Source organism: Suricata suricatta, chromosome 3 (assembly GCF_006229205.1).
Source record: "Suricata suricatta isolate VVHF042 chromosome 3, meerkat_22Aug2017_6uvM2_HiC, whole genome shotgun sequence".
Lineage (NCBI taxonomy): Eukaryota > Metazoa > Chordata > Mammalia > Carnivora > Herpestidae > Suricata > Suricata suricatta.
Genome location: NC_043702.1, coordinates 136,649,595 through 136,721,453, shown reverse-complemented (window position 1 = coordinate 136,721,453; position 71,859 = coordinate 136,649,595). Strand labels below are relative to the sequence as shown.

The following is a 71,859-nucleotide window of genomic DNA, read 5'->3' as shown; positions in this document are numbered from 1 at the left end:
AGGGAATCCTCGTAAGATACTTGTCCAGGCTTTTCCTGGTTGAGAAGGGAGGACTGGAATACAAGGGAGCCGCAGAAGTTGCTATTTATTTTGTGATATAGCAAAGGGAGAGAGCACCTTATCCGACACCATGGCTCAGAGGCTCAGTATTTATGATGTCCCTTCTCCCCATGTCAACCAGGCCTCATTTAAATACTCTAGGAGCTGAACTCATGTAAGAGCTGCAGGGAGACCCCCCCAAGGTAGGCTTGTCTGAGAGTGTCACATGCTGGCAGTGAAAGTCCCACGTCTCTGCGACCCCTTCGTCTTGGGCATCTGGTCACATTGGTCATCCTGCTGCCTTGAAATTCAGCAAGCTAAACTTAAGCAACCTTCACATGTAGGGTAATATTTTGCTGAGAATCAAGACAGTTTTAAAATGTTATAATCTCAGGTATTTTTTTAATGTCTTATACCTTCAAGATAAAAATAAAAGAACTTCCATCCAAAGCCATACTCCAGAACTATTCTCACAAATTTAGGGCATGAAGGATTTAACTATTTCTCCAATATGGTCTTCAAATAGAGTGACTATACAGTTTAGCTGCCAAATTAAGATATTTTTGAAAATAAAAGGGTAGGGACTAAAATGACTTAAAAAGTGTAATTTTTAACATATTTATTTACTGGGGTGCCTAGGTGGCTAGATTGATTAAGCATCCAACTCCTGATACTGGTTTGGGTCATGATCTTACAGTTTGAGTTCGAACCCCACATCGGCCTCTGCACTGTCAGTTCAGAGCCTGCTTGGGACTGGCTCTCTCTCCCTCTCTCTCTGCTTCTCCTCTGCTCTTGCTCTCTTGCTTTCTCAAAATAGATAAACTTAAAAAAACATTTATTTACCAACAACTTGGTCTTTTTTTTATGTTGTTGGATCTATAAAAGAGTTCTAGTAAAACCATTTTCAAAAAGAGAATTGTTTCTTAAAAACCTATATATTCATGTATATTAAAATACATTTTTGAAACATTTATGTTGATTAACTGAATATTAAAAATAGTCTAAGCAGAATAATTGTTGTTGGTATATAGTCATATACTTTATCCAGTTTCTTGCTTTATCATTTGCTAATACTCTCTGTTATTGAGATATTTTTGAAGAATGTATTTTTTCACTATGGTCTTATTATATATGTATTTTTAAAATCACTTTGCCACATTCCCTATCAGTTGACTTCTCTCTGTAGTCCACAATGTATTTTTTTTAAACATTTTATTTATTGTTGAGAGAGAGACACACACACAGAGACAGAGAGACAGAATGTGAGCCAGGCAGGGGTAGAAAGAGAGGGAGACACAGACTCCGAAGCAGGTTGCAGGCTCTGAGCTGTCAGCACAGAGCCAGACACCGCGCTTGAACCCACGAACTGTGACATCATGACCTGAGCCGGTCGGACACTTACCCCACTGAGCCACCCAGGTGCCCCCACGGTGTTTTCAACTGAAAAATTACTCTCCAGGTGGCAAGGCTCATAGTAAGCTCAGAACAAATTCTGCTAAGTGAAGGAAATTCTCAATTCTATCCTTTTTATTCTGAAATGTGTAAGCATTTCAGCGAAGGTATTTTCACACATGACTTCTGTTTGGTTCTTTTCAGAGTAAATTTAACAAATACTTTTCTAAGATAAAACTTGTCAGTAAGTTGTCTCTATTTATACTTTAAAATATTTTGTATAATCTAGATGCTCCCAAATCGCTAGCTTTTATGATTTCATGACATTCTAGGACAGAAAATACATTTATCAAATAAAACAAAGAGTTCCATTAAAAAATTATTCCACAAGTCTGTATATTCCAAAGTATAGCTGTAGAATTTCAAAATTAAATCTTATAAATTGATTAAGCTCTCATTGTTTCATTTATTCAATTCTTTCCTTGATTTTATAGGATAAATCTTAATATCTCCTTGTTTCCAAATTTTTAAATAACTACCCTTCTCTAAATGCTTCATGGAACATTTCTGCTCTATAGACATCACGAAATTTATTGACAAAAAGTAGAATGTATGCAGAATTTGTATTCATATGGTACTCACAAAACAAACAATTTTATCTTCAAAGTTCAACTTTTTAATTGAATTTGTAATAGTATTTACAATATGGTCAGATGAACTTTACTTTGATTCCATGAATATCATTTAAAAAAATTGAAATTTGAAGCATCTCTTGAAACATAAAACAGGGGTCATTTAGCTGTCTGCGGCGTTCTTCTGTTAATGAAACCAAACACATCAACACTGTTGCATCATATTTCATGCAAGCCCAAGGAAATCTTAAAGTAAGGCCTAAGGTTTGAAGTAAATCCTGGAACCTCTACAGAATATTCATTTTTTCTGGGTTTTATTACTACAAGTCTCCTGGTGGATAGTAAACTGGCAAACATTTTAGGCACATTATATATTCTTCATCAATGTCACTGAGAAATAAAAATTCTGTACTTAATTTTTTCACTAAGCATGCGTTTGTTTTGTTTCTTGAGTTCACTGCTGCTGAGAGGGCTCATTGCAAAATCTTTAGAAAGTATTATCAAACAATAAAGTGAATAAAAGTAAATACATACTTGTAGATTTACACTGTCTAGTAAACGGCAAAATCATTACACCGCTTTGGATAAGCGCTTCAGCAGGAATGCTAAACCCCCGCTTCCCACATAAATTTCACATTCACCAAATCTCTCATTTCTCACATTTCACAGCGATCGCACTCCCTGGCCTACTGGCAGCCCGATGGCTTCATCATCTCCCAGGAGCCACCCAGGACCAAGGCATGACTGGTTCATACACCAGATGGCCACCAGGGGCAGCAGCAACAAGCCCCTCTCCCAATCACAGGACCAGAAATTGTCAGTGCCTCCTGGATGCAACCACTCTCTACCAGCCAGCGTCCTGATAAAGGGGCGGAGCTGGTTAACTGTGTCAAGGGAGTTTTCGAAAAAGTGCAAGAGTTATCACTGACAGTTCAGATTTAACCTCTTGTTACCTGTGAAGCCTGTTTATTGCTCACGTATCTCCCACACTACTAGAGGAGATCAAGGTAGATCTACCAGACCCATCCTGGCTTAGCCTAATACCACGATTAATAATAATATCTTGTTAAGAGCAACAACTATAACAACAGTAACTCTGGGACACATGTTAAACCAGGGAGAGGCCAGCACAATAGAAGTAAACCAAGAAGTATATTCACTTTGTCTACTGACCAAAGGGGTGCTTCATAAAGTGACTTTCTGTAATCCCTCTTAAACCTATGAAATCAGAACTAGATATAGTCTCAAACTTTGCATTTTTGAAAAGCTTTCCATGATATTCTTAGGGACACTAAAGATTTACTCCTGGCTTGGAAAATTCCTTCATCTTTTATTTCAAGGTGTCAAACCTGCTCATTATAGAGATCAGGAGAATCATGCACTTGACTCCATGGTTAACCTAACACCTGGATCAAAACTGTTATTGAAAGTGAGCTAGAGACAAATTGAACTTAATTCAGTCATGTGATGATAAATACTGTCATCTCCTTTGGTGAACTTGTCTTGCAGGCTGGGAGATTTATTTTTGTCTGTATCATTTTTTTCCCCCCAGAAACTTGGACCTGTAATAACAGCCACATTCTTCCTTTGAGGAGCAAGTTTCCAACCAAAGAATAGAAAATATAATGAACACTGATTTTTCTTTTAATGTTTACTTATTTTTGAGAGAGAGAGGGAGAGACAGTGTGGGAGCAGGGGAGGGGCAGAGAGAAAAGGAGATACGGTATCCGAAGCAGGCTCCAGGCTCTGACCTCCAGCACAGAGCCCTACACGGGGTTTGAACTCACAAACCATGAGACCATGACCTGAGCCAATATCGGACACTTAACCGACTGAGCCACCATGTGCCCCAATGAATGTTGATTTTAATAGTTTGGAATAAATAGTAAATTATTAAAAAATAATTTTTTAAAAATTAAATGCTACTGAAAATTTTTAAATATGTAAATTATTTCATTTCATTCATTATAATTTCTATTGCAAGAGCCCTAAGAATGTGCTTCTAATTTCTATAAGGGAATTGATTCCAAAATGATGAGGTTTCATCTGTTTAAACTATTTTCTGTATTTGCATATTTTTTTGCCAGTAACTTGTGTGAATTTTTAGACTTATCTTGATCTCACTGTCCTCAGCTACAAAATGAGGATTTTAGTCCAGTGGATGTCCAATCTTCATACTAGTTTCTTAAATTCATCTTTCACATCTATTTTGAATGTTTGGAATTTATCATGTGCATATATTCTATATTATTTTGTTAATAAGTTTGGGCCATTATTTTTTCAGGTCTTTACCTCTACTTTATAGAAGCAAATGTTAGCTTGAAAAGGGAGTAAACAAGAACATTAGCTAGAAGGTGGGAATGGACTGAGGGAGATAGAAAAGAAAATGTAGGGAGTCAGGGCTTGTGGGACAGTAGTTATTTTTAAAGGTTTTCTAAGGTGTAGGGAATCACCTAGTGGTGGAAACAGAAAACACTATTTAAAAGTTTAGGATTCGTTTTCCTGTGTTTTAATTCAGCTCAGACCACTGAATAGTGTTCATATGGTTTGTAACCAATTTATTTAAAATATAGCAAGATGTTGAATAATTATTTTTGTAATCTATTTTTAAAATCATACTAATATGTTGAACACGTAATATTTACCCTCAAGCCTTTCTTTCCTAGAGAGATCAAAAATCCCCTAATACCAAGCTTTGAAAATTAAGTCTTGTCCTGAAGAATGTGTTAAATTCATGATTCTGTAGTCAAAAGAAGTCCAGACAGGCACAAAACAAGCATGAAAGCATGACCCTAGAAATGCGCGGTCTAAATCTTTCAGAACCCAACGAATCTATTACGATTACACTTCTAATTTCACAGATGAGGTAGCTGACCTTCCATCTACACTCCATTTTGAAACATTTGAGAAACCAAGATGGATTTTTCACTTGTCAAAAATAATCATAGGTACATGACACCTTCCACTTACTTTGGGTTCTCCCCAGACAGAGACTAAGATCCAGACTTGAATGGAAGTAGTTTTGGGGGGTGATAATTCCAGGAATAAAGCCGGGGGACAGGGAGAGTGAGACAGGGAAAGAGGAAGAGTCAGGAGAAGTGTGTTGTTTCCCAATTGTTACCGCAGGTGCCAAGGGCTAGATTCTTCTGCGATCCCTCAGAATTGCACACGTGAAAGATGGAAGGTTGCACCATTTATCCACTGGCTCCTGACCACATTCATTAGGATTGTCCCTGGAAACCAGAATTAGCCCTGTATTTCTAGACTGTGCTTGTGTGGTGGGTTAGCAGGCTCCATTAGCTCCAGAGAAATCCCTGGATCCGAGGGGTGGAGTAACCCACAACTTGCACTTGAGGTGGAAAGAGTCTGAGCCCACACAGAACTGTCTACTACAGTGGTGGCTCAAATCACAGGTGGGCCGAGGAGATATCCTATTAAAGTGACCACACCTTACCCTGCTCAGATCTACTCGCCCCCAAATTAAGTTTATCCTGTCACTGTATCTTCAAAGTGCTGGTCACAATCCCTAAAGACTTTGTACAGAAGAAATAGTGGATCAGGCAATGGTGGTTCCTGCCATTGCAGCTGGTCCCAAGGCCATGACTGATATTCATCAACTCTCTGCTCTACCATCCATTCTAGATTTCTCCATCCTAGGCTAGCATCAGCTGATCTAATTTATTTGCCTGGTGGGGGACTCCAGAACTTCATCTCAGAGTGGTCAGGCCATGGGTTGCCTTGACTGTGGTGGCTGCAATTACTTGTTCACTGTTATTACCAGACATAAAGGCACACAGGAGTATCCCCAGTGAGTCCTTGGAGTTCCAGACATATTCTTCCTTTCCCTTTTATGTAACAGCAAGCCTAGCTTCTCATGGTAATCTGGATTGATTAACCTCACCAGTATTGTAACTCCCTTCTTTGCCTGCTGGTCCAATTGCATTAAAAACAAAAACAAAAACAATAAAAACAAAACAGAGACCAGCAGTAGCTTCAGGATTTATGGGACCCTTTTGTGTCACTAGGAGTAGTGAGCGATCCCCACTTCCCACTTTACCCAGTAAAGTCCAAAGTAGAATGAGAGGCACACATGGGTTATTGGGAGTGGTAGTGAAAAGGGCTAATTTGTGTTCCTTTTCTGGGAACCTGGACCTGCGTATTCCAGCTGTTGAGGACACAACTTGCTATGTCAGCTCAATACACACAATGCAGTATGGAGGATGTTTCCCCCACTCTACAGGATGCGACGCCTAAACTAACACCTTAATAGGACACTCCAAAGTGGCATCTCGGTTAGTCTCCGAGGGTTGCTGTAACAAGTACCAAAAACCAAGTGGCTTCAAACCATAGACAATTACTGTCGCATTGCTCTGGAGGCTAAAATCTGAGATCCCAGTGTCGGCGTGAGTGGTTCCTTCTCAGGGCTGGAGGGAGAATCTGTTCTATGCCCCTTCCAGTACTTGGCCAGCACTCCTCGGTGTGCCTGGCTTGTAGCAACTCCATCCTTTTCTGGGCATTCTCCCCATGTCTCTGTTTCTGTGTCCAAATATCTCCTGTTTATAAGGACATTGTCCTACTGGATTAGGACTCACCCTAACAACCTCATGTTAACTGACTACATACAAAACAACCCTCTTTCCAATCAAGGTCACATGCTGAGGTGCTAGGGATTAGGACTTCCACAGTGAGATTATGGGGAACACTATTCAACCATAACAGCATCACCCCAGCTACTTCCAGGAAATAGGCAGGATATGGTAGTACCAGCAATCCTATGGTCACATACACATTTCTCAGCGGGTCCCCTGGTTGAAGGCAATTTTATTCGAGATTCCATGGCTGGTAGAGGCTCTATACAAAGAATACCGACTCCACATCTGGAGTAGGTATTGACTCCTGCAGGGTGGAACTGGAAGGGATCCAATGCAAAACTGACTTGCCACCCAGAAGCTGGTTGTTTCTGTATCTATCATGGAACGGTATCTAGAAAATCTGCAAATATTTAATTAGTAATATGCTTCTAGGGGCACCTCGGTGGCTCAGTTGGTTAAGTGTGCGACTTCGGCTTAGGTCATGATCCCATGGTTTGTGAGTTAGAGCCCCGCATGGGCTCTGTGCTGACAGCTCAGAGTCTAAAACCTGCTTCGGATCCTGTGTCTCCCTTTCTTTCCATGCCCCTCCCTGCCTTGCACTCTGTCTCTAAAGAATAGATATTTAAAAAAAAATACTTGAGCTGAATGAAAACGAAAAGTCAACAAATAAAAGTTATGTCATCAGGTAAAGTTAATATAAACTTGAAATGCTTATGTTAGGAGTAGGATAAAGGTCTAAAATCAGTTATCCAAACTTCCACCCGAAGAAGCTAATATAAAAAATTAAACTTTACGTAAAAAGAGCAGAAATCAATGAAACAGAAAATGGACAGAGAAAAAAATCAATGATATCAAAAGCTTGTTCTTTGAAAAGATCAATAATATTAATAAAATTCAAGCTGGATTGATGAGAGACAGAGTGGTGGAGAAAACACAAATTATTAGCATCAGAAATGAAAGGGAAAAGATAATTCACATGATAAGGCTACTAAAAGGATAGTAATAGAAGATTTTGAAAAACTATGTTCCAATTATTTGACAAAGTAGATGAAACGGAAAGATTCCTTGTAAGACACAAACTACTGCAACCAATTAAAGTTAAAATAGAACACTTTATCAATTAAATTTTTTAATTCCTAGTTAAAAACCTGCAGAGAGAAAACTCCAGACCTCAGCATTAAAGAATAAATGATACCAACTCCATGTAAACACTTCCTGAAAGAGATGAGGAAGAAAAGCTTCTCAACTAATTTTATGAGGCCAGATTTAACCTAATAATAAAATCAGGCCAGTTTTACCCATACTTAATGATGAAACAGGATGGAAAATTATGAACCAATATCTTTCCTCTAAACAGCTGCAGAAATTTTCAAGAAATATTAGCAAGTCAAATTCATCAATATATGAAAAAAGGATAATATACCATACCAAGAGCCGTATATAACAGTAATTCAAGGTTGTTAACAGTTGAAGATCAAACAATGTAATCTTCATGATATCTGAATAAAGGAGAATCAGAATATGATCTTCTCAATAAGTTCAGCAAATGAATTTGATATGATCTAATATCTAACACCATAATAAAAATGGTCAACAAACTGAAACAGAAAGAAACTTCCTCAACCTGATAAAAGGCATCTATAAAAATTTATAGCTGTCATCATACTTAGTGATGAAAGACTAAATGTTTTTCCCTAAAATCGGAAAGACAAAAAAGATGTCCACTCTTATTATACCATTCGACATTATACTTGAGGTCCTAACCAATGGAATAAGGAAGGGAAGAAAAAAAAGTAGAAAACATATAGATTAGAAACAGAGAAGTTGAGTTGCAGATAACATATATAGAAAATATTAATCTACAAAACAACTCCTAGGAACTATTAAAAGATGTTATGAGTTAAATTGCACCCCATGCCCCAATTTACATGTTGAAATCCTAGTTCCTAGTACTTCAGAATGTGACTTTACTTGGAGATCGGGTCTTTACAGAGTTAAAATGAGGTCATCAGGTTGGGCCCTGTTATGGACTGAATATAAAAATTCATATATTGACACCCCAATCCCTCAGTTTAATGGTATTAGGAGGTGAGGCCTTTGGGAGGTAATTAGGTCATGAGGGTAGAAGTCTCATGAATGATATTAATGCCTTTATAAGAAGAGACAAAAGAGAACTTCCTCTTTCTCTCTTGCTCTGCCATGTAAAGCCATGGCAAGAAGATGGCCATCTGTGAGGAAGAGGGTTCTCACCAGAACCCAAACAGGCTGGCACACCTGATTTCAGATTTCCTGGGCTCCAGAGCTGTGAGAAATAATTTTCTGTCATTTACCCCATCCAGTCTCTGGTAATTGATGAAGTAAGGTAGGCGCTAATCTAGTATGATTGTAGTCTTCATAGAAAGGGGGAATCTGGAGTGGACATGCAAACAGGGAGAATGCCATGTGAACATGAAACCAGGAGAGAGGCCAAGAACAGCTCCTTCCTCGCCTGATTCAGAGGGACTCAAGCCTGACAACACAGTGATTTTGGACTTCTAGCCTCCAATAAGTTTCTACTGTTTAAGCTATCCAGTTTGGGATGCTTTGTTATAACAGTCCTGACTGATTAGTACAAGACAGGTTAGCAAGTGTGCAAGGTACAAGATCATTTTATAAAAATAAATTAATTTCTTCATACAAGCAACAAAATACAAGAAACTAAAAATTTTTGAAGTCCACTTACAATAGCATGCAGAAAAGGAAATACTGTGGATGAGTATCACATACATATGTGCCCTGAAAATTATAAAACACTGCTAAGAGAAGTGTTATTTAGAGACCTAAATAATTGAAGACATATCCATGTTAATGAACCAGAAGATACAATATTCTTAGACTCTTCACTGATCTACAGGTTCAATGTAATCCCCATCAAAATTCCAGGAGGCTTTTGGAAAAATTAGGATTCTTGTTCTAAAATGTTTATGGAAAATAAAGGTCCTAGAGTAGACAGAACAATTTAAAAAGATCATAATGAGGGGCGCCTGGGTGGCTCAGTCAGTTAAGTGTCCAACTTCAGCTCCTGATTTGTGAGTTTGAGCCCCCCGTCAGGCTCTGTGCTGACAGCTCAGAGCCTGAACCCTACATCAGATTCTGTGTCTCCCTCTCTCTCCCCCTCCCCTGCTTGCACTCTGTCTCTTTCTCTCTAAAATAAATAAACATTTTAAAAATATAAATAAATAAATAAATAAAAAGATCACAGAGAACTTATAGTACTTAGTTTCATGACTTAATTATAAAGCTACAGTAATCAAAACAGTATGATATAGGTATAAAGACAGACAATATAGATCAGTAGAACAGTTAAAAGGAGGCAGAAATATGTCCATCTTTGTATGTTCAACTAATTTTTAATAAACACACTAAGAATAATAGAAAAGGATATGGTATTAGAACAACTGGATCACTATATGGAAAAATGTAAACTTCAACCTTTATTTCATGCCATACAAAAAACAAATCTCAAAATGGATCATAGCCTTACATGTAAAAACTCAAATTATAAAATTTCCAGAAGAAAATATAAAAAATATAGGACAGTCTTGAAAATTTGAGATATGTGAAAATTTCTTAGACAGGACTCAAAAAACCATGACCCTTGAAAGAGAAAATTGAATTGCCTCTATCAAAATCAAATGTCTGCTTTTCGAAAGGCATCAAGACGTTGAAAAGACAATCACATTCGGAGAAAATGTTTGCAAACCGTGTATCCGACAAAGGCTTTGTGTCCAGAATATATGATAACTCATAGGAAGAAGACAAACAACTCAATAAAAATATACGCAAAATATTTTAAAAGATAGCTCACAAAAGAAGACACACAACTAGCTAATAAGCACATCAAAAGAGAGTCAACATATTAATCATCGGAGAAATTCAAATTAAATCCACTGTGAGCTAACATACACACTGAGTAGATGGCATAAGTTAAAGACTATCACTACCAAGCGCTGGTAAGGATGTGCATCAGATGAAACCCTCATACACTGTAAAACATACAACCACTTTGGGAAAGATTTGGGGCATTTCTTAAAAAGTTAAGTATTCACTTACTCTTTGATGCAGTCATTTCACTCACAGGTATTTTACAAGAGAGATGAAACCCATGTTTATGCAAAAAGCTCATATGCAAAAATATAGAAGCTTTATTCATAATGGTTCCAAGCAGGAAACAACACAAATGTCAATCAATAGGTAAATGGATAAACCAACTGTATATCCATGCAGGGAAATATTATTAAGAAGTTAAAAAAATACGTAAATACAAGTATAGTAAGGATGTCTCAAAAATATTACATTGAGCAAAAGAAGGCAGACTAGAAAGAGTATACATAATTCCAGTTATATGAAGCAGTTAAAAAAATATAAATTTGAAAGTACATATATATACAAATGTATATGTATAGTGATGGAAAACAGATCAGCGGAGTATATTCTGGACTTTTGGAGGGTGGATATGTGGAAAGGGACACAAGGAAACCTTCTGGTGTGAAGGATTATTTAAATTTTGATTTTGATGTTGCTCACAGAAGTGCATGTATTCTTTAAAATTCATTGCACTATAACCTCTAAAATGAGTGTATTTTATGTGAACTATATCTCAATAAAAATTTGAAAATAAGATCTAGATTTTCAAAACAGATAAAAACAAAACAAAATCATGTGCTGCTCCCAAGGGAAGCATCTAAGGCATGTAGACACAGAAATATTGCAAATAAGAAGATGGAAAAATAGGGGTGCCTGGGTGACTCAGTCTATTAAGCGTCCGACTCTTGATTTTGGGCTCAGGTCAGGATCTTGAGGTTGTGAGACTGAGGCTCCACCCAGTGCGGAGCCTGCATAAGATTCTCTCTCTCCCTCTCTCTCTGCCCCACCTGTGCTCGCTCTCTCTCTCTCTCTCTCTCTCTCTCAAAAATAAAAAAACAAAACAAAACAAACATAACAAAATAACAACCACCAGCACCACCAGCACCACGCTGCTTTCGTTCCTTCCTCATAAAACTGACATTGTAGTGAGGGAGGCAATCTCAAGATCAAACACATACATGTAAAACTGTGAAATGTTTTAAGTCTCCCTACAACTGAAACATTATTATGAAATAACAAACAATAAATAGCTGCTTAAAATAATAGGTTATACTGTCTTCATGATTCGGAGAGACAGCTTTCATTTAGAGAAATAACTTTTATGGATGTTTTCTGAGGGGTGGGGAACAGTTGATTAAAAGGAGATGGCAGCTTATGTAATCAAGCCTAAAAGGGAAATGGATGTTATGAGAGAGAAAGGATGACAGCTGGAGGGAATGTAGCTTGAGAAAGTATTCTTTTTTTTAATGTTTTTTATTTGTTTTTGAGAGACAGAGAGAGACAGTGCGAGCAGGGGAGGGTCAGAGAGAGAGGGGGACACAGAATCCGAAGCAGGCTCCAGGCTCTGAGCTAGCTGTCAGCACAGAGCCCAACACGGGTCTTAAACCCAGGAACCAAACCATGAGATCATGACCTGAGCCGAAGCCAGATGCTCAATCGGCTGAGCCACCCAGGCACCCCGAGAAAGTAGTTATTCTTAAAGAGAAAGAGGTGAGCAGTGTTAAGTGCTATGAGGAAGACTCAGGAAAGTAGGAACAGTGGATGCTTCTAGTTTCCAGAGGTGTAATTGAGAGTAAAGTTTCTAAGATGCCCCTGAAAACAGAGTGATTGTTCAGCCTTTGAGTCAGAAATATGCTTCCTTGGTTGTAGCAGGAAAAATGTAGCAGGAAATATGCTTCCTTGGTTGTAGCAGGATAAGTTTGTAGATGTCAGTGACAGGTAGTTTTAGGTGTTCCTGTCAGACGTTTTTCATTTTCTGTGAACTGGGTGATAAGGTCATCTTCTGAGAGCCAGAGTGGAGACAGTAGTTGGAGGAGATTAGGGAAATTGGGAGACTTGGGAGAAGGGGTTTTGGAGTAGTCATGAGGCCCCAGTTAGAGCTCATGCATTTAGAGTCATTCCTATCTGCACAATCCTAGGACTTTTCTCCAGCCCCATCCTGTAGCAATAGTGCTCTTAGTAAGGGTCTGCACAGGTGCATGCATATAAGTTCGGGTAGATAGAGAGACCAAAAGTAAGAGTGGATACTAGCGAAAGGAATAGTTTAAGTGACAGACCCTCAATCTAAGCTGGGGAGGAAAAAATAGAGTCAAGAGCACTGACTGATAGGCAGAAAGTAGAGATGGTGGATGAATAAATAGTCCAGAGAGAGTAGACTGGCTCAATGAGGGAGCGGCTTTAAAAAGAGAAATGAGGGAGTTGAAAACAACTCTCAGAAGACATCTACTTTTGGTTGGATGGGATTCACCTCCTTCAACCCCTTAAAAAATGGGGAAAAACAGAAGCAGGGGAAGGAAACCATAATTGAAATCACAGAATAGTCTCCATCACATGGTTCCTCTGTTCAAGAAGTCAATGTATTTCTTTACTGATGATTATCGATGAAGGTAGTACAAGGCTTGGCCATACAGTGACCACTCAATAGCTATCTACTAAGTAATTAGTAAATAAATAGTAAATGCCATCCTTGAAATTCCTCTGTTACATGTCTTTCTGGTTCTGTCTTTCGTAGGTAGCTAATAGTTGAATAATTACCCAGGAAAGCAATGGAATTGTGATTGGTGCTGGAATCAGAATTTGGGTCAAATCCCAGAACAACCAGAGGCTAGACTGATCATGGCAGCATCCGGTAAAAGTTCTCCTCGCCTACCAGCTCCCTCCCTTTTTGGGGGGATTCAAGGATTGGGGAGAACAAGGTCTTTCTGCAGATGGTGGCTTTACATCCCAAGATGTTCTTAATTTTTACGTGCAAAGTTACTGGGAAGTTACCAGGGATACAAAAATGAATTAAGATAGATTTTACACTACAGGACTTTTTGAGACTGACTGAGGAGACAGCCAGACATAAATATAATGTATACACCAATTTCTAGGAAAGACATAGAAAATAGTTATTTTTTAGTGTTTATTTTTGAGAAAGAGAGAGCACGAGAGAGAACTCCAGTAGGGGAGAAGCATAGAGAAAGAGAGAAAGAGAATCCCAAGCAGGTCCTGCACTCATTGAGTGTTGGAATTCAAGAACCATGAGATCATGACCTGAGCAGAAATCAAGAGCGGGATGTTTAACGAACTGAGCCACTCAGGGGCCAAAGTAAATAGTTATTTCTAAGGAGTGGGTGGAAATAGGGAGTTTTTATGAAGGAAGTGGCATTTGAATTGGGTACTGAAAGATGAGCAGAAAAAGGTAAGGGGCCATCTAAAATGCAGTAACCATCTAATGAAAGGTAAAGAGAAGGTTACAGAAAATCTGTAATCTACTGAGGAGGGCAACAGCATCAGAGATATATTAACAATTCATTATTTTGCTTCTGTCTTTAACATCTTATTTTTTGTTGAATAGGGAAATAAAACAAGTACACAAATATACACAAAACTAGTGGGCTTCATATAAAGGAGAGATTACAACTACTTTTGGAGATTCTTCAGGCTACAATGTCCTCCCCTCCAATCCAGCTAACAAGTGTTAGGAATCACCTTTAGAATATGATCAACAGACAACAGCAATTAAGAGTGACGTCCTGTATATTCTAGACTCCGTTTCAAATTAGGGAGCTTCTGTGTGCCTCAGTTAACTTTTAAATAAAAAGGAAATACTTTCCTCAAAGAATTGTTAAGAATGACACTGGATGAAGAATGCATGGCAAGCGTAGTACCTCTATCTATGTCCTAAATTATATATCTAAAAAATAAGGAGATACCTAGTGCGCAGCATTAAGAATGTTCGTTCTTCAGACAGCGCAACTCCGCCGGCTGTAGGTGACAGGCCACATCCTCCGGCTCCAGCGGAAACAGTCTCCAACAGACTCGGCAAGAGCACGCTGCCTCCGCCTCCCTACAACAACAACAACAACAAAAAAAAAACCACTGAAACTCCCGTGCCTGCAGGTCCGGTGGTGGGGACTTGATTTTTAAATCCGTCCGAAAGAACCAATCAGAGCGGCTGTCCGAGTGCGTGGGAGCCGATTGGTCCTTGGCTACTTACGGTGACCAATAGGCTCGGAGGTAGTTCAGTAGGTCCCGGAAGCGGGCGAATCGAAAACGGGTGGCGGCCGCGGGCAGTTTGAACTGGAATCTGGGCTGAAAGCCGCGGAGGCTGCACCGGAACCCGACTCCCCCGCGGGTCGTCTTCTCTCCCCGCCTGCAAGGTGAGTGTCTTGCGTGGGTCGTGGCTGGGACGGCGGGCCTGGGGGAGTGGCTGGCTTTCTGCCCGAGGCCTGGGGCGGGGATATCTGTGGGATCGCGCTCCCTGGCTCCGGGGATGCAGCGGACCACCACCTCCCACCTGACGGGACCGGAGGATTGGCCCGGCCCGGGTCAGGTTCTTAAGGATGTCGGCGCCGCTCTGCTTCTGGGAAAGCTGTGTTCGCACTGCTGTCCGCGGAACCTGCTCAGTCACGAGCTCTCACTTTGGCGCATCAGTTTCCTCGTAATAAATGAATTGTAAGGTAAATGAATTGGAGATCAGCAGATATTTCCTAGCAGCAGTCTGCGTCCCGAGCCAGTAGCTCCTTGGGTTTTGATCTGCACGACGGGTTGGTGTGCCTGTAGTCCGTTGCCTTCCACTCTATTTGGATGCGCTTGGGTGCCTGGCCCTACTTTGTTATGAAGACCCAGGAATAAATGACCTAAGGCCTATCCTTGAGCCTGGTCTAGAGGACCAGGAGGAATTTTCACGCTTAGGCCCAGCCGTTGCTCTGTAGGCGGGCACTTTGGTTTCTTGGTGGAGATGGGAAATTCTGATAAAGGAAAAGCGTGAAAATGGGCCTACAGTGCGTGTTTCCATTCGGGCATAAGGAGTGCCCTCCACGTATTTAAGATAGAAAGGGCATTTCTGTAAAATCCTACTTGCAGGAACCTTGACATCTAGGACTCTAGGGCTTTTCTTCAAGACCTCCCCCCCCCCGGCCCCCGCTTTGCATCTGTTGCTTCTTACAGCTTAATCTGGAGATTTACAATTTTTTGTCATTTGCCTCAGTGTTTCAGTAATGATTGTTGGTGACTGATGCCTTAAACTGTGAAGGTATGCGGTAATAAAAATTAGCTTGGGTCTAGTAATTGTTTTAACCACTTCTTTATCTTAGATTTTGAGATGGAAAAGCATTCAACTTGCCAGTTTTCCTTCTGCTTATTCTCCTTATCGCTATCATCTTTCTAAATTGCTTCTTTTAATATTTTGTTGGTGATGGCATCTGATGTAGTGATTTCGGTGGCTCGCATAACTGTTTAGGACAGTTACCATTGTGTGCCTCTGGGGTATTTGTACTCCCAAGCCCTGAATGAGCAAGCTAGATTGCTGCCGAAGGAGAAGCCTATTGTGACTGTGTTAAACGGTCCTTTGTTGGTAGAGAGGCATGAGATTTCTTTCCTCAGTTTGGGGGCAAATAGGAGTGGAGTTGAAGATGCTGCGTTCCAAGAATTGAGATCTGCAAAAGGAGAAAAAAGTAAACTGGCAGAGAAAACACAGCTTTCCAAGAACTTTGCTTCTGTTCCTTAATTTTTGAATGTCTTTTTTTAAATCATTCTTAGTACTTTTACCAACTGCTTATTAGTTGTTCTGATAAAAAGTTTCATGGGTTAAGTCCCTTGAAGCAAGACACTAAAATGTTTGCGGATTTCACTTAGTAAAAGACAGAGATTCTCAGCTTGTTGCCCAAATAACTGGAAAATGAATGCTTTTCTTTCATTTAAGTTCTAGAGGCAAACGAATAAAGAGCAATTGCCTTACTTTTCTTTCAGCTGATTTAAATTTCCTCAGATGTGGCTGAGAAGGAGATGGGCCATTTCCCTCTTGCTACCATAGGCTGAAATACACAAATGAAGTGTTTTCGACAATAAATATAATCCTAACAGGCACAGAATGCCTACCAGGAAATACAGTACTGTTGTAAGGCTTTGGGAAGTCACTACCATTATCATCCACATTTTACAAATGAGGAAACCAAGGCACAGAGCATCTAAATAACGTGCCCAAGGTCATATATCTTATGAGGGGCTGAGCCTGGGATTTGAATCACTGAGGCTACATACCTGTTTCCTCATCAAGGCCTCTCTGGAGCATGGCTTTACTGCATTGTGCAATGCCTCTAGTTACTAATATGACATTCGCTCTTTGTTCATTCGTGCATTAGCTCAACACGTGACATTGCTTAGCTGTGTCACGAGAGACTATGACCGGGTCAGGGGCCTTCCCAGGGAAGGCTGCCCAGAGGAAGAGGGACAAAGTGTAAGTGGCAATGCTGTGAAGAGGGAAAGAAGAGCATTTGCAAAATGACGTATCATGAGTTTTATTTGTTTGTAGGACCTATTTCACTGAAATGTCACAGCAAAATACTCATGTTTTGTATAATGAAAACAAATATGGAGCGACAGAAAGAAGGTAGCTAAGAAAGGAAGGAAACCTGAGAACTAGGAAAAACAAAGCCAGGGAAACCGAACAAGCATCTTCTGTACCTCACAATCAGAGTTATTGGTAGTCAGTTGTTACCTTTCAGGGGATGGAGAAGAAAGATGTTACACTTCATTGTCTTTTGAAACATGAAGTTTTGAAACTCCTTAGTCTCTGAGACTTTTTAAGTTTCCTTTTACTGTATTAAGACCAACAGTCTGTTTATTCTTTCCAGTTTATTGATAAATGCGTGTGCATAGTAAAGGAAGGAGAGCAAAATGAGCTGGGCTTTGGAAGAGTGGAAAGAGGGCCTGCCTACGAGAGCTCTCCAGAAAATTCAGGAGCTTGAAGGACAGCTGGACAAACTGAAGAAAGAAAGGCAGCAAAGGCAGTTTCAGCTTGAGACTCTGGAGGCCGCGCTGCAGAAGCAGAAACAGAAGGTATTGCCGAAATGCTCATATTTAACACTTCTCACTTATTTGAGGTTGGTCTGAAATTTCGAGAAAAATGCTCCTGGTATCTGCGGGTGGTAATCCGCCCCTCTCCTTTGTTCATTCATTTGTATTTTAATTGCTTCATCTTAACTCTATTTGGGGCCACACGTTGGAAATTGCTTTTGTACTCCATACCCACATGGCCAGAATTCTCTAGCTCCAAATTTAAGGACTAGTATTACTTTGCAGTTCAAATGGATATCACTTTCTTTTGTGTGTGTGTGTGTGTGTGTGTGTGTGTGTGTGTGTTTATGTATTTTTGAGAGAGACAACAGAGCTCAAGCTGGGGAGGAGCAGAGAGAGGGGAGACACAGAATCTGAAGCTCTGAGCTGTCAGCACAGAGCCCGATGTGGGGCTCAAACCCATGAACGTGAGATCTGACCTGAGCGGAAGTCGGAGGCTTAACCGACTGAGCCACCCAGGCGCCCCAAGGATATCACTTTCTAATAGTGGGCTTTTCACCTTGGTATTCCCAGACCTCTTCTCTTCTTTGCTAGAAAATGAAAACTTAGGGGGGCCTGGGTAACCCAATTGGTTAAGTGTTTCCGCTCAGCTCATGACCTCATGTTTCATGGGATCAAGCCCCACGTAGGGGCTTGGAGCCTGCTTGGGATTTTCTCTCTCCCTCTCTCTCTGCCCCTCCCTTGTGCTCTCTCTCTCTCTCTCTCTCTCTCTCAAAATAACTAAACTTAAAACAAAATAGAAAATAAAAACTTAAATAGGCCCCTTCCTTACTTCTGCATTAGCCAATAAGGTAGTGGTATAGTCACTGCTTCTAAAATGTCTTCGCTTAGTGGGAGAATTTTCATAATCACTTTAAAATGAATTGCTAAGGGAGATTTGTAGGGTTTGTTTTTGATTTTGTTATTCTTGAAAGGACATTAAAGCCTCTCTTTCTAGGAAGGTACATATGTAGCCCTGACCAAAGAGAACGTAATCCATGACTTTGTAGCACTTTTCTATCTGGAGGCTGCCAAGTGAGGTCCTCTGAAATTTCTGTGTTCTTCGTGAAGCATTGGCATGTGCATTATAGCAGCCACTTCTCAGAAGCGTTAGTTGTCTGTGTTGAGCTCAGATTTACCAGTGATGCTTGGTAGAGTCACTAAGAGACCCGTTTCTTCCTGCATGATCTCCATTAGGTTGAGCATGAAAAAACTGAGGGCGCAAACCTAAAAAGGGAGAACCAGAGCTTGATGGAAGTATGTGAAAATCTGGAGAAGACCAGGCAGAAAATTTCTCATGAACTTCAAGTCAAGGAGTCACAGGTGAATTTCCAAGAAGGACAACTGAACTCCAGCAAAAAACAAATAGAAAAACTGGAACAGGAACTAAAAAGGTAATTTTTTCTTGAATGGGATTTTTATCGATGTCGTTTATACGTGTTTGTTGGCTGCATTTTTATCTTTTCCTTTAATAATATAATTATGCATTGCATTTTTCCCCCAGGGGAATAAACAATGATTTGAGGAAAATTAATTCTTCTGTACTTCATTCCTGTCATCACATGGCAGAGTACTATACAAATTCATTAAATGGCTTTTGGCATATTCATTTATTTGTTCGGGATATGTTTATTAAGCTGCTTCATGTGCCAGACATAGTATCTGTTACTGGGTGATATAAATAACACTGAATGTCTCAACAGTGAGTTCTGAAAAGATGGAGGGGAGTTAAAGCTGGCTAATACTGATGGCTTCTGTTTCCTCCAAGTGGAAAAGCTGTTGTTGAGAATAGGAGAGAGAAGTAGGGGGGTTTAGAAGGGCCTGGGAACACTCAGGGTGTAGCTGAGATTGGAGATCAGGAGTTGATAGCGGGAGTGATCTGCAGAGTTGTACACTTTCTATTTCCCCGTCAGCATCTAGGATGTAAATGCTAGATGTGAATGGGAGGCTTGACTTAGGGTTGTTTTTGGCCAGGGTCGTGGAATGGAAGACAATGGGTAATTGAGGATGCCGGGAAGAGGGTGGTTAAAATCCTGTGCCGTGGAATCTAGGCTGGAGAGGAAGCTCAAGAAGAGCCTCCTACTGAAATTTCCATCTTCTTGTCTTAAGTATTACGGAACCAATTTGCCAGTTTCCATGCCATATTTAAGCAATAAAAAAATGGTGCTTATGACTTCTTTACCATTAAAAAGAAATCCCCACGGGACGCCTGGGTGGCTCAGTCAGTTAATGTCTGACTTCGGATCAGGTCATGATCTCATGGTCTGTGGGTTCGAGCCTCGCGTTGGGCTCTGTGCTGACAGCTCGGAGCCTGGAGCCTGCCTCAGATTCTGCATCTCTCTCTCTCTGCCCCTCCTTTGCTCACTCTGTCTCTCTTTCTCTCAAAAGTAAATAAACATTAAAAAATATTTTTTAAAAAAATCCCCAAACAACTTGAGACATCAGTCAAAATAAACCTAGTGAGATCTAAATACTAGCTTATAAATGATACTTATTGTTTTAATAATGGAATTTGGTCAAAATAGCAAGAAGTAATACAGACTGGAGGCAAAATGGACTACGTCGGATTGCCCATTGTTGATTCTGCTTATAGGTGCCCAGAGACTTTTTTAATAATATTTTTGTATTTGCAACAACTTTTTTTTTTTAAGTTTATTTATTTATTTTTCAGAGAGTGTGCCAGCAGGGTAGGGGCAGAGAAAGAGGGAAACAGAGAATCCCAAGCAGGCTCCACACTATCAACATGGATCTGACCTGGGGTCAGTCCCATGAACTGTGAGATCATGACCTGAGCCAACATTAAAAGCTCAGCTGACAGAGCCACCAGGTGCCCCTGAAGTAACTTTAGGTTTTCAGAAACAGTTGTGAACATCCAATATAACCAAAGCACAATGACCCAACCAGAAATCTACATTGATTCAGTGCTATTAACTAAACTACAGGCCTTATTAGCATTTCACTGGTTTTTCCAGTAATATTCTTTCTCTGTTCCAGGATCTGATCCATGATCCCACATTACATTTACTTGATGTTGTCTTACTCTCTTTATAAGTTATGACAATGTCTTGCCTGTTGTGTCCTTGGAACTGTTGACAGGGTAGTCAGCTCTTTTGTAGAATAGTCCTCGATTTGGGCTTGTCTGCTGTTCCTTTCATGGAGTAGATCAGGATTTTTCAGCAACGGCACAGGCATAGTTCACATTTTGGACCAGATGGTTGTTTTGTGGAAGGCTGTCTTGTACGCGGTCTTATCCTTCATAGTTCCTGACCTCCACCTACTACATTCCAGTGCACCTATCACCTGCAAGTTGTGACAATCAGAAATGTTGCTAGGCATTGCCTAATGTCTCTTGGAAGGACAGAATCAGTCTGGATTGAGAACTATTGGGTCCGGCTGAGGTTATGAATTTTGGGTCAGAATACCACAGAAGTAGTGATGTGTCTTTTTCAGTGTATCATATCATAATATGATATTATATGGTAATATCATATCATTAAATCACATGATTTAATATGACTTTTACCCTGATTACTTGGCTAAGGTATTGTCTGGCTTTCTCCCCTGTGAAGTTACTATTTCCCCTTTGTAATTAATAAATGTCTTGATACCAAGAAATTTTTTTCCCTAACATAGCTGCAATAATCTTAATCCTATATACCTATCAAACATATTTTTAAAAGTTAAAACATTTCAAAATTACTCTGATTTGTCTTCCTGTGAAGAGAACTTAGGTGCACAGAAATCTTTTTCTAATTTTGTTTCCTATCCATGTAGGGAGGTAGCTATCTATAAGTTACATGTTGGAATGATAAAAAGCTTCTATCTCATCAAGTTTGTTTTCTTGTTTATTGTCTGCCATACCAAACTCCACGGGAACAGGACCCTTGTCAATCTTATCGCTGGGCCCCATGTACCTGGCCATGGTAGGCCCTCAAATATTTGTTGAAAGAATGAATGAAAGATAGGCAGTCGCTTTTGAAAAACAGGTGCTAGAGGAATCGGAAACTTACTTCAGAATGCCAGAATAGTTTTCTCTGAAAGCACGTTTTGGCTGCTGAGTATAGAAATACTAGTTTTAATAATTTAGACAGAAATGTTTGTAGTCTTAATATTTTAGGTCAACATACTTTTGTGTACATTTCTAGATTTTATTGCAGAGTGATATTTGGTAGCAATACTTTGCAGACAGAAAGTGCTCAGAGTTGTGCCTGACACCTAGCACCTTGGTAAATGTCAGCATTATTACCATTATAGTTGCCATTGTCACCATTGTGGGATTAGGATAGCACATTTAGTTTAAAAGTATTCTTATTATGGGGCGCCTGGGTGGCTCAGTAGATTGAGGGTCTGACTCTTGATTTTGGCTCAGGTCATAATCTAGTGGTTCATGAGTTCGAGCCCTGCATCAGGCTCTGTGCTGACAGCTCAGAGCCTGCCTGGGATTCTCTCTCTCCTCTCTCTCTACCCCTCCTCAGTCTCTTTCTCTCTCTGTCTCAAAATAAGTAAACTTAAAAAAAATATTCTTATTATCTATGACATAGGTATAGATGTTTATAAATGTTTATAAGCTGTATAAACTCAAACTATAGAATCTATTAAGAGTACAGTTTCTATAGTGTGAAAACTGTTAAACTACAAAAACTCTTGAAATGTATTTTCAGATTCTCATGGGTAACCTTCACATACAGGACAGAAACTTCTTTTTTCCATCAGTGGCCACTGATTAGGTTTCAGGAAGGTCTCAAACATGTTCAGTTGAACCTTTTGGACTGTTGGTCAAAAACTGATGAGTATTGATCATTTCATACAGAAAATGGCTTAATGCTTTTTTTTGGTGGCAATTGTGGGTTTTTTTATAGGAAATTGGAGAAATAAAGGTTTACAGAAATAATAGATGTGGATACTTTTATTTAGTATTTATAATAAATATAATTTTTTTAAATGAAAGAATAGGGAAAGGGGGATGAAATGTGAATTTGAGAGGGAAAAGAAACACCGATTTTATAAGATTCTTTAAAATTCATCTCTGGGGCGCCTGGTTGAGTCAGTCAGTTAAACATCAGACTCTTGATTTAGGCTTGGGTCATGATCTCATGGTTCTTGGGTTCAAGACCCACATCAGGCTCTGCACTGAGAGCACGGAGCCTGCTTGGGAGTCTCTTTCTCCCTGTCTCTCTGCCCCTCCCCTGCTCTTTCTCTCTTTCTCTCTCTCAAAAAATAAGTAAACTAAAAAAATTTTTTTAATTCATCTCTCTAATTGCCAAGCCTGTTACACCTTTGGTAGTCTGTAAACCTGGACTATTCCAGGTGGTAGCAACTGGCTGCAGGTGGCTATTAAGCACTTGAAATGTGGCGCCTACAAATTGAGATGGGCTTTAAGTATACAATGCACACCGGATTCTGAAGGTTTGGTACAAGGAAATGTATAATCAGTATTGACTACAAGTTGAAATGGTAGTATTTTGAAGATACCAAGTTAAATAAAATACTAAGACTAATAAATTCATTTATTTCTTGTTACTCTTCATGTTACTAGAACCTTTTCTATCGGACGGTGATATTACCTACTGTAAGCTCAAATGTGATGATTCAGTTTGATTTGCTGAGTAGTCCTTTTCAGTCCAGACATTGCTTCTTCCTTCCCAGATCAAGTTTGGAGCTGGTGAAGCTAAGGCACTGGGGCACTTTCTTTCCTGCTTTCTTCGCACCTTGTTTGGCACAACAGGTCTGCCAGAGACTGTCACACATCAGTAGCCATTCTACACGGTGTTCATTTCTTGTGTTGGGCTAAAATCACAGATATTACAGACTTGCAAGAATCGAGTCTTTTGTTCCCTTAGGTTGTTTGATTCTGAAAGGTGTTCGGAACTTAAGTGATAGTGATATTCTGTACATATATATGGTGTATAGCTTACTACTTTTCCCATTTCTTTGTGATGGTTTCCAGCCCTGTCTTCTCTAGATGCACTATGTTGACTTGATTTTTGTGTCTATGTTTTTAAAGTATCATAGAATACATGGCAGGTATCTGTAATGTTTTTTAACCACTTAATATCACAAATGATGTCATTCAGTTTCTGGATTTGACCTTGTGCTTCGGTGACACTAGTTTCTTTCGATGTTTCTGAAGTTCTGGGGTATTTTCGGGTTTTTTTTTCTTTGGTTTTTTTTTTGTTTGTTTGTTTATTTGTTTGGTTTGTTTGTTTGTTTGTTTGATTTACTATTCCTATGTCTTTCTTTGGCTTGGAATGCAAAATTGGCTTGGACTATATCCCCAGCCTCCCCACTCTACTACCATCCTGGTTATTACAGATCTTCATTATAGCCTTTATGGCACTGTAATTATTGGTTTGTGTTTCTGTTTCCCTAACCAGAATGAGTGCCTTTGAAGACCCCGGCTGAGTCTGTCACATAAGTTAGTTCTTATTAAATGTCTGTTGGGTAGATGAAGTGGTAAGAATTCTTAGAGGGATGGGGTTTCTGTAAGTTCCTTACTCTCCAGAAGCATTGTGGTGGCATTCTGTACCATTTGCTCTGATTGGGCAACTTCTTGGGTCCTTTTCCAACAGGTGTAAATCCGAACTTGAAAGAAGCCACCAGGCTGCACAGTCTGTCGATGCGTCTCTGCATCCATGCACTACACCACAAAAAATTTTTGCAACTCCACTAACACCAAGTCAACATTATAGTGGTAAGCATTTTTTCCCTTCATGGCTCTTTTATTGGGATTTTAATTTGGCCATAGAAATCAATTAATTTGTCTTTGAATTCAGCTTTTAATTTGAACTTAAAAAAAAAAACCTTTTAATTGGGGCATGGCATGGGCTACATATCCATTTGTGTATCTGTTGACCCATATTGGGCCATGAGGTTGAGCCTTTATACTTCTCATTTTATCCTGTAGTGTGTTTTAAAGGTAATTCAGGATGAGACTATTCAAAATATAATTTGATACTTGAGTCATTTGATCAGCGGCTGTTGTCCAAACCCATATATTCTGTTTACTTAGTTTATGTACCAAGATACTCACTTCTAGACTATTGTGATGATTGTTGATCTGCGAATTCCTTTATGAAACCAGTGGCTGAAGTCAAAACTGTCTCTCATTGTCTTTCTTTAGGCTCCAAATATGAAGATCTAAAAGAGAAATATAATAAAGAAGTTGAAGAACGAAAAAGGTTAGAGGCAGAGGTTAAAGCCTTGCAGGCCAAGGTAAGTTAATTATGGGCCTCACAATAGAGTATGTGGTGGAAGAAGTAGTACCGTGATAGACAGGAATACAAGGTTAGAGAAAAATCTGGTTTATGTAGAGCTTGACACATTTTTCTTAAACCAAGAAGATAAAATTCCCGGCTCATTACGTTAGTTATAATCATTGGTTTTAAAAACAAGTAGGAATGAAAAAATAGAGTGTGGAGATCAGTTTATCCCTAGACCTCAGATGTTCATCACATTCTACAGAAACTGTAACCGTATAATTATTTCCCTGTTCAGATATAATGCTAAGGAGAGGGTAGGACCAGAGTCAGTCCAGACACTCACTGTCTGCTCTGTCACCTGGAGGCCATTGCTTCATATTCAGTCCTTCTGGAATGTGAGGATTGCCACCAGGGACATGGGGTGTGAGGGTCATTATTTATGAGGTGCTTATTTAGAGGAGAAGGTTATCAAGGTAATCTCCCCAGCCCTGTTGAATAAGTTGCTGACGAGGGTATTAAACTCCATTTGGGTGAATAAGCAGCGAGGTAGGCGAAGAGATTTACTGTCCACAAAGGAAACAAAATACAGGTGTTAGAAACTTCTGCTTCTAGCTTAGGGACTCACCCCAGAATTCCGGGTGTCTGTAGAATCAACTTTTCTATCTCTGCTTGTGTGATGTTATTTGTTTTTTAAAAGAAAAAAAGGGGGTTGGTGGGGGGCGCCTGGGTGGCTCAGTTGGTGGAGGGTTCGACTTTGGCTCAGGTCACCATCTCGCAGTTGTGAGTTAGAGCCCCGCATTGGGCTCTGTGCTGACAGCTCAGAGCCTGGAGCCTGCTTCGGATTCTGTGTCTCCCTCTCTCTCTGCCCCTCCTCTGCCCGTGCTCTGTCTCTCACTGCCTCTCAAAAATCAAAGTAAAAAGAAAAGAAAAACAAAAATTCCAGTTTTATACCTCATGTTGCAAAGTTATGTTTCTGCTAAACATAAGAACTCCATGAGCTGGGACAATTCAGCAAACAGTTTACGGCTGCATTTGCAGGGTGGATACCTTCAATGTTGAGGGCCGGAAGGTACCTGTTAGAGCTTTAACAATTTTAATTATTTTCCTGCCTTTAAGCCTTGGTTGGAGGTCATCAGGATTCTTATATCTAGCAAAGGTATTGCTTCTCAAGACAAATAAAAATTCAACAGTAATTTCCTGGTTCGTCTTAGAAATATCATGTGCTTGGTTATCCAGTCCAGCCGTTGGCACCCATTCTTCTGACATTGATGCCCAGAGCTTTTTTGGTGGAAGGATGCGAGTCTCTACAAACAGGAAACCTCTCTCTGTGACAAGAAAAGCTTTAGCTATAAAAACTTCAATGCGGCATCTATGGCCATGTCTTGGTATTTGTCAGAACGGAGGTGGAGGAACAAAAGAAGTGCATAAAGGAGATTAAGAGTACATTTGTTGGAGGAGCACTGAGAAATACATAGAATCGTTGAATCATTGTACACCTGAAACTAATAAAATACTGTATGTTAATTATACTTGAATTAAAAAAATTCAGAGCAGTAGCAAATCCATAAATGTGTAATATATAATATAAGACACGTGATAAGTCATTTTTTTGGAGTGATACGGTAGAAAGTGAGATTCTTACACGAACTCTTGTAAGAGTTATTTAGGTTAATATTTAATTTTGATTCTCTTCATGCAAAGCTATAGGGGGAAGCAACCAGGACAGGCATAGGAAAACCAAATTCCAGAATTCAAAATGGTAGGGAGTACTCCCTTGTATTTAATGGAGTATGAGGGATGCAGAATAAATATAAAAATGGAGCCCATTTTAATAGATCGGGACTCAAATAGTAGTGGTTTAACGCTTCAATGCTAAAGTCTAAGTATTATAAAGTTCCCTCACTGGATAGTGGGACTTAATGGTTCCCTCGACTGAATGAACATTCTTTCTTGGTACAGAGTGGAAGTGTTAACTTCTTGGCATTTTATCTTTATATTCTAGCTGGAAATGAATAGCCTTGCACACTGAGAAGTCTAAAGGCCTCTAAAGAGTTTCTGTCTTTACAGAAGGTGAGTCAGGCTACTCCCCAAAGCACAATGAGCCACCGGGACATTGCACGGCATCAGACTTCGTCATCCGTGTTCTCATGGCAAGAAGAGAAGACCCCAAGTCGGCTCCCGTCGGGAGCACGGAAAACTCCGATTAGGCGAGATTTCTCTGCATCTTCTTTTATTGCGGAACAAGAGGTGACTCCAAGTAGATCAACTTTGCAAACAGGGAGAAGAGATGCTAATAGCAGTTTCTGTGAAAATTCTAGCAATTCTCATCTTTTGGATCAACTAAAAGCTCAGAATCAAGGTAATTTTTACAGCTAAATTAAATTGAAATGAAATTTTCCTGAGGTCATTTCAGAGGTGATTTCAGATGTTTTTAGTCCTAAAAAGTGCTCATGTGTTTTGTCGGACACATCAGAGGTCAGCACCCGAGTCTGGTGATGGAAAATACTATTTTGGGTTAAAGATACCACTACTTTTATTTGTGCTAAAAAAGCTGGTGCCTCGAACCCTTCAAAAGTAGGCTGAGTGGCTTTGTCTTTCCAGAAGTAGGGTTAGTAGGTCGGTTACAGTTGACCCCTCCCCAGGCTTTTCATCCGGCTTCGGTCCGTCTGGCTTTGGGCAGAGGTGAGGCGGGTATCTGCGGAGCAGCGCCGCTCTGCACTGCCAGATGGTCCATATGAGAGCGAACCCATAACCTTGGCCGTGGCACCGCGCTACAGCGGACAGCCAAGGGTACCAGGTGGTATTTTGGAGTCTACTCTGCAGACTCTGATAATTTCCAGTGCTATGATATATTGAAAATCTCCGTCAGTGTTCACTGGTGAGAATTGTCCCACTGCCAATGCCTTTGGAACCAGTACTGTGTGTGTGGAGGAGAAAAATGAAAAAAAAATTATTGTTAATTTTGGCAGTATAGGAGGTTCACTGTCTTGATCTTCACTGCAGGTAAAGCTACCAGAGAATATGGGAGTGTGATTTTTTTTACTGCTTAGCACTCATTTGCACTGATAGGAGCACAAAACAAATATTAGTTTGCCAGTGTAGAAAATCAAGTGGTAATTTTAACATAGGGTATTATATGGGATTTTTTTTTTTTTTGCAGCCTCAGTAAGGTACTTTTCATGATTTTTAGAAAGACATTTTCTTTCCCAAGTTTCTCTGAAAACATTAGAACATTTGTTTCTTCTGCTTCCTATAGAATGTTAGAATACAAACGACAAGAGAGGCTAACCACTGAAATTAAATCCAATTAAAGTAGCTGCTGTGTTTAATGGGAATTGATTGATATTTGTCCCATCAAAGGTTTCAGAGCAGAGTAATAATAAAAATGATACATTCTGAATTTAGATGTAAATTTTTGGTGAAAAATATATATTAATTAAAGTGTGGGCTTTCTTTGTGGTTTAAGAGCTAAGGAGCAAGATTAATGATTTGGAACTACGTCTACAAGGACAAGAAAAAGAAATGAAGAGCCAAGCGAGTAAATGTCAAGAACTCCAACTCCAGCTGGAGAAAGCCAAAGCGGAATTAATGGACAAAGAGAAAGCTTTGAATAAAAGTGGGGATGAACTGGTGAGAACTACAGCACAGTACGACCAGGCGTCAGCCAAGGTAGTAGACTTTCCACGAGTTCTTGAAAACCTACGTTTTGTCATAATTCTTTGGAAATTTTTTTCAAACACTTAAATTTATGAAATAAATGTTAGTAATGAACCTCATTAGTACATACTACGCAGTATTGGTACAGTTGGACTAGTAAGTTCTTCTAGAGCTGGGTAGATGTGGGGCCAGATTCAGATGCATGATTTCCCTGCAAAGTGACTTGGGCTGGTCACTGCTCTCTTTCTGTCTCAGGGGGTGCAGGAGAATAGGGGTTATGTACATACAGACCTGACACCTACAACAGACAACTAAATAATGGAGCTTTAAAGAGTTCTAGGATGTATGATAGAATTTAATTGATCTGGGGCGCCCGGGCTGCTGAGTCAGTTAACAGCATCCAACTCTTGGTTTCAGCTCGGGTCATGATCTCACAGTTCGTGAATTCGAGCCCTGCATTGGGTTCTGCTGATAATGTGGAGCCTGCTTGGGATTCTCTCTCTCCCTCTCTCTCTCTGCCTCTTCTCTGCTTTCTCTCTCACTCTTTCTCTCAAAATAAATAAAAAAATTTTTTAATTTAATTGAAATTCTTTTTTTAATGTTTATTTTATTTAGTTTGATAGAGAGAGAGAGAGAGAGAGAGAGAGTGCGAGAACACGAGCAGGGGAGGGGCACAGAGAGAGGGAAGAGAAAATCCTAAGCAGGTTCTGTACCATGAGCCCAATGTGGGGCTTGATCCAATGAACCTTGAGATCATGACATGAGCTGAAATCAAGAGCCAAACGCTTAACTGACTGAGCCACCCAGGCGCCCCTAACTGATCAACTTTTGGATCCAACATACGTACTCCTGCCATATAATCTTAAGGCTCCACTTCAGGCCAAGCTTTTTAGCATGTTTGAGGGTGTTTTGTTGTTGTTGTTATTGTTGCTTTGTCCCCAATCTATCACTAGTGTTTTATTCTTTTTTTTTTTTTTCCTATTATTCATTCATTCATGGATTCATTGACAAATATTTGATGACTGCCTATTGTATGTGAGGTATTGTTCTGGACCTGGGAATGAAGGAGTGAGAAAATAGACTAGAAAGCTTTGATTTTTTTGGGAAGCTTCATCCTAATGTTGGATGTAACATAAATTTGTAGTCCCATAGATGATGTGATGTATGGTGACAAGTGTCGAGAAAAATGAATTCTCTTCTCAAATGATTATTTGGTGTTTTCTAAACCCAGTCTTTATCTGGGTCCAGCGTTTTGCTTACACTTGCCTTTCTGCCTGGCATGTTCCTCAGCCTGTGAGCCACTTCCATCCTCTCTCAGTGCAGTGAGATCTTTTCTCCTGGCACCCCCTTAGGACCCTTTATTGTCGTTACCTGTGTCCTAGCCCATTGGATTCCCGCACTTGGCTAATTGTCAGAATCACAGAGAACCTTGCAGAATTAATCCTGTTAGACCCATGTCTGATGTGGGCCCAAAGACTTGACTTTTCGTAAACTCTCTAGATCTAATTTCTAAGGCAGTAAGAACCTCTGTAGTATGTGGACCTATATCTTCTGTTTGCTTCCTGAAGGTAGGTTCGTTCGTTTTCTTTCTTTCTTTTTTAAAAATTATTTAAAGGTAATTATAGGGTTAGTAGCTTGTTTATAAGATGGGTTACACTGATCGCTTTTCAAATATGTAAATGAACAAACCTTACATAGCCATGTTGTGTAATTCTTTTTATACATTTCTGGATTTTACTTGCTAATTGTTGAGGATTTTTGTGTTTATATTCATGAGGAATATTGGTCAGCTGCTTTCTAGTTTTGTTCTGTCTTTATCCGATGTTTGTATCAGAGGTTGTACTAGCTTCATAAAATGAATTGGGAAGTGTCACCTCCTATCTTTTTGGAAGAGATTATATAGAATCAGTGTTATTTCTCTCTCTTAAGATGTCTATGACTTACCAAAAAAAAAAAAACAAAACAAAAAGAATTGGTGTTATTTCATTCTTTATATATTTGGTAGAATTCTTCATGAAACCTTCTGGGCCTGGAGACTTTGACGGGGGAAGTTTTAAAATTACAAACTTAATTTTTAAAGTAGTTATATAGCTATTAAAATTATTTATTTCATATTTGATGAGTTGGGATAGTTTGTGCTTTTAGAGGAAATGGTCCATTTTATCCAAATGTTTAAATGTATAAATGTAGTTATTTGTAGTATTTTCATATCCTTTTGATGTTGGTAAGTCAGATGATATTCTATTTGTTTCTGATAGTGGTGACTTCTCTTGTTTTCTCTTTGTCAGTCTTGCTAGAGATATGTCAATTTTGTCAGTAACAAGAATAAAATTTGTCAATTTGTTGGTCTTTTATTGATCTTTCCAACGATAATCAGCTCTTTGGTTCATTTATTTTCTCTATTATTTTTCTTTTTTCAACTTTACTGATTTTTGCTCTATTATTTCCCTCTGTTTGCTTTGGGTTTATTTTGCTCTTCTTTTTCTGGTTGTTGAGGTGGGAGCTTAGATTATTGACTTGAGACTTTTCTTTTCCAGTGTAGACATTTAATGCTGTAAATTTCCCTCCATCCTGCTTTAACTGTGTCCTATAAATTTTGAGGTATTGTATTTTAATTTGTATTCAATTCACCATATTTTTATAACATTTTCCTTGAGACTTCCTCTTTCCTCCATGGATTACTTAGAGATACCTTGTTCATGTGTTTAGAGACGTTTCTTCTTTCTGTTCTTGATTTCTAGTTTGATTCCATTGTGTTCAGAGAGATACTCTATGACTGGAGTTCCTCTAAGTTTGTTGAGGCTTATTTTATGCCCTAAAACAATGGTCTATCTTGGTATATTTCATGGGCACTTGAAATACATATATCCTTTTGCCCCAAATTATCTGTTGGTTGATGGTGTTGTTGAATTCTTTAATATTTTTGTTGATTTTCTGTCTATCAGTTATTGAAAAGATGGTAAAAGTCTTCCATAATTGTTGATTTATCTATCAGTTTTTGCCTCACGTGTTTTATAGTTCTGTTGTTTGGTGCATATATATTTAGGATTGCTATGATCTTCTTGGTGGATTGACCCTTATCATTATAGAATAGCCCTCATTGTCTCTGATGGTTTTCTTTATTCTGAAGTATACTCTTTCTGATATTAATGTAGCCACTCTAGCTTTCCTTTAATGTTTGCATGATGTATTTCTTTTTGTCTTTCTAGTTTCAGTCTATCTTTTTATTATATTTGAAGTGAGTTTTGCATAGACAGCACATAGTTAGGTATATTTTACTCTTCCACCATCTGTCTTTTAATTAGCACATTTAAGCCATTTACATTTAATATAATCATTGATGGGTCATGGCATAAAACTCCCATCTTATTTTTTGTTTTCTATTTCTTTTTGTTTTCATTTTGTTGTTTCCTTTTTGCCTGCCTTCCTGTGGGTTACTTGAACATTTTTTAAGGATTTCTAGTATTTTTGGATGTACTCCTTTGTAGAGCTATAGTGACTGTTCCAGATATCCCATTATATATACACACAATTTATTTCCCTATTGGTGTTGTCATTTAAGCAGCTCTTACGGATAACAGAAAATTTACTGTTCTTTTCATTCTTTTACCTTTGCCCATTTATAATACAATTTTCCTAAGTGTTTACCTACATATAGAACCACATCAGACTATGCTGTATTTTTTTCTTTCACTGTCAAACATAACTTAGAAAACTGGAGAAGAGAAAGGAAGCCTATTATGTATACCAATATTGTTGCTTACATTGTTTTTATTTCTTACCCAGTTCCTTTCAGGGTTCTTTCTTTCATCATTTCCTTTTTGTTTAGAGAACTTCCTATAACCATGCTTTTAGGGTTAGTCTACTGGCCACCTGGTCTAGTTTTCCTTTCTCTGGAAATGTCTTGATACCTTATCCTGGAAGTTATTTATGATATATGGATTCTGGCTTGGCAGAATCATTGTCAGTCTGTCACTTTCATTTTTAGACATTCCCTAGTGCAGTGCTTTCCAGAGATACTGTTGATAAGTATTGATTCAGTCCGTGAGGATGCAGTGGAGGGTCAATGGGGACCATGACCTACCTTGACGCGTATCTTTATTCACTTTGTGCGATCTGAGTTTGTAGTCTTTGTCTCAAAGACTTGGATTTGAGCCCTGACTCTGCCACATCCCAACTGTTTTGCTTTTGGGTTCTGAGCCTCCTCTGTCTAATCATAAAATAGTGTTAACAATGCCTGTGTCCTAGGATTGTTGTAAAGAGTGAGATGATTTTTGTAAAGGCTTTAGCATAGTGTCTGGCACATGATAAGCTCATAATAATATATTAGTTATTATCACATGGAGTCCTTGTCAATTAAACTGAAAAGGTTGCATTTCTGCCAACTCAGGCCCTTCCTATATATCAGAAGTATACTTAGCCTACTATACCTTGTCCTACTGTCTTGGTGTGACAGGACCACTGAATCTTTGTTCTGTCTAACGTATTTGGTAAAGTTTCTTCTTACCTGACCATGAATTAAAACTTTTGACTAGGACAGTGCTCAGAACACAGCTCTGGCTTTCTATAAGAAACTTCCCTCCAGATGAAGACCCACTCATTCAGTGCTTTCTGGCTTCCTTTGTTCCCAGTGAGCTACAAATCCACCTAGCTGAAAATTCAGTGCACCTTTCTCCTCTTGCCTATTAGCATAATATAACTTAGTCAAACATGTTGCCGGTCAAATTATGCTTTGTTTATGTTCTTCCCTGATCCGCCATTAGAGTTACCCATTACTTAATGGAGCTAATTTAATCAAAATCAATACCACGCGCTTTTGTGAGCACATGCTGTGTCTAGTACACTTTTCCAAGCGTGTGCGATCTGTGTGGGGTACAGAGTTTGAACTGTGGAAATAGTGAGGCCGGCGCCCCACCTGGAGTTCAGCACCCATATTTCACAGGTGAAAACTGAGGCCCAGGGTATTAAATGAGTGCTCAGGGTCATACACTACATATTTTCAAGGATTTCAGCTCTGGGCACTATTTTAGACTACTAAGGAATATTCGTGACATCTAGTGGTCAGCTCCTCTTATATGGATTATACAGCATCAGTATCAGAATGTCATTTAAAATTTTAAATAAGATGTCAGTGTCTCTAAAGGTTGTTTTTTAAGCTACTTTTGTAGTAAGAAAGAATTGTTGATTCTGAGAGGTTAGTGGGACGTGCTGCAGTTTGAAGGAAGGCCAGCAGAGGGCACCAAGGGTTCATTCATCTCTGTCCTGCATGGGTTTTTTTTCCCTGACAATTGTCAACCTCCAACATTTGGACCATCATTTGGGCAATGATTTTTATCGGGGTTGTTTCCTGCTGCATCCCCCATGCCTAGCACAGTGCTTGACATGTAGTAGGGTCTCAGTATTTGTTGGATTCATATTTTTTATTATCATCATCATTTTTTTTTAAGTTTATCTATTTGTTTTGAGAGAGACAGAGACAGTTTGAGCCAGGAAGGGGCAGAAAGAGAGAGAATGTCAAGCAGGCTTCACGCTCTCAGCTGTGGAGTCTGATGCGGGGCTCAAACCCATGAACTGCGACATCATGACCTTAGCCAAAATTAAGGATCAGGTGCTTTACTGGCTGAGCCACGCAGGCAAACCCATATTTATGAATACTTTCTGTAATACTTTTCCTTGGGGATTTAAAGATCCAAGAACAGTAAACACAGTGACAAAGATGTCTTAATGTCCAAGGCAGGGGATTAATTTGAACCCCTGGCTCAACATTTTTCTTTTTGAATTTGGTATATTTAAAGTTCTGATAATGGCAAAATCATTTTGTCATTAATGACCAGCTTTCGTCCTTTCATCTCTGCTTAGTTGATAATTGGTGTCTGACTGGTCTTCTGCCAAAGTATCGTGCCATGCTTTCCTTTCCTCCAATTTCTCTGTTAAATTTCAAGTAGTTGTTGTTGTTGTTTTGTTTTTTATTTTTTGAGAGAGGGAGCAGAGGCAGGGCAGGGTGAGAGGGAGACACAGAATTCAAAGCAGGCTCCAGGCTCTGAGCTGTCAGCACAGGGCCCGACGTGGGGTTTGAACCCACGAACTGCAAGATCATGACCTGAGCCAAAGTCGGACGCTTAAATGACTGAGCCACCCAGGCGCCCCAGATATTTCTAATAGTTCTGAATGAGTCTCTCATGAGTCTCAGAGAAATACTTTAGAAGAGATTTTTGCCAAATACAGGCACATTTCTTTTAGACAAGGAGGTTCTCCCCCACCCCTCTGAAGTGTTCTCCTGGAAATTTAGAGTTGTTTTGTAGGGCGTTTTAAGGATTTGAACACCATGGGGAAGTCAGAGGAATGGGTTTCAACACTTGATGTTTTATTACAGTTTAATTTTAGAAGGGCACCCTAGGTTTTGGTTTAGTTCACATTTTAAAAATTATTTTAAGGATAGCCAGCTAGGTACAAAGGCAAAAGACAATGGCAGCTTGGTTACAAACCATTGGGATATTCTCTGGAGTGCTGTGAACCTTCGGAATTTAAAACGGCACAGTGGGAGCATTGTGGAAAGAAGCCTCTTAATATTTAAAGGTTCCCGCAAAATTGATCATGCTTGAAACAGACTATCATAGGAGGGTGAGGGGTGCCCTCTGATTACTTTATGGCTTCTAAATGACACGAGTCAACATCACTGCATTTGAACCTCTCATTTCCATGCAACAAAATGTTAGATGAATTTTTATTCAGACACACGGATTTCTTCTTTCATGGTGCAAATTTGGAAGTATTTATTTAAACAGTCTAATGCTTGACACCCTTCCTAATTCCCAAATGCAAACTTTATGTATGCTAACATAAATACAGTAGGTTTTCATAATTGCTGATCATTTAATAATTTTTTAAGTTATTATTTTGTTAGCATGTGTTCATTTTTGAGAGAGAGAGAGAGAGACAGAGACAGAGCACAAGAGGGGGGGCAGGGAGAGGAAGAGACAGAATCTAAAGCAGGTTCCAGGCTCTGAGCTGTTAGCACAGAGCCTGACGTGGGCTTGAACTCATGAACCATGAAATCACAACCTGAGCTGAAGTCAGATGCTTAACCAACTGAGCCACCTAGGTGTCCCTTTGTTGATTGCTTTAAACCCAACTTTTTATGACACAAAATGTCAAAACACAACGATGAACTTGAACCAGATCTCAGGACTCATTTTTCTAAAACTTCCAAATATTTGCTTCTTACCTCAAATACTTGTATAGTGACCATTTTTGTCTGTTGTCAGTGTACTACGTTGGAACAAAAACTGAAAAGATTGTCTGAAGATTTGAGTTGTCAGCGGCAAAATGCAGAAAGTGCCAGATGTTCTTTGGAGCAGAAAATCAAGGAGAAAGAAAAGGAGTTTCAAGAGGTAAGGTGAATGGATTCACCAGGAGTTTGCCCGGAAGGCTCTTGTTGGGCATTTCATAGCTTCATCGTTTGAAAAGAGTTGCTGTTTGTCATCGCTTGGGGTGTTCTGTGAGGGAGGACCGACTTTGTGAGGAAAAGGCCCCCATAGTCTGCCTCACACCGGCCTCTTGGTTTTCGATTGGAGAAGGGACTCAGGAGCCCTTCTTGCTCTTTCTCATCCGTGTCCTCTGGTTTGTTTGAGATTTGATACCGAGTAGGAAAGGAACATATATCTCTTCTTTCAAACACCCCGCGTCATAAAGGGAGTTGTATCCTGTTCTCCACCTGTTTCTAAAGCCTGTGGGTTGGCAAATACTTTAGGAAGGTAGTTGATGTAGTGGGGAAAGAAGTTCCAGAAGTATTGCTGCCAGTGGCAAGTGAGCTAGCCGGGCAGAGTGTATCGTGTGGATTGAGGCTCTCTAGGCTTTCAGTCAGAGCGCCTGGAAATGGCAATCTGGTGTCCCAAGGTGCTTATCAGACTTCACTGGTGCCACATCCTTGCTGTCGTTCTAAATTATAAGTGATGGTAAGGTGTTTGAGGTCTTCAACCCCAGTTGGGGGTGCCTTTGAGTTCCTGGCTGAGGGGTGCTCGCGATAGCCCAGCTCTCCTCTCTCTTGCGCCCGGACTTGTGGAAACAGAGATGAGGGATGCGAGACTGGGGATGGGACGGGAGCCGGCCGGCTTCCATATGGCCAGCTGGCCCTGTCCTTCCCCGGCTCCCCCGGGGCCTGTGTTCCCTCACCGGGACCTGTGCTCAGACGGGTCATGTTTATCACGACGTGAACGGTCAGCTCCCCGTTGGGTCCTGCTCTGTCAGCGGGGCACGGCCTGCGGGACGTTGGCTGCTCACCCTGGCGTCTCCTCGTTAACCGTCGTCCGTCCGACTGCCGCGCGGCCTTGGTGTTTCAGGAGCTCTCCCGGCAGCAGCGCGCCTTCCAAGCACTGGACCAGGAGTGCACGCAGATGAGAGCCAGACTCACCCAGGAGCTACAGCAAGCCAAGAACACTCACAACATCCTGCAGGCTGACCTGGATAAAGTAGGGAGCTGGCCTGCTTCTGTCCTCACTTATTCCCCCCTTTCCCCCGTCCGTGCGTTTTCTGTGCCCACAGCAGGCAGTCCGATGCTGCCAAAGAAAAAGTGCCCTATCCTCACTTGCCTTCCTTATCGAAGAAGACCGCAAACTGAATCCTTGTGGGTCTGGGTTTTCTCATTTACAGAAGGAGGAGAGGGAGTGAGGATCTCAGATCTGAAGGTCTGGGGAGGGGTGTGGTTTGGGGGCATATCACCAGGTCGGAGCCGTCCCGAGTGATTTATGCCCCCAAAATAGTCAAAGCGCTGAAAACTAGAATCCATTGGCTTATGGGGTAGGGAGGTGGCGGGGAGGGTTGGGAGGAAGAGCAGAGAGAGGGAGACAGAATCCCAGGCAGGCTCCTCACTGTCAGGACAGAGTCCAGTGCAGGGCTTGATCTCATGAACTGAGATTGTGACCTGAGCTGAGATCAAGAGTCGGATGCTTAACTGACCGAGCCACCCAGGCGCCCTTGGATATATAATCTTTAATCTAATATATAGCAAGTACTTACTCCCAGTCTGTTTCATAGCAAATACTTCTCCCAGTCTCTCTCTCTCTCTTTTTAAGTTTTTATTTGTTTTGCGAAAGAGAGAATCCCAAGCAGACTCTGCACTGTCACTGCAGAGCCTGATGCGGGGCTTGACCTCACAAACCATGAGATTACGACCTGAGCTGAAATCAAAGAGGCTAATGCTTAACCGACTGAGCCACCTAGACACCCGCTTCCAATCTGTTTTTTATCTCAGCTTTTTGTTGTTGTTGCTTATTACTGTTTCATTGTTTGATGTTTTTTTCTCTGCAGCTTCCTCCCCAAACCCAGCCCTTTTTCATGTGCTCTATCCTGTCACCCATGTTGGTCTGATGGTATTTTAAGTTAAATGTCTAATGTGACATATATTGTTTCTCACCCAAAATCAATGGCATCAATTTTTATGTCCCATGACCATTTTACTTAAGAGGACATAATTTAGGAGCACCTGGGTGACTCAGTTGGTAAGTGTCCGAGTTTGGCTGAGGTCATGATCTCAAGGTTCGTGAGTTCAAGCCCCCATCAGGCTCATTCCGCTTCAGGTCCTCTATCCCCCTTCTTCTGCTCTTCCTCTGCTTGCACGTGCTTTCTCTCTCTCTCAAAAACAAATAAACTCTTAAAAAAGAAGAAGAAATAATTTATTTAAAAAGCAAAGAACACAAAAGTGAAACTTAGCCTTGTCTTCCTTCCCTTTACAGGTCACATCAGGAAAGCACCATCTAGAAAAAAATTTGGAAGAGCTCAAGCAAAGGTTTTGCAGAACCGAGCAGGCGTTACAGGCGAGTCAGATGCAAGAAAACGAGCTGAGGAGAAGCAGTGAAGTAAGTGACGAGTAGATGAGTACTCATCAACTTTTCCGAGTGGAAAGAAACAATTGGTGATGGGAAGTACCCTTTGGATCCCCTTCCCAAGGGCTGGCTTTTGAGTCTTCAAATGTTAAAAACTTTGTGGAAAGTCCTAGACTTCAATAAACAAAAGTGAAGACAGATGAGGGATTTCTAGGTTTAAGATTCTTACAAAAACAACAACTAATTGTCAGTGGCGGCCCAGCTTCCAGACTCACGTTGGGCATGTGCGAGACTAACGGTGTCTGTCTTTGGAGATTCGTGCTTGTTACACAAGAAGGTGGATGCAGTTTCTCCAGTGGCGTGGATACGTGGAGAGTGACCTGATGACGTCATGGGATTTTACCCGGACTTACTTTAATTCGGCTTTTCTTTTCTTTTACAATTTTTTTTAACACTTTTTTATTTTTGAGAGACAGATGGATCATGAGCAGAGGAGAGGCAGAGAGAGAGGGACACACAGAATTGGAAGCAGTCTCCAGGCTCTGAGCTAGGTGTCAGCACAGAGCCTGACGTGGGGCTTGAACCCACGAACTGTGAGATCATGACCTGAGCCGAAGTTCGACATTCAACCGACTGAGCCACCCAGGCGCCCCTAATTTGACTTTTCTATTTAGTGGCCTGGAGTTCATTTGAGAACCATTTAGGAACAGTTAATAGATTGAAACAGCTTCAATAGAGCCATAAATCACCGTAATTTTACAAAGAAGCACAGCAGAACAGTAGAAGCTACTTCTCTTGTCAAATAATGTCACAGGAAAGAATTCTTCCCACACCTTTAAATCTTTTGCAATCATTTTTTAGACTAAAGATTTTTTTTTAGAAAGTATTTTTTAAATTATTTTTTTAAATCTTTCTTTTTGAGAAAGAGAGACGGCGTGAGTGGGGGCGGGCAGAGAGAGAGGGAGACACAGAATCTGAAACAGGCTCCAGGTTCTGAGCTGTCAGCAAAGAATCTGATGTGAGGCTCGAATTTGGGAACAGCGAGATCATGACCTAGGCTGAAGTCAGACGCTTAACTGACTGAGCCACCCAGGCAACCCTTTTTCAAAAAGAATTCTGCATAAAGAACATTTATTTGTGCAGATGAGGAAAGGCTAACTGCATTTATGCCCACAGCTCTGAAGAGCGTCTCATGGTTGTAAAATCAGAACATCTGGCCGCAGGGTCTTCCGTGGTTTTCTTTTTTTCCAAAAAAAAAAAAAAAAAAAAAAAAAAAGAACATCTGTCAGTAGCAGAGAGGTGATCGTTAAAGCAGGCGGCCTCGGAGGGGTAATGCTGCTGGGGACAGGCCACGGCTCCAGCAGCCCAAGTGGAAGAAAACTTGGTGTCAGATGATGCTTTCATCAGAGAACATTTTCAAATGGAAGTGTTTGTTTCCGCAAAACAAATGTTTGCCTTTTGGCCAGTGGGGACCAACCAGCAGATGCTTCTGCTAACATTTCCACAGGCACACTGGCACCGAACCCTTCCCCCTGTGAGCTTTCCTTCCAGCCAGAAACTCTCCCGCGATTCCACTGGCTGCCTGGTGGAAACATTTTGTAGAAGCAATCGTCTGGTTAAGAGGGCCCAAACCCTGTTTGCTTGGCCAAGGTGCGGTGGTGGGCTGGACGCTGTCTTGCAGGTGTTTCTGAAGACCTGCGGAGACCCCCCGCCCCCCCAGGGTCTGCTTAGCCAGCTGTAGAGCCATCAGCCGTGAACCCTGGCCTGCATGGTTAAGTGCGTTTCACGCTGCACCTAGATGTCCTTGATTTTTGGCGTCCCGTGAAAGTGCCTTGCACTGGGCTAGGGGATGCACGTAGTATTGGCCTTAATTTATGTTTGTAGGTATGTGTCTTCTTTTGAGGATGTTATCAAGAATTCGAAGAGTTCAGCTAGCTGGTTCTTATGTTTTGATTTGGGATTGGCATTAGAAAAGTGATTTACCGAATAGGATCGGTGGTATAACTTAGTAGCAGAAGATGGCTTTAGAGTCAAGAAGACCTGGGACCTGCATCATTTTCTGCCACCTCCCTGCTCTGTGACCTTAGCACAGTGACCCAGCCTTTCTGAGTCTGACTGCTCATCTTCATATAGGGACTAAATAATATCCTTTCCTTTTCCAAACTGTGTTAATGGTTAAATATTAGATGGAAAGTGCTTAGACCGGTGCCCAGCACATATGTGCTTATTAGTAAAGTATTGCAGGCTACCTGTTCATTGCTTCAGTCTCCACAACGGCTGTGACCTTCTGATGTTCCCACTGTTTGCTGTCACCTGTAGGCACAGAAAGTGATGAACAGGGGACATGCATTTGAGACTTCTCACATTTAAAAATTTTGCCCGTCCAGGTCTTTTAGCTTTTTCGGTATTGAATTCTGAGTAAGTACAGATGTGCCTCGCGCGCTTAGAGATTTTGGGTGCTAAGAGAATGCAACAGTTGTACTGAAGTTTTCCTCGTCTGCATTTCATAAACAGAAATGCTGCTCACGGTGAGAAAAATATCAGGATAGAAATGTGATTAAATGGCCCAATCAACGGTAAAATTGAGATCTAGTTCAATGTGAAAGGAGGCTTTAGGTAAGCTCTGCACCCCACACCCCAAGGCCAGCCCACTGGCATTCAGGTGAGGCAATAAAATAGCATTGTTTGGTAGCCAAGATGAGGGACCACCTGCCTAAGGACCTTCCTGAGCATGGGGATCTGTATTACACTGGGTTCTCAAAGGAGCTTGGTCCGGCAGACAAGAATGATGAGGTGGGAAGGGGAAAGGAGCTCCCTCTGAATGCATCCTTGCTCGTGGTATAGACTTCACCGCAGCAGGGGACATATTAGGCCCCATTCATGGATGGGATCATGAAATGCCACACAGTATCTGAAATTTGTTTTGTCTGGCCCTAGGAAATGATGCTTCCCTCGCTGCTCCTAAAACGAAGTTGATCTGGGTGGAATTGCTTGCTAAGCTCTAATGCTGGCATGTGGTTATAGGGATTTGTGTTGTGTTTTTCTAGACTCATGCCCAATTTTGCAAACGATTTGAGGACGTAAGAGATGCCTAGGAGAATACGTCCTTGTATGCTGAACTCATTGTTGATAATGAGCTACCCAATCAAGTCTTAAGTGGCTGTGGCCTCACAGAAAACTAATTGCTGATGGATGGCAGCCTACAGAACCATTTTCAGATGTTCATTTTCCAAATTTGGGCCTTTTGAAATTCTTGGGTTGGTCATAGCCATAGTATTATAAGCCTGCTGGGTCCCAGGATTGGCTGAACATTTTGTTAGAAACAAATATTTATGGAGCTAATGCCAGAAGAGAGAAAGACATGTTAATCTTTCCAGTGAGCTTACTGTTCATTTAAATGTCCCCAGTTATGGACAGAGATGGATAGAGACATACAGGCCTCAGTTGCCCCTTTCCTTCTCTTTTCTCCTTCTTTTTACCTTGTTTTATCCTCTATTGGGGATGCCCTCAGCTTTGCACACAGCATCTTCTTGTGGACACCATTCGAATTGATTGATTTTTTAGGGTAAGCAAATACTGCCCAGTAAACAAGTTGCCCAGCAAAAATGCAAAGTCAACCCAGGTGGCGAAACTCTAGTTACTTTTTTACGTTGAACTCATTCAGCTTATCTTAGCACGGATCACACAGATCTAGCCACTGTCAAATTTGGGGAAGAAATGTTAAATAACAATGCTCCATTACCCCCGTTAAAGTGCTTTAAGGTAGTTTTCCTTTCGCATCTGTGATCTCATTTGAGTGGTGATTATTCTGAGCCCGGAGAGCAAACAAGCAATGATAATTTCTGTAGATTAATGACACTCGTTCAAGTCCTCAACATCAGTGCACCTTCATGGTCACTCTTGACCAAATGTAACACTGACTGGTGCGAGTGTTGGCCTCTCAGCCTTGAGATAGTCGGAGCCGCCCATCAGCCCCTATTGATCTCTTAATTTGATAGAGCGTCGGTTTAGCTCATGGAAGGGAAGGCAGGATTGGGACAAGAGAGCCAGAGGAGCATAACTCCAACAGGCTCTGTCTTGTTCTGAAGATGAAATGAACATATATGCACGAACACAGCAGCTGCCAGCAAGTTTTCAAGTACCCTCCACTAGCCAGATTCTCCCTCTTCTTGAATTTGGCTTTGCTGCCTGGGTACCCATCTGCTGGTAGTAACCAGACTGATAATTGAAGGCAACTTTCCAGCACAGCCTTGCCAAGGCCATCTGTTTTCTAACAGTGCTGTGGGGTTTTGGAGGATGGGTCTTAATTGTTTCTTTAAGATTCAAAAATTCCCCCTTCTTCTCAGAGGGGTATTTTTGAAGTGCAATTCAAAAACAAAAAAAAGGTAGCCTTATGAAATATTTTTCTCCCTAAGGACGAGAGGCACTTTGTTCTGTTGGTTTGTAACAATGTATGTCGATTCCCTGTGGTCCAGAGGGTGGCATATAATATAGGTCCAGATACTCATCAGCGATAATCACTGGCGGGTGAAAAACAGATTGAGGAATATGAACAGAGGATTTATTAGATTGATTGTGCAAGTCTTACGTGGTTGGTAAGCAGTAGCATTTTTATTTGGCATGTAAGTAAACATTGCTTGGTTTTAAGATTCAAAAATAGGCCCCTCTCTGTAGTCATAGAATGGATATGCATATGAGTCTGCTACTGTTTCGTGTGGCTCCTTCCCCTACTCAGGTGCCCAGAGACCAGATTCCCCTATGTAGAGTTCATTCTTCCTTCCATGTACTTGGCCTCTGATTTCCCATAGCACGCTCCACCTCTTTGTAGTCTGTAGCACATCCTGGTGTGAACTAAGTGATTAGTATCAAATCCAACCCACACGGCCAGGGGAGACTTTCCCTGAGGGTGGAAGACTTGTCTTATTTATAGTTGTGTCTTCGATAGCACCCTTTCCAGTATCTTGCACACTGCCAATTTTCTTAGTAAACACTTAATGCTCATAAATAAAGACATCCTCATTAGAGTGAGCCTTAAGATGGTTTTCCAGTGAAAAGCAAAAGATTGGTCATGTGAATATTTGGTTCGTTAGCATATCAGCTCTCTGCAAAGTTGTATTGGATCATTCAGGTATGATAGGAACTTGGAGCTTGTGTCTTTGAGGATCTTCTAAGCAGGATTCTCCTTTTGAGGTAACTCTTTAGCAAGCATGGGGACATCCAGAAAGTTCAAAGAGGTCTGTTTCTTTGAAGGAAAAAGATTATTGTCAGTTTTGGGTTTTGTGGGTTTGTTTTGAGTTCTATTCATAAAATCGTCTGATTGAAGTAAGAATGTCTAACTTCATTAGGTGCACAAAGGGAAAGTGCAGTTCCTCCCCAGTGGGGTACACAGATGGTCCCGTTTGGGACCCATATATGGCAGAAACCATAGCTTGAGTGGTTTTGATTATAACCAATTAAATGTGTGCTTCAGGAAGCGAAGAAGGAGAACAGCCTCCTTAAGAGCCAGTCTGAGCAAAGGGCCAGAGAAGTCTGCCGCCTGGAGGAGGAACTGAGGAAGGCCGGACAGAGTTTGAGTCAGAGCCAGAGTTTTGCTGACGAAATGAGGGGTAAGTACACTTAGCATTTGAAGTTCTTTTTTTTTTTTTTTTAAAGTTTATTTATTTATTTGAGAGAGAGAGAGAGTACGTACACGTGGGTGAGCCGGGGGAGGGACCAAGAAAGGAGAGAGCATCCCAAGCAGGCTCTGCACTGCCAGCACAGAGCCTGACGTGGGGCTCAAATTCGCAAACCAAGAGATCATGACCTGAGCCGAAATCAAGAGCCAGATGCTTATAATTGACTGAGCCTCCCCAGTGCACCCGTGGAGTTATTTTTCTAAGCTGATGTCCCATGAGGGAGGATGGATGGCTTTAGAAATGTTTTTCAGTTTTCCCACGTATCCTGCCAGAAAGATGTCTGCCGCTCATGTGGAGTAAGTTTTCTGTCTCCCACTTTTTAGTGTCAGAGTGATAGTTGGGCACTTTTTTATTGGAACACATTGAGTCCCAAACTGCGTGGTTTTTCAGCACTTTGAAACCAGAAGGGTAAATGTTCTCCACACAAAAGTAAATTGTCAGTGCTGTCTCTTACCCCAGAGTGTTATTTTTGGGGGCCTCAAGTGTGTTTGTTCGCTTTATTCAGACAACTCATCTTCTCGCTCAATAATTCCCAGATGATGGAAAAATCCTATATTCAGTGCATGTTTTCCCAGCTCCTAATGACCATTGTTTTTTGATGACTTACTTGACTGAGTGATTTTATTCCCTCACTTTCTGTATAGACAAGGGATTATGCTGCACATCCACCATCTCACATTTATTTGTACATACCGTTATGTCTTTTACTTACATTAATTTTCTCAGCTGGGGTGTTTACACCTCTAGGATTTCTTTCAACCTGCCCTTTGAAATATGTGTCGCACTTCTGTGTGACTATTTTCTCATTTATTTATGTATTTGTTTATTTAAAATGTTGATTTAGGGGCGACTAGGTGGCTGTCAGTTGACCATCTGATTTCTGCTGAGGTCATGAGTTTGAGCCCCATGTCAGACTCTGTGCTGACAGCTCAGAGCCTGCAGCCTGCTTTGGATTCTGTGTCTCCCTCTCTGTCTGCCCCTCCCCTGCTCTTTCTCTCTCTCAAAAATAAATAAACATTAAAAATTTCAGGAAAAAAATGTTTATTTTGAGAGAGGGAGGGAGAGAGAGAATCCCAAGCGGGTACCCCAGTGTCCAGCAGAGCCCAGCACAGGGCTCCATCTCATGAACCGTGAGATCACGACCTGAACTGAAATCAGGAGTTGGATGCCCAACCAACTGAGCCACCCAGGCACCTTGACTAATTTTCTCTTTTAAATTGTGATTGCCCTCAAAAGGCTTTCAATTCTTCCACAACAGTGGGTAAAAATGTCCATTTTCATGTTTCTTGAAAGAAAACTGTAAGAAAAGGAAAGGTGAGGGCATTTCTCAGTGTTGGACACCAGTGTCATTGTTTGGGGTCCTCACAAATGAAGTGGAATGAGAGCCTTATGGTGCTGTCTTCATGAGCCGTCAACTCTCAGTAGGTAGACTGAGATGAAACGGGCTAAAACTAGTAATTGTTTTCCCTTGCATCTAACAACTGACTTTATACTACATGCTAGCTTTCTCTTCTACTATTGAGATTCTCAGCGTTTATTCTTCCTCAGCGTCCTTGAACATGAAGCCTTCCCATCACTTGGAATGAATGCTCTGGAATGAGTGCTTTGAATGAAAGCACTGCCATTATTGCCAACCAGGAGGGGCCTGTGGGTAGATGTGAGTTTCTAGGCAGAAAACAGGGTGGCAGTGGAGTTTGGAAAACCTTCTGTGTGATTCTCCTCCTCATAGATGCTTACCGTGAGGGGCTGGGATGTGGCTGACATTGTTTTTCAACACTGCTCACGTAGAGGCCTTGAGAAGTGCTGATATATAGCACTGTCTACTCTTCTGTACTATGCCTATGGATTTTTGGCTAAAATGGTGGAATAGTTATTCACTTTTCTGGAAAATGAGAATTATTCTATAGTGAAGTAAGCAATTTCCATTTGATGCTGCTCTTCTCACAGCTTTCTTTCGATAAACATTTCAGAAGGGGAAAAATTCACATATACATAAACACATACAAAGAAAAAGAAGTTTCAAGTACTTAAGAAAATAACCCCCTGCTATTTTATGCAACAACACTTTGCCAAGCTGCTTAGAAAGAAGACGAACAAATGTATTACGTCCTTACAAGGACCATTTCCTCACTTGTCTTTATGCAATCTCAGATAATTATCAGGTGATCTACTCTCCAGGAGATACCCAGACAATAATGCCAATTTTTATAGGGCTTGAGATGCTGTTAGTTTGTATGCATTTTGTTTTTTTAAGTTTATTTATTTATTTTTGAGAAAGAAGCCAGTCAGGCTCTGTGCTGTGAGCGCAGATTCTGATTCTGACGCACGGCTCCATCTCACGAGCAGTGAGATCATGATCTGAGCCAAAATCAAGAGTTGGACTCTTAACCAACTGAGCCACCCAGGCGCCCCTTATTTCAATTTTTTTTAATGGTTTGGAATTCTTGTAGAATAAATAAATATTTATTAAAAACATAACAACTTAAAACTTAAAAAAAATTTTTTTTTTCTAGCTAAGAATGCCTCTCAGGAAACCATGTTAAGAGAGCTTCAAGAAAAAATCAATCAGCAAGAGAATTCCTTGACTTTAGAGAAACTGAAGCTTGCCTTGGCCGATCTGGAAAAGCAGCGAGATTGTTCGCAAGACCTTTTGAAGAAAAGGGAACATCACATTGAACAACTGAACGAGAAGTTAAGCAAAACAGAGAAAGAGTCCGAGGCTCTGCTGATTGCTTTGGAGTTAAAAAAGAAAGAATATGAAGAATTGAAAGAAGAAGAGACTCTCTTTGTTCATTGGAAACGTGAAAAAGAACAGCTTCTAAGTCAGCTGGAATCAGAGAAGGGAAGCTTGCAGAGTAAACTTCATCACCTGGAAACTTGTCTCAAGACACAACAAATAAAAAGTCACGAATACAATGAGAAAGTAAGAACACTGGAGATGGAAAGCGAAAATCTGAATGTTGAGATCAGAAACCTTCACAATGTGATAGACGGCAAGACGGTGGAGGTGGAGACACAGAAACAAGCCTATGTAGAACTACAGCAGAAAGCCGAGCTCTCGGATCAGAAACATAAGAAGGAAGTAGAAAATATGTGCCTGAAAATGTCTCAGCTTACTGGGCAAGTTGAAGATCTAGAACACAAGCTTCAGTTAGTGTCAAGTGAAGTATCAGACAGAGACCAGCGTTACCAGGACTTGTGTGCTGAATATGAGAGCCTCCGGGATCTGCTAAAATCCAAAGGGGTTTCTCCAGTGACAAATGAAGCTCATCCTAGAAGTCTTTTGGCCTTCGAAGAACAGTCTGCAATGAATAACTCCTTTGCGAATATATTTGGAGAACAAAGAAGCACGCCTTCAGGAAGGAGCAGATGTCGTTTAGAAGCAGACCATAGTCCAGAAAGTTCAGCCATCTTACAAAATCGAGTCATTTCTCTTGAGTTTTCATTAGAGTCTCAAAAGCAGATGAACTCAGACCTGCAAAAGCAGTGTGAAGAGTTGGTGCAAATCAGAGGCGAAATAGAGGATAATCTCACCAAAGCAGAGCAGATGCATCAAAGTTTTGTGGCCGAAACAAGCCAACGCATTAATAAGTTACAAGAAGACACTTCTGTTCATCAGAATGCCTTTGCTGAAACTTTAGTTGCCCTGGAGAACAAGGAAAGAGAGTTCCAACTTTTGAATGAAAAATTAGAAACAGAGCAAGCAGAGATTCAAGAGTTAAAAAAGAGCAACCATTTACTTCAAGAATCTCTAAAGGAGCTACAACTTTTGTCTGAAAGCCTGAGCTCAGAGAAGAAGGAAATGAGTGCTGCCCTTTCTCTAAACAGAAAAGAAATCGAAGAGCTGACCCGAGAGAATGAGACCCTCAAGGAAATCAATGCAACCTTAAGCCAAGAGAAGATTAACTTACTCCAAAAAAGTGAGAGTTTTTCAAACTGTATAGACGAAAGAGACAAAAGCATTTCAGAGTTATCCAATCAGTACCAGCAAGAAAGACTTATTTTACTACAAAGATGTGAAGAAGCAGGATGTGCACTTGAGGATCTTAGTGAAAAATATAAAGCAGCTCAAGAAAAGAACTCTGAATTAGAATGCTTGCTAAGTGATTGCACCAGTGCTTGTGAAAATAGAAAACATGAACTGGAACACCTAAAGGAGACATTTGCACAGGAACGCCAAGCATTTGTAACAAAATTAGCATTTGCCGAAGAAAGAAACCAGAATCTAATCCTAGAGCTGGAGGCAGTGCGGCATGATCTGAGATCAGAGATTGCGGATATCCAAAACAATTCCAAGAGCGAGGCAGACTGTTTAAAGCAAGAAATCATGACCTTAAAGGAAGAACAGAGTAAGATGCAAAAGGAACTTAATGCTCTGTTACAAGAGAATGAGCACCTGATGACCTTAACGGAGACGAAACAAGAGCATCGGATTCTAGAATCAGAACCAATTAGCGACTCTGTGAAGGGAGAGAGTGACATAAATGAATGTCATGTTCAGCTTCCCATGGATCTTGAAGTCGAAGATCCCTCTCTCGACTGTGACAGTGCACAGTTGGTACAATCAGGAGCTAAGATAAGAAAGAGGGAATTCAAACTTGAGGAAAGTGAGGAGAAGGAGTGCCTACAGACAATTAGAATAGAATTAGACATGGGAAATGTGGGACAAGACACTCAGTCGCAAGAACTTAGTGGCCCCGAAGAATGCGCCGTGGACACAGGAGGAAAGCATATTTCTGTGCTTCATGAGTTGTCAACAAGTCAGAATGACAATGTGCATCTGCAGTGCTCTCTTCAAATGGCAATGCACAAGCTGAATGAGCTAGAGAAAATTTGTGAAACGCTGCAGGTTGAAAAGCTCGAGCTAATAACTGAGCTCAATGACTCAAGATCAGAATATATCACAGCAACTAGTAAAATGGCAGAAGAGGTGGGCAAACTAGTAAATGAAGTTAAAATACTAAATGATGAACACGGACTTCTCCAAGGCGAGTTAGTGAAAGAATTGGTAGAAGATAAACTTGGTGAACAACAAAATGAGCAGAAATTTGTGTCCTTAAATCCTTTGGATGACAGTAATTGCTATGAGCACTTGACACTGTCAAACAAAGAAGTTCAAATGCACTTCGCTAAGTTACAAGAGAAACTTTCATCTTTACAAAGCGAACACAAAATTTTACATGATCAGCACTATCATATGAGCTCTAAGATGTCAGAGCTACAGTCTTATGTGGACACATTAAAGGCTGAAAATTCGGTCTTGTCAACAAGTCTGAGAACGTTCCAAGGTGACTTGGTAAAGGAAGAGATGCCAGTACCCCAGGAAGGGCATTTCCTGTCATTGTCATTCTCTCATATGACTGACAGCCCTGGTCTTACAAGTTTGGGAGAATCCTCTTTTTACAAAGATCTTTTAGACCAGTCAGGGGAAACATCTCTTTTGAATAATTTAGTCGGGAATATTTCGGCAAACCAGTCTAACGTAGAAGAAGGATCTTGCTGCAGTCTGGAGGAGGAGAATCCGACCAAGAAAAAGATTCTGTCTACCCCAGTGAAGAGCATTGAAGAACTTGAGATCCTCTGTCAGATGTACCTGCAATCCCTCAGAAAGCTAGAGGACAAAATTGAAAGTCAGGAGATTATGAAAAATAAGGAAATTGAAGAGCTTGAGCAGTTATTAAGTTCTGAAAGGAAAGAGCTTGACTGTCTTAGGAAGCAGTATTTGTCAGAAAATGAACAGTGGCAACAGAAGCTGACAAGTGTGACCGTGGAGATGGAGTCCAAGTTGGCAGCAGAAAAGAAACAGACTGAACACCTGTCACTTGAGCTCGAAGTCGCCCGACTTCAGTTACAGGGTCTGGACTTAAGTTCACGGTCCTTGCTCAGCATCGACATAGAAGATGTAAGTACATGGGATTTACATGCCCTTTTGTTAGTGACATGCCCAGTAGGTGCTCAGTAAACGTTTGTGGAATTGAAATCTACACTGAATTGAACTTAAAATATTTTTAGAGCTAGGGGCGCCTGGGTGACTCAGTTGAGTGTCCGACTTCGGCTCAGGTCATGATCTCACAGTCCATGGGTTCGAGCCCCACATCGGGCTCTGTGCTGACAGCTTGGAGCCTGGAGTCTGCTTCAGATTCTGTGTCTTCCTCTCTCTCTACCCCTACCCCACTCGTGCTCTGTCTCTTTCTGTCTCAAAAATAAATACACGTTAAAAAATATATATATATTTTTAGAGCTAAAGGGTATAAAAACAAAATATACCAAATTTTTTGTTTTCATTTTAATTTTCTTTAATGTTTATTAATTTTTGAGAGAGAGACAGAGGGTGAGAGCGAGGGGGGCAGAGAGCGAGGGAGACACAGAACTGGAAGCAGGCTCCAGGCTCTGAGCTGTTAGCACAGAGCCCGATGTAGGGCTCAAACTCATAAACCACGACATCAAGACCTGAGCTGAAGTCAGACGCTCAACTGACTGAGCTACCCAGACACCCCTTGTTTTTTTTTTTTTTTTCCTTTAAACAAACCACAACTTTAGGAAAACGAGTAAACCTGATTGTGGAGCAATGGTGGTGGTAGTGGGGAAGATGTAAATTTCTGTAGTGATTATACGTAAACATATATATGGGAAATTAGTAAAGATGTTTTTAAAAGTCTCCTGGAAAAAAATTACTATTACGGAGTCAGAAAGTCATCTTTAGGACTTATATGTGTTTTCACTGTTTGTGAGTTAATAAACCACACTTAAATTAGAGCTAATGGATGACAATGTGATAGGAATTTTATATTTTCTTACCCTTTTCAGACTATTTTAATGTTACAGAGTTAAAGTCATAAAACCCAATGCAGGAGCTTATTACATACTACTGAATAATTCTCATAACAACTTGATGCAAATCTATGATTTGTTATCAGTCATTTAAATAACCATCTCTTTCTTTACAGAATATGAAATTGTTTAGCTATAACTTCGTCCTTTCTAGTCTACTAGCTAGCCTAGTAATGGCGTAGAGCTGACAAGTCTCACCTGAGTCCCTCGGTACTGTAGGGAAGCCAAGTGGTATGGTGGCAGCCATAGGGGTCACAGCAGCAGATCCTCAGTTTACAGATGAGAAGAAGGTGAAGTCCAATCAGGGGATTCATCCAAGAATATAGATAGTAAGTGCCAGCTCTGTGATTAAGTCCTTGGGCTGCAGAACTGGTCATGAAACCTCTCAGTGAAGAATATCGTAAATCATAAATACTGAAGATGGAAGCTGAACATTTTATGAGGAATTTGTTAGCTTGTTGATAATCACAAAACTAAATTTTATATTTAGGCTACCAAGAACATTGCTAGCAAGAAACAAATTATGAAATTTTAATGTGTTGCAATTTAGATCAAATAACTGATCCAAAGGGCTTATCTCTATGATAAATACCCTACCCAGTGCCTTGCCTGGGGAGAACACCTATTGAATGTTTGTTCAATTGCATCAGATATTTGGATGGAGAGAGGAGAATGGGATGGGAAATAATGCCATTTGAAGAGGTGTGTGTAGCAGAGGCCACTTATTTATTTAATTAAATAATAATTAATAATAATTAAATCTACTTATTCTATTCTTATTCCTCCTGAAAGTTAAAGTGAATTCTCTTTGTATATTACATCTACAGGCTCTCCGGGCTGGAGACAATAACTGTGACATAAAAGAGTTGGAAGAACATACTTTGGAAGCTAAAGAGAGCACACCAGAGCATGACTTTCATCAGATTTGTGAGAAGGGGATTCAGCAGAACCTTGGTGTAGAGATGGGGAAAATAGCCGAGACAGATGCAGCCAGATCCACAGGAGAATGGTCTAGGGAACAGTCTCTGGAAACCAGTTACGAGACCCCAGTAGAAGACAAAACCCCGGGCTGTTCAGAACGTATTGCTCAGTTGTCTCTTTCTGACCCTAATGCTCTAGGACCTATGGATTTCCTGGAGAATCAGGTCACCATTCAGAATCTCCAGCTTCAGGTTAAAGAGACATCAAATGAGAATTTGAGGTTACTTCACGTCCTAGAGGAACGTGACAAAAAAGTTGAAAGTTTGCTAAATGAAATAAAAGAGTTAGACTCAAAACTCAATTTACAGGAAGCACAGCTAGCCGCCAAGATGGAAGCATGTATAGAATTAGAAAAAATAGTTGAGGAACTTAAGGAAGAGAAATCAAATTTAAGTGAAAGACTGGGGTCCTTTCCTTGTGACAACCAGGAGTTACACCAGAGAACAGAGAGTTTGGAAGGCCTCAGTTCCAATTTAGAAGTAGGCACAGATAAATTGTCACATGAAGTTATTGAAGATCATGTAGCCACAGTGAACATCAACTGGAGAGAGCGATTTCTTGATGTGGAAAATGAGCTCAAGAGGATCAAATCTGAGAAAGGTAGCATTGAGCACCACGCACTTTCTGTGGAAGCTGCCTTAGAGACGGTTCAGACGGAGAAGCTATATTTAGAACAAGACAATGAAAATAAGCAGAAAGTGATAGCCCATCTTGAAGAGGAACTCTCTGTGGTCACCAGCGAGAGAAACCAGCTTCATGGAGAATTAGATACTTTGTCAAAAGAAAATAAAGAACTGGATCTGTTGTCTGAAAAGATGAAGCAGAAAATACAAGAGCTTGAGTCTCATCCAGATGAATGTCTGCAGCCCATTGACAAGGCTGGCACTGAGGTAAAGGACCAAACACAGGTCCCTGAGACACTATCCTCCAATGTAAGTGAGCTGTTGGAAGAGAACGCTCGTCTCCAGGAGCAGCTGCAGAGTTTGGAAAAGGACTCACAGGCCCTGTCTTTGGTAAAAAGTGAGTTGCAAATCCAAATCGAGCAACTAAATAAAGAAAAAGAATCACTTGCAAGGGAATCTGAAAGGCTGCAGACCAGACTGAGTGAATTGGAACATGAAAAACTGACTGTCTCCAAGTCCTTGGAGAATGCACTGATGGAAAAGGGTGAGGTTGCGGTGAGGCTGAGCTCAACGCAGGAGGAAGTGTGCCAGCTAAGAAAAGGCATCGAGAAGCTGAGGGTCCGCATTGAAGCTGACGAAAAGAAGCAGCTTCACGTCTTGGAGAAACTGAGAGTGAGCGAGCGTAAGACCGATTCACTTCAGGATAAAGTCGAGAATCTTGAAAGAGAACTACAGATGTCAGAGGAAAACCAGGAGCTGGTGATTCTTGATGCTGAGAATTCTAAAGCAGAGGTGGAGACCCTAAGGACACAAATTGAATTGATGGCCAAAAGCCTGAAAGATTTGGAATTAGACCTTGCCACAGTAAGGCTCGAAAAAGAAAATCTGATGAAACAACTAAAAGAAAAACAGGGTCAAGTATCTGAATTAGATACATTACTCTCTACATGCAAAGGTCTATTAGAAGAAAAGGAGAAAGAAAAAATAGAGCTCAAAGAAGAATCTAAAGCTGCATTGGAGATGCTCCAAACACAACTGAAAGAGCTAAATGAGGAAGTCGCAGTCCTGTGCGATGACCAAGAAATCCAGAAGGTCAAAGAACAGAGTCTGGACTCCTCGGTGCCGGAAATACATCTTCTGAGAAACAGCATTGAAAAGCTGAAAGTCCGCCTCGAGGCTGAGGAAAAGGAGCAGCTCCAGGTCTTAGAGAAACTGAAGGAAAGTGCACTTCACGCCGACTTGCTTAAGAATAGAGTGGAGAGCCTTGAAAGAGAACTAGAGCTATCCAGGAAAGACCAAGAGCGTGTGGTTCTGGAGGCTGAGAATTCCAAAGCTGAGGTAGGGACCCTGAAAGCAAAAATAGAGGAGACGGCCCAAAACCTGAGAGACTTGGAATTAGATCTGGTCCATATGAGGTCAGAAAAAGAAAACATGACCAAAGAATTACAGAAAGAGCAAGGACGAGTATCTGAATTAGAAATGCTTAATTCTTCATTTGAAAACCTATTGCAAGAAAAAGAGCAAGAAAAAGTACAGATGAGAGAAGATTCTAAGATGGCAGTGGAAATGCTTCAAACACAACTAAAAGAGCTAACTGAGAAAGTGGCCGCCTTGTGTCATGACCAAGACACCTGGAAGGCCCAAGAACAGAATCTTAGCTGTCAAGTAGATGCTCTTGAACACGAGAAAGCTCAGTTGCTACAAAACCTTGACGAGGTCAAGAGCAGTTACATTAATTTGCAGTCTTCTGCCAATAGCCTCATTCAGCAGGTAGAAGATGGCAAACAGAAGCTAGAGAAGAAGGATGAGGAAATCAGCATCCTGAAAAATCAGGTTCAGGACCAGGAGCAGCTCATCTCTAAACTGTCCCAGGCAGAAGAAGAACAGCAACTTTGGAAGAAGCAAAAAGGGGAACTGGAAAATGTGACGGTGGACTTGGAGCAGAGGGTCCAGCTGCTGCAATCCAAAAATGACACTTTGCAGGGCACCCTAGAAACGCTGCAGAATTCTTACAGGGATCTGGAGAAAGAGCTTGAGCTAACAAAAATGGAAAACATGTCCTTTGTTGAAAAAGTAAGTAGTTTAATCTATGCATGAACATGTAGCCATGAGGGATGGAGACCATTGTATACCGTATTTCCTCCTGGACAGTGTTTTTGGTACAGGACCAGACTCTTACAGAGTTTTTATGTTTCTAGGGCCTTGAACTCTGGGGACACTGAATTTTTTCCAGCAGTAGTGACTGCTTTTGCATACATTTACATGGGACATGTCTGTGGATTAGCCCAGCTTTTCCCTGTGGCACCTGGACACAGGAGAAGCTTAGGGTCAGGCATAGTTCTGGTTCTGATTATAATTCTTTTTCTTAGAGTCCATCAGAGTACTAGCTTCCCAGTACCCCACTGGGAGCTACTGCCAAGCCGACTATAACCAATACTAGTTAGGCCCCTGCCCTGCCTTTTTGCCTTTACAAGAAAGTACTATTAAAGGTCCTGATAGAGGGGCACCTGGGTGCCTCAGTTGGTTAAGCATTCGACTTCAGCTCAGGTCATGATCTCACGGCTGGTGAGTTTGAGCCCCACATCGGGCTCTGTGCTGACAGCTCAGAGCCTAGAGCCTGCTACAGATTCTGTGTCTGCCTCTCGCTCTGCCCCTCCCCACTCATGCTCTGTCTCTCTCTCAAGAATAAATAAACATTTAAAAAAAGGTTTTTTTAAAGGTACTGATATAATTGTAATGAACAGAACCCACATGCCTTCCAGGGTATGTCTGGGGGATTTTGTTGTTTTAGCCCCTCTTCTATCTTCTCTTTGTGCAACCTACTGTTTTGCTAGCTGATGGCTAAAGGGAAAATCTGCCATCAGGGGGCTCAATTATTAATGAAAAATTAGAGGTTTGCCCTGTAGGCTTACTTACTGATCTAGGAAAGCGGTTGCTTCAAATTCAGGTTTTACTGGACAAATATTAAAGGTAAAAAGGAGTGTCCAAAAAATGGGATCAATCATGACACTAAGATTTTTCAGGAATTTAAAGTTTTGATACAGCTTGCAAGAGATGGCAATTATGATAGAGATAATTTGGCAAATTCTGCCAGGCTGTTTCAATGCCGAGGGGCAATTGCAAACGATAGGGCTTTAACTGGTTTTAGCTAATCATAGGCATGTTTCTTGAAGATTAGTGTGGCATCAGAGGATTAGTGCAGATCCCAGGACTGATAAAAGTATAAGACAATACCTCATACAATGGTCCCTAATGTTGATGTTTAATACAAATTAATACCCTTACAAAGGATTGTGAGACATAGTAATATTATATTTCCTTGTCATCGCTCTCCTTATTGCTGTCTTTTTATTAAGTATTGGCTGAGAAGAAATGTCAAGCTTGCCAGTAGGTTGTAAGGAAGGTAGTTGAGTGGATTAGTAGAGGGAAGATTAGCCAGGTTCCACTTTGTTATTGAGGGTGGAAGGGAATGTTATGATGTGCTGTATCAGAGTGATACAAAGCAGATCCTAACGAAGGATGAAATTTCAGGTAAACACAATGACTAGGAAGGAAACTGAGCTGCGGAGGGAAATGCACGAGATGGCCCAGAAAACAGCAGACTTGAAAGAAGAATTTGTCGGGGAGAGAAATAGGCTGACTCAAGAATTAACTAAAATGTCAGAAGAAATAAAGAGCAGTCAGGTAAGTTTCTCTATGACACGGCTCACAACACTGAGTATTCAGTGTGCACACTCTTCCTTGTTTCTTTTCGTAAGAGCCGCAACATACCAAGCTCTTTTAGCTTTTGAAAAAAACAAAGTCAGCACTAACGTCCTGATCAGTCTTGCAGTCCATCAACTTCACCCTGCAGCCCTTGTCAGGGCCCAGAAGAAGCCCTGAGAGGCCTCGGAGTGCATGAAAATGCCCGTCACGGAGCCCAAATATTTTCTCCTAGGAGGTGGCCCTTGTAACTACGTTAACTCCCATCAGAAATAGATTTCATGTAGCTTTCAGCAGGTTTATCTGCTTTTCCAGCCTGCCTCGGATTAGGAGCCAGAATGTTGCTAGAGACAGATGCACTGATCTTGCTAAGAACTAAGTAACAGAAAGTCACAGTGAAATGTGAAGCTGGAGCAGTCTTGGGATGTTATTTTAGGCGAGGGTTAATGTGGCAGATTTATAGCATCTGGGTTGCCATTCCCCACGGCTGTTTCCATGGCAGACCTTGCCGACTCAGTGCCCTCCACTTCTGAATCTCTTAACACCGAGTCCTAGGTCGCATCCTCCGTGCACGCAGAGCCGGCAGATGCCGTGACACCTGTCTGCCAAACCTAGTTAAACGGTAAACACTCGTATATTTCATCCCCAGGTAGTACTTAGAAAAGGGAACAAAACAACGTTATGATTATGACTCCAAACAATCAGAAAGGGTTGAAAGGATGTTTGAAAGGCCTGCACTTTAATCTAAAGTACAGTATTTAAACCTTTCCTAAATCAAAAAGGTTTGGCATTTAATCTCAGCAGTTGACTCATAGAACTTTCTGGCAATGCTGAGTGGAAGGAGTCTGTACAAATGCTACTTGAGTGCTGCACCTGCTGGAATTTCCTTTGGTACTGAAGCAGCTTGGGAGGATCCCAACTATGTTGTTATGTGAACCTAGTTTATAGGCTCTACTAAAAGGAAATGTTAGGTGTTTAGCCTCAAGTCCATACCTATGAATGTGTCCGTTTGCAGTGGCTTTATGCATTCTGTAATTAATAAGTGCTCCTAAAGTCAGAGGGGTGAATGTTGAACCATAAGGTCTGTGGTTCGTGTACTCACAGAGCTTACAGTCTAGACACACAATAAATCATTAAGTAGGAGATGCATAAGGCAATCATAATCTGTCAAGTGCTATAAAGGAATCACGCAAGATTCTTTACTGCAGAATCTTTGAGAAGTGGGGTGTGTGGGGGTAGAGATCAACCTAATTTAAGTAGGGAGGTCAGAGAACATCACCTGCACGATGAGGAGTCAGCCGCGAGAGGAGCAGCACAGAGGAAGGAACCTTCTAGGTCTAGTGAGTAGTGTGGCCACACTCCAAGGTTAAAAAAAGCTTTGTATTTTTTAGAAATTGAAAGGAAGCCATTGTGAAATAGAAAATGGTATGAAAAAAGACCAGAGAGGAAGGAAGGTTAGGGTAAACAATTAGAATAAAAACCAAATACATAAGGCTGGAATTCAAAGGGAAGGTTTAGGGTGGATAGAGTAATTTGGCTAGTTCAGAATAGAGGTAGTATTGACAAATTATGGGAATTGTAGAAAATAAAGTTGGAGAAGAGAAGGCAGTTTGGGGCCGAGCCCAGAGACCTGGGCACACAGGTAAGATGAGGAGGAGCCAGCAGAGAAGAGCAGGACATGATGAGGCCAGGGGAGTGTCTGTCCTGCCAGCGAGGAGTGGAGGCCGTCTCAGAGCATCACAGGAGGTGAAGAGTGCTCCTTGGATTTGCAGCATGGAGGTTGACAAGGCCATGGAAAGCGATTTGAGGAAGAGGTGGGAGAAGCCCAGGTTGGAGGGATTGAGGAGTAAACGGCGACGAAGTGGATGTTGCATGTGTAGAACCATGTGCGCCGACAGTCATTGGGATCAGGGACGGAGCGAACACAGGTGCCTCCAGAGCTGGAGTTTGCATGTGTCACACAATGAAGGGACAGAGGGGCAAGAGGGGAGGGCATCTGGAAGAAAATTCTCACAGTGAGAGAATGTGGAATTGAAGCAGGTCAAGGAGGAACACCTGAGTCTTGGGGGTGGGTGGGGGCTCCAGTGTCAAGGTGGGAATGGCGGGGTTCTAGTCATGAGGTCAGTGGCTTACTGCAACGGAGGCATTTAAGTAAGTGAACTTGGAAGCCTGGGAGGGGAGCATTCAGGGTGGTGGAGCTCAAGTTGGGTTCTCAGGGATTCTGTGGTCCCTGTGGATGTGACACTGCGGGTAGTTGGGCTGCAGCAGAAGAAATTGCCATTGGAGATAAAGTCACAGTTTAAAGCGAATACATCACGAAGGGTTGTAGCACTATCTTATAAAGATTTTGTCTGATCTGTAAGTTCTTTGTTTTTTTTCTTTCATTTCAGTACTCAGTATTTCCTGAAGATCTATATCCAGGTTCCTAATTGTTTTCCCATGATTTTATTACTTTTCTCATTAGGGTCAATTGAATGAGCTCATGCTCGAAAATAGTGAATTGAAGAAGAATTTGGATTGCGCACAGAAGGACCAGCTGGAAAAGGAAGAAAAAATGAGAGGGGAAGTAGCTGAGTGTCAGCTACGGCTTCAGGAAGCTGAAAAGAAACACCAGGCTTTGCTTCTGGACGCAAACAAACAGGTAAAAACGTGGGGTTTTGGTTCCTAGAGGGGCTGCGGGTGGTACATTGACCATAGTCACGAGGCCTGTTTTGCAAGAAGGTCCGTGCTGCACAGTATTCTGCAATACACTCTTATGAAGGACCCCCATCATATTACCTTCACTGTCTTCTCCAGATCCCACCCAGGGCTTTTTTACAACGGGAGTTTTTGAATCTCTTTCTATCTTGGAATAGAATAATAGGAGAATCCCGAGGACTATTTGAAATGGCCCTTGGGACAGCAGTTTTCTTTTTCATTTGTTTTCCTTATAATGTTTTAAAGCTGAACCTACCAGCTAAGGTGACTTATTTCTGCCCTAGTACGAAATGGAAATCCAGACCTACCGAGAGAAGCTGACTTCTAATGAAGAATGTCTGTGCTCACAGAAGGCAGAGATGGAACTCCTGAAGTCCAGTAAAGAAGAACTCAATGATTCTTTGAAAGCTACTACTCAGATGTTAGAAGAATTGAAGAAAACCAAGGTACGTTCATTTTTCATTACCTTCATGACTTAGAAGATTCATGAGGATAATGGCTGTTTTCACTGCATGGAATTAATGCTTTCATCTTAACTGATGATAAATTTTTTATAGTCAAAAATGAAAGCATCATTTTCCCCTTATTTTATTTTCTTAACTTTAGTTATTTTGAGAGAGAGAAAGTACAAATGGGGGAGGGACAGAGAAAAGAGGGAGAAAGAATCCCAAGTAGGCTTGGCACAGAGCCTGATGCAGGGCTTGAACCCATGAACCCTGAAAATATGAGCCAAACTTGAGTCAGATGCTTAACCGACTGAGCCACCCAGTCTCCCTGCTGAGTTATTTTTAAAAATCAGTCAATGGCCTGCGGTCTCACAGCTCGGATACACTTTGTGCATCACTCGTTGAGCCCTCTCAAACTAGAGGATGGTAAGGACTTTCTCGAGATGGATGTGAAGATCGAGGTGAGAGCAGATTGGGGCAGGCCTCTCCAGCTGTAGATAGTAATCTGGTGGGTAATTCCAAAGTCTTGCTTGACTGTTCTCCAAGTTCACTACCGTCACCAAACCAGTTTTCCCATGGCTCCTGGGGAGTCAAGGTGTGCCACAGCACTTGGTCACACACACGTATGAGTCCTTCCTCCTCTTTATCTCCAGGCAAGGTTCCTTTACCAAAAACAGAGGCAAACCAGTAGTCCTGGGATTGTTCAATTACAGACAGTGCTGCAGAAATCCTACTTGGAAAGCGAGGCTATTTGATTCCTACAGATATTTTTCATAAGATGAATACCATCCAGGAGGTATAATATTGTACTTTGAAGATAAATATTTACAAAGGCCTTTACTTAAAGGTGTTTTAAATTATAAAAATTATGGGGGCGCCTGGGTGGCTCACATGGTTAAGCAGCCAACTTTAGCTCAGGTCATGGTCCCACAGTTCGTGGGTTCTAACCCCATGTGGGGCTCTGTGCTGACAGCTCCGAGGCTGGAGCCTGTGTCTCCCTCTCTCTCTGCCCCTCCCCAGTCACACTCTGTCTCTCTCTCTCTCTCTCTCAAAAATAAATAAACGTTAAAAAAATTTTTTTTAAGTAAATTGTAAAAATTATGATATATATTGAATACAGTCGAACAGAAAAGTAGGTGTAAACTTAGATTTGTCACTCTTAATGCTCAAGGTAAAGGAAATACTGACAAAATACAAACCAATAAAAGTCAGTATAACATTAATGGTCAATAATGTTCTGCTACTACAAAATGAGACATATTTAATAATAGAAGAGCTTCAGGTTTACTTTTTATTTACTCACTTTCTTTCTTTTAAAACAACGGAGGTAAAATTAGTTTCAGGTGAGCTTTCTAAAGCTAGTCCAATCTTTGACAGTTCTGCTGTGGAGAAAGTCTGTATGCATATATGCGCCGTGTACAAAATGGCCTCTTGTTGAGCCTATTCAGATGCATATCATTTTAATGAGGTACCAGTTCATGAGCACTGTCGAAATGGAATTACGTGCATGTGTAATCCAGTGATAGTTGGAATCAGAAATAGAACATTCTGTAGGTACAGATTTACTGCAACACCGCTAATACATTATTTCAAGGTGAAATAATACACCAAGAATGAAATCTACATGCAACATGAAATTGATGCTCAGGTTCTTTTTTTTTTTTTTTTTTAATAATTTGGTCTGCCTTTGTATGTTCATGATCTCTTATTGGAAACTCTTGGAGCTAGCTTGTTTTAGATGTCTTGCATTTTTTAGGTATTACATTAATATGGCGCATGTTACAGAATATCCCAGCAGGGTCTGGGGTAGTACTTTGTAATCAGATTCATATTTCTTCAACAAAATGTATGACTCTTCTCACAAGATGGGATAAAGAAAGACTATTTTTGTACCTTTGTATCCGTTCAGGTCAAATTTTTTCCTCTAAATCATTGTCAGCTTTATGGAATTTGCAGAAGTGGTTAAGGAACCGTGAACTGTATACTCCTGAGAAGTATGTGATGCCATCATTCTCCTACCATTCTATTTGCTTTCTGTTCAAGCAACTGTGGAATTTAAATTTGTATTGTGAGCCATAATATTCTTTGGCTTTCACTTGGTGTCACCACAACAAACGCCATCTTGGGGTATTGCAATTGCCACCAGCATGGACTACAGATGGAAACACAATTCAATCCTCAAGAATGTTTGACCCACCAAGAATATGTCCATGTATCTCCCACCCTAACCCCCGACATGTGATTCCCATTGGACAAACCCAGTCATGGGCTCCTTGCTAGAGCACTAGCTTAGGAACCAAGAGTCCTGCTTGCTGATTCTCAGGAAGTGACAAAACCACAGTGATGACTGGGGAGACCCAGGAAACCGAGTAGGGAAGATGAATTATGTTATGCATCTTTAGATGTTTTATTTTGAACATCATAATTCTTAAATTTATGATAGAGGATTCTTAATTATATCTCATGATTATTTTCCCATAAGCTCATTAGAAGAAATTCAAAGTTTTAAATGCAAGGTTTTGTTCCATAGGAGGATAATGTAAAATATGCCAATCAGTTGAAGAAGGAAAATGAACGTGCTCAGGGGAAAATAAAATTGTTGATCAGATCCTGTAAACAGCTGGAAGAGGAAAAGGAGATGCTGCAGAAAGAACTGTCTCACCTTGAAGGCACGCAAGAGAAACAGAAAACAGGTAGGCGTTAACTGGGCACGTCTGTGAGCCAACTCCTCCACTCGTGAAGTCGCACACTGCGGGGTGTCGGCATACACGTGTTTTTAGTGCTCTGTCCTATACCGCATGCTCATTTTCAGCAGTTCCCATTTTCCAGTTTCTGAATTTTGTGCTCAGCTTGGGGTCACAGGGTTAATAGGATTCAGTACGAAATCTGCATATTGAAATAGAACTACTGCATTTTCTGTTCTATAAAACACAAAAGCCTGGCAGCCCTTTTTGCTAATGAGCAAGAAGAGTCTTTCCACGTGCTTGTCCATTTATGTAGTTGCTGCGTCAGAGGCAGCTTGACATTCTGAGCTGGCATTGGTGATGTGTCAACAGCTGGTTCTGGTTGTCCGTGGCCCATCCTCGTGGGTCAACTAAATGGAAGGTTTAAGGGACTGTATGTTTGGGTGTGGAGGTAAAATGACTTTTCTCCACTCATGGCTTCGGTGCAGAATGCTCTTTCTGTGTGGAATGCGGATGGCCAACATAGTATGAGGTGAGGGGCCCTTTTGGACCATAGCTTCACAGGGTGGGTCGGTGACCTTTCCTGCTGACAAGAGTACTTGGAGTATATTGTGAATCCAGAGAGTTTTTTCAGTGGATTCAATGCTAACCGTGGCAGCTGCAAATTGACCAAGATTCCCACCTTTGAAGCACTCACCAAGCACTTGTCCATCAGAGCCTCCATTTCTTTAAAAAAAAAAAAAAGGGCTGTTTTGGACTTGTCACTGATCTGCTTCTGGTTCCCAAAGCCAGTACAACAGACTTCATATCTTTACCAGTTTTTATTGTTTGTTCACTTCCTGTAGAAAGAATGGTCGGGTGAAAATTGGGGATGTGATGGATTAACTTATCTCATATGAACTACAAGGAAGTTTGATGTGTTGGCTGGAATCCGAGTTTGAGATTTTGATGGGTTTCCTCTAAGCTCTCCTAATGGATGTCCTGTAATCTTCTAGATTATGTACATTGCTATGATCCCTCCCAACAAGGGAACATGAGCTATGAGAACATCTATCGATATGTCTCCCCCCCCTTCTCTAAAAGAAAATCAAAAGACAAGTCTAAGGCTAGCTGCTTTATGATGCTCAGCGTTAACTAGAGAAGTGTCACCTGATGTACAGTGTGTACGTTATTTTTGACAGGTGCTGTTGTGGATTCTAATGTAGAGGAATTAATGGCTGAGATAAAAGAATTGAAAGAAGCTCTTGAAGAGAAAAACAAGGAGGCCGATGAATACTTGGACAAGTATTGTTCCCTGCTCATCAGCCATGAGAAGTTAGAGAAAGCCCGAGAGATGTTGGAGACGCAAGTTGCTCGTCTGAGTTCACGGTCTACACTTCATCTCCAGGCTTCTCCATTGCTAAATGCGGTTGTTCCAGAATCCTCTCCAGCCCCTTCTGCTACCGAAATGAAGTTATCATCCAGCCAAAATAAAGCTTCCGGCAAAAGGCAAAGGTCCACTGGGATTCGAGAAGATGGAGGGGGCACAGCGCCTTCTACCCCTGAGACATTTTCTAAAAAGAGTAGGAAAGGAGGTAAAAGTGCTCTTCACCCCTCAGAAGATGCCAGGGATTCTGAGTTCGAGCCAGAGGGACTTCCAGAAGTTGTAAAGAAAGGTATGCATCATTTAAAAGCAACATTATTTGTGTTCTTTTGAAATTCCAAATAAAAATTCACATACGAAAAGACAGAGGCATTTATGTTTTAGCTTATTGCGTCACAGTACTGATTGGCCTTCAGAAGGAAGAGTCCACCTTGAAGTTGCTAAGGTATGTTGTGTTTTGTTTTCCTGCATGAGGAAGGGACTAGGGTCTAATTACTCATGTCACAGTACAAAATGTGCTAATAGATGTGAAGAGTGACTATTCAAAACCTGCCCGTAATTTGGTATTTCTGGGCTGAAAATTCCCCAGATCAAGGGCATTCTTATTTTTTTCCCCCTGTTAGTCCATGTCTCATCCAAGTTGGAGGTGAGCTGGGGGATGTGCCCCTTAGCACTTGGGCTTTTTTTTTTTTTTTTTAAACCCAGTAATCCTCAAAGGGTGGGCCAGGGACTGGGGCCAGTCTAGGAACCAAGTGTTAATGGTCCATGACCAAAAAAAACAAAGTGATGTTCAGAAATCAGTAGTAGGAAGTTAGAAATTTTCAGAGCAATTTGACATTGTTGCCACCTGTAGGCGTCATGAGTTCTCTGTGGGCTCATCCTTGGTTATACAAAAGTATCATTCTGCAGCAGGTTGGAAATTACCCCCCAGCCCTTTCCCTCAAAAAAAAAAAAATTAGCACTAATTCTTGCCCTAGGTGATTTGAGGAACCCTGATCTGAGTAACTCTGGCTATCAGGAAGTCTGGCCCCCAAAGAGATCTTTCTCATTCCTGTTTTTTATTTGTAGTGAAAGGGTTAAAAGCAAAAACAAATGTTGCTTAGTTAGCCATTAACGGAGGGGGTGTGCCGTGCCCTTTGGGGCTGAGCTTCTCTCACATCCATCCCCACGATGAGGGGGACATTGTGAGCAACAGCAAAATACTCTTTCACCTGGTCGGCTGTCTCCTCCCACCTAGTCTCTCCGTGAGCGGGGCCACCTGTGGACCGGGGGCTCTTACAGCTTTACCTTCTCTTGTTTTAAACAAGAGCTGGCCTTTTTTTCCCCCTTCCTTTCTTTCCATTTTACCCCCCTTTTTGTCTCCAATCCAACTGTTATGGGAAGGCTTGCTGGTGTGTTTCTCAGACGGTAGAGAAATGTGAACTAAGACATCCACCGTAGAAGAGGAGGAGCGCCTGGGTGGCTCAGTCAGTTAAGTGTCTGACATCTGCTCAGGTCATGATCTCACGGTTTGTGGGCTCGAGCCCCACATCGGGCTCTGTGCTGACAGCTAGCTCAGAGCCTGGAGCCTGCTTTGGATACTGAACCTCACTCTCTCTCTAACCCTCCCCTGCTCACATTGTCTCTGTCTCTCAAAAATAAATTTTAAAAAAAAGAAAAGGAAGCGGGAAATAAATTTTTTGTTTAATGTCATTTCCCCTTTTTTTTCCATTGTGTTTGCCTGGGAAGAGAATCCTTGCCCGATACTTACTTGATTTGGGGGCTCCAGGGCAGCTGTGAAGTTAATCCAGTGTCCACTGTGGCCAGCAGAACGTGTTTTTGGAGTTACTCTTATGTTTGTTAAAACTTCACCTGATACATATCGTTTCCCTTGTAGGTAGACTTGGACCTAGCAATGTTGACAGTCAGCATTTTTTACCCGCAGGGTTCGCTGATATCCCAACAGGGAAGACAAGCCCGTATGTCCTTCGGAGAACAACCATGCCAACCCGCACCAGCCCCCGCCTTGCTGCCCAGAAGTTAGCACCGTCCCCTCTAAGCCTCAACAAAGAAAATCATGCCGAGACCTCCAAATCAACAGCTGGTGGCAGCAGATCACAAAAGGTAAACTCACGCAAACACGTCCCCACTCTCCCAAATCCAGAAGTGGCAGTGCTTTCCGGGCAAGGGTCTGACCCTGTGCCCCCCCTCACTCTGGAGCTGTTGAAAGTCTGGCCTTCTCCACACACGAGAAGTAAGCCAGTCCCGAGGGCAGTAGTGAGCAGACCAGGGGACAAACGTCACGTTCTCCTGCAGCTGCAGTCCCAACCTGGATCTGACAGGCCCCTTACTGTTTGAGGAAAATGTTAAATGATGAGAAACTGGAGATCAGAACTCAAAGGATTCGTAAGCAAGGTTCAAGCCGTACATTAAGCGAATGAAAGGAAGTAGTCTTTCTTTTGACCACAGGCACTGGTCATACTCATTTCACACTTTTTCCTCCAACCCATTGCCCTCACCCTCCAGCTGCCAATTCTTTTTTTCCTTGTTTACTCCTTTACTTTACAAAATGCAAATATTTCAGTAGACATCTAAAGAAAGGGGCTCTGTTGACCCATTTGTCTATTTTGATTGTTGAGGGTAGGGTGACGATCTTAGTGACCTCTGCGCACCTGGCAAACAGCCCAGTAAGTGATACTTACAGCACTGAGAATATTTTGCAGATCTTTGTTCCATTATTCTGTAAGGGCACACTGGCACTTAGGCATGCGAAGTTCACGCATGTATTGCACGCATAGTAAGTCATGTGCTACAAGACAGCAGAAAGTAAGGTCCACAGAGATCTAGCCTGCCCAGAGGTAACGCTTCCTGTCTCAGCTCCGCAGCCTTGCGCTTTTCCCCAGCGTGATGCAAACAAGCGGTCAACGAACATTGTTGGAAGTTGCTGGAATAGCTCTAAGAATCCAAAAAGTTTTGGGGTTTTATGTAATTGCTTGCTTGTTAGAGTTTGGGTAACTATGCAGTGTGATTACCTGGACCCAGCGGACAAAGCTTTGGAAGTGTAGGAACCCTTGCGTGCGTCATGTAATAATTCTTTACGCGACTAGGCTTACTCCTCATTGGGATCTTAGATACCAGGATACAAAGACATTGGTGATTCGTTGCATCAGAACGAGAACATATTTGTAAATGTTATGTTGATGTATAAGAGTTGGAAGGAATCCTTAAGGAATGTATACCTAGTAGTAAGTTTTTTCATAACTTACATACTAATAAAATTTTATTAATTCGGAGGTGAGGAAGAAAGGTCTGGGATTTTCTTCCACTCATCAAAATGGGCCTATCCATTACCTGTATTAGAAATATTGACCATTTTGTGCAAATCCTCCCCCACCACCCAGCCCCTGACCCTTCTCTCTTTCTTTTTCTCACACATTCACTTTGGGCTCTACCTTTTGAATGCTGGGAACAACAAAACACTGAAAAGGGTACTGGAAAAGGTCTTGACATGCCAGTGGCCATAAATAAGAACAGCTTCTTTTCCATAAAGTACCCAGTGCCCATAAAGAGGGAAGCGTCCAAGCTTGATCAGAGCGTTCGAGCGCAAGACAAGTCCTGACCTGCAGTACAGGCTTGGGCTCTGGCTGGGCTGTGCCATTTCCTTAGACTGGGAGCCCCTCCTCACTCCTCCATACTTGCTAATAACCATTCCTGCTTGTCTCACACCTTTGGTGATCAAATCAAGTATTTATTTGTTTGGCCCTCTTAAACCAGAAATTTTTTTTTTAATCTTTATTTCGTTTTGAGAGAGAGACAAAGCATGAGCAGGGGAGCGGTGGAGAGGGAGGGAGACACAGAATCCGAAGCAGGCTCTAGGCTCTGTGCTGACAGCGGGGCCTAAACCCACAAACCACGAGATCACGACATGAGCCGAAGTCGGACACTTAACTGACTGAGCCACCCAGGTGCCCGTCTTAAAACAGAAAATCTTGACACATACGTAGTGCCCTGTACTTTCACTGTTTTACGGTGGCTTTCTTGATCGTAATCACTTGCTAAATATCTGCCTATCTGAGTTGCGGTAGGAGGACTGTGAGGTTCCTGAGTGGGGTTATGGCTTCCCTGCATCCTCACGTCTGATACAGTGTCTGATATTGACCAGATTGTGGAATGACTGGGGCTGTTAACGTTGTCCTGAAGTGACTGTGGTAATAGATGTTTAAACACACGTCAGGAAACCGTCTCATGAAATCGCCACATGGGTCATTTTTTTCTTTTGTGAGGAATTGACGGAAAAGCAGTTTACATGTGGTGTTCAGACTTATTATCTAAAAACAGGAGCTTTGCACACTAGGGGGCCTGCTTTCCCCGCCGCTGTTGAGCCTGCAGAGCACTAAGTAGTAACCATGGTTTCCTGCAGATTCGTGTTCAGTGCATGGACCACAGGCTGCAGTAGGCTCCAGCGGTTATGAATCACGAAGCAATTTTGTGCACTTGTAGAAATGAATGGGAGTGGTTCCTCTGGAGAGGAGGTGATAGGAGACTTCATGGTTCGATACAAACTCTTCAAAACCCAGCCTATGGATTTTTAATTTAATTGAGCGTTTTTTCTTTGTTTCCTTGTGAAAATGCTTGCCTCATCTGTTAAGGGTATTTCATCATTCAGTTTGAATGACTAGAGCCAAGGTATCTTTAACTAAAGTAGTTGCTTAGAAACTCGGGATTATGAGCCCTCACCCGAAGTGACTGGCTGAGGTCTGAGACAGGCAATTCCCTATGTCATTCAGCAGGACCGTTAGAGACATCTGTCCCGTTCAGTGCAGAGTAGGTGAGGATCATCCTCTGTTATGTGTCTGGGTCGAATAAGCCCAGGAGCTCCTTGCTTGCTGGGGATAAGCGAGTCGTGAGTGTAGACTCGATCTGAACCTGGGGTTGGTGGTCAGTGCCAGAGGACCCGCCCCTCATCATAGAGGATGTTGGTCAAAGTGTAGTGGGGCCTTGCCTTTCTTCCTGTGAATGAGGTTCATTTTCCCTGAGCCATCCGCGTCCTCGCCCTCTGGCCACTGTGGCTGCTGACATAGTTTGTAATATAGTCAGCGCTGGGGTGCACTTAATAGTTTAAATACTTGGTGAGTTAGACCTCATCTACTTATATAGACAAGTCTGAGGCCAACTTGCCAACGTGAGGATCAACTTCACAGTTTAAATTGCTCATAGACTCTACTTTCCTCAGCTCAGTATCAGAGAAGTTGAGTCTAGAGGGAGAACCCAAGGGATGGACTTGGGCTATTTAATTGGGAGTAAGAAAGAGTTTTACTGGGCACCTGAGTGGCTCAGTTGGTTAATTATCTGACTTCGGCTCAGGTCATGATCTCATGTTCGTGGCTTCGAGCCCACAGCGGGCTCTGTGCTGACAGCTCAGAGCCTGGAGCCTGCTTTAGATTCTGTGTCTCCCTCTCTCTGCCCTTACTCCTCTCTCTCTCAAAAATAAATAAGCATTTAAAAAAAGAGTTTTATTAACTCAGATATTCTTTTCCCAGTGTGAGGGATCCCTCTCTGTCTCTTTTTGTTTTAAACATGAATCTGATGAGGTGACTTTTCTACATCCGATGGGTTCAAGGGAAATGCCTGTCTTTTGTATCACTTTCTACTAAAAAAAAAAAAAAAAAAAAAAGAGTATCAGTAAAACTCTGGTTTTTTTCCTTCAACTTTCCATGGATGGTAATTTTCCACTAACTCCTGCTCCTTAGAGGCTGCTCTTTTTCAAGTGTCCTGCATTTAATCTGAGTTAGAAGCAAGCTTTCCAGGGATTTGATCTGTTGGCCAGATTTACTACGTTTTCTGTAATGAAAAGTATTTAGCTGCCTCGTAAGACCGCATACTTCCTATGGAAAGAGTATAAATGGGAAAGACTTTCCACTCTTCATTCTTACTGCTCAGAAGGGCTCGTGGCGCCCACCACTGTCTGCCGGCAGCCTCTCGTCCCCGTGGAGGGCCAGCGGGAGTCGCCCTTGGGAAGAGTGCCCCTCCTCTTTTCCGTGTAGAGATCTTTCTCCTTGGAACCTCAACTCCTGCCTTCAACTTGGGTTACATGAAGCTTTTCTGTGCTTTGTCCGTCCTGCTCCTCTCTTTTCTGGCCCCGTATCTTTTGTCACAACTCTGTAAACCTCAGAAAGTCTTGACTCCATCAGCTACCCTGCCCTCTTGTTTCCTTCTTAAAAGTCTCACATTTCCTGGGATCCCTCTTTCTCTTAAAAGGCAGGACATCAGAAAGGGGAGTTACTCTCTAGCCTCTATTATTTATTGTACTATAATCCAAATCCAATATGGACACAAAACAAAAATGTAAGGAGAATGTTACAATGATGTTATCTGAGGAACATGTTTTAGGTCTTTTAAGTGTTGTAAATGGGGGCGCCTGGGTGGGGCCTCTTCCTGGTGAAGAAGAAATACTAAAGCCATGTATGACACCTATAGAAGGATTTAACTTAAAATGTGACCTAGCACTTTAATTTTTATGTCGTAGAAATGTGAATATGATTGAAACCTCTAACAAAGATGCTTTGTCCATTACAGGTCAAAGTTGCTCAGCAAAGCCCCGTGGACTCAGGCACCACCTTCCGAGAACCCACCACGAGATCTCTCTTGGCCAGTAACCTTCCTGAGAGGAGTCCAGCTGACAGCCCCAGGGAAGGCCTGAGGGCCAAGCGAGGCCGGCTCGCCCCCAGCCCGGAAGCTGTCCCCGAGTCCAAGAGCAGTGAGAACTGCAGGGTCCAGTAGACGCAGTCTTGTGTGTCGGGACCTTGGAAGGTGGCAGTGTCTGACTAGAGGAAAAGCAGGGGCTCTCCCTTCGTTAGGGAGCACGTTATCTGTGGGAAGAAAACATTTCCCTGTAAATCGAAGTATATCATACTCTTCAGCTCTCTCACGTGGCAGTATTGGAAATGTCTGGAAGCACTGGTCACCAGTTCATCACGGACACTCTTCTCCCGTGGTGGAAAGGGTGCTGGATAGCGCACTGTGGAGCTGTTACGCTTAAATGGCAAGCACTTTGTCACAACTTCCGTTTGTATGTGGATTTTACCCTAAAGGGATTCAAAATACATCTTCTGCTTCCAAGGACCAGCTCCCAGGAAAATGTAAACGTTTGCCTGTGATATTTCCTATGTATAGAGGTAGGCCTGAAGTAATTTTAGATCAAGAATTTCTCTTAGCCGAGTAACATGAAGGAAAATCATGCACACAGTATACATACGGGGGTGTGTTCCTCCTTATCTTCCAGTGTGTTTTCTAGATGTTTGCCAACAGAACCTGTACATACTTGTGTGTGAGGGTGATGGGGTGGGGGGTGCGTTTATTTCCAGCTGGCCTGGTCGCCGGTGCCTCCAGGATGCAGTAGGTCAACATTTTCTGTCCTTTGTACTGTTTCTTTTTTAGACCGATTTGTTGGAGTTCTTTAGTATATGTTCTCATCAGTAGTGATCTTGTATTAAAATAGAGCATTCTTTGTCCTAATAAAAAATTCACTTTTTTTTCTGTAAAAATGTTTTCTAAATATTAAATGCATTATGAACATCGGTACTGTATCTTGCTGACTTCAACAGCCTCTCATACAAAGTGAAAGCGTCTTAACAAATGATAGCTAGCATATTTAGCTAACATATTCAGTTATGTTGAAAGACATGATTGGAAGGTGGGTCATGAAGATTATACAGGACTTCTATAGAAATAATGTGTCCAACCAGTGCCTGGGGCATTGTGTATACCCATTTAATTGCATCCTCAAGGTTATACAAACATGTGGTGTTTTCCAGCTCCTTTACTGATCACAGGGTTTGACAGTCGGCAGGTATTATGAGCCATATCAAATCCAGAAACTTTGGAACAAGTCCCTTTGTCTTTAAATCAGGGTAAAAAAGTTTTCTAGGACAGGAGCTTGTAACAGATTATTTGCTCTTAGCTTTCAGTTCAGATTGATGTATAAACCTTGACAAATACTATATCATTTATCTTCGGAAGGTGGCCTCTGTTGTTGGATAATGCTTCAGTAATAATAAGCTACTTAGTATTCATCTACTGAAAGTGATAGCCTGACTTTCCTCCTGTTTCTTCAGCTGTTGCTCGGGGTTGTGGTCTGGTGCGATATCCTTCCCATAAATCACCCCAAGGCTGCCATGTGCTCAAGGGCAGGGCCCGGAGCAGACATCGCTGGGAACGGCAGTCAGCTTTGTTGGCGGTCTCCAGCTGTTGGAAGATTCCACTCTGGAGGTGTGGCTGGGCAGTTCCATGGGTCCTTGACAGCATCTTCCGTCTTTTCCTAGGTGGACCATAGCTCCTTGGGACAGGGGATACTTGGCATGCCTTCCATTTTCATAACTGGTCAGAATTGTTTATGAAATATTATTTTCCTCAAGCTAGCAATACTCCTTATACCATGAGCTAAGCTGCATGTAGGATGAGAAGTAAATATACCATAGCCCCACCTCAGAGGTACTTGATAAGCCAATTGAGTCATAAGTAAGATCCCAGCTGACAAATCATATGTTGAAACAGACAATTCCAGAGATCCAGGAGTCAGATTCTCAATCTGCAAAATGAG

General features: G+C 41.4%; 1 protein-coding gene and 1 long non-coding RNA gene across 2 annotated transcripts; one reads left to right on the top strand and one right to left on the bottom strand.

Moving 5' to 3' along the window:
* The first annotated feature begins 15,136 nt into the window (after positions 1 to 15,136).
* On the top strand, positions 15,137 to 70,837 carry CENPF (centromere protein F). Its single transcript, XM_029935278.1, has 20 exons — positions 15,137 to 15,225; positions 17,401 to 17,605; positions 18,800 to 18,996; positions 24,172 to 24,293; positions 24,723 to 24,814; positions 26,869 to 27,160; positions 28,268 to 28,470; positions 35,724 to 35,849; positions 36,798 to 36,926; positions 38,190 to 38,312; positions 43,750 to 43,885; positions 46,468 to 49,856; positions 51,613 to 54,462; positions 55,921 to 56,073; positions 58,556 to 58,732; positions 59,073 to 59,234; positions 61,765 to 61,927; positions 63,100 to 63,573; positions 65,206 to 65,384; positions 69,837 to 70,837. The coding sequence occupies exons 2-20, from the start codon at positions 17,444 to 17,446 to the stop codon at positions 70,038 to 70,040; spliced, it is 9,333 nt and encodes a 3,110-aa protein (XP_029791138.1). The 5' UTR covers positions 15,137 to 15,225; positions 17,401 to 17,443; the 3' UTR covers positions 70,041 to 70,837.
* Positions 16,031 to 37,534, bottom strand: LOC115288192. Its single transcript, XR_003906856.1, has 3 exons — positions 37,474 to 37,534; positions 24,633 to 24,739; positions 16,031 to 16,203 (listed from the first exon to the last, which is right to left on the bottom strand). It is a non-coding gene; the product is annotated as an uncharacterized LOC115288192 (long non-coding RNA).
* Positions 70,838 to 71,859: the final 1,022 nt, after the last annotated feature.

Coding starts and splice junctions, on each gene's coding strand:
- CENPF (XM_029935278.1), top strand. CDS start 17,444: ATGAGCTGGGCTTTGGAAGAGTGGAAAGAGGGCCTGCCTACGAGAGCT. Junction 27,161..28,267: donor ACTAAAAGCTCAGAATCAAG/GTAATTTTTACA, acceptor TTGTGGTTTAAG/AGCTAAGGAGCAAGATTAAT. Junction 56,074..58,555: donor AAGAAATAAAGAGCAGTCAG/GTAAGTTTCTCT, acceptor TTTTCTCATTAG/GGTCAATTGAATGAGCTCAT.